Source organism: Lithobates pipiens, unplaced genomic scaffold (assembly GCF_037356315.1).
Source record: "Lithobates pipiens isolate NorthernLeopardFrog02 unplaced genomic scaffold, aLitPip1_a1.2 Scaffold_8, whole genome shotgun sequence".
NCBI lineage: Eukaryota > Metazoa > Chordata > Amphibia > Anura > Ranidae > Lithobates > Lithobates pipiens.
Window position 1 is genome coordinate 683458883 of NW_027507903.1, and position 72089 is coordinate 683530971.

A 72089-nucleotide genomic window follows, 5' to 3' on the forward strand; every position below is an offset into this window, starting at 1 on the left:
TAAGCGATCATTTTTCTGATCGCTGCATTAGTGTCGTTGTGTCGCTAGGTAGCTAGTTATTATTTTAGGTTCACCGCCAGGTTTTTATAGCTCTAGGTACCCCCATATACTACCCAATAATGGTTTTAACCCCCTGATTGCCCCTAGTTAACCCTTTCACCCCCTTTGCCAGTGTCACTAAGCGATTGTTTTTCTGATCACTGCATTAGTGTCACTAGTGTCGCTAGGTAGCTAGTTATTTTTTAGGTTCACCGCCAGGTTTTATAGCGCTAGGTACCCTGATATACTACCCAATAATGGTTTTAACCCCCTGATTGCCCTTAGTTAACCCTTTCACCAGCGATCACAGTATAAGTGTCACTGGTGACGCTGGTTAGCCAGTTAGTTATTTAGGTTCCCTGTCAGGTTTTTATGTAGCACCAGGGATTCCCATATACTACCTAATAAAAATTTGAACCCCCTGATTGCCCCTAGTTAACCCTTTCACCAGTGATCACCGTATAAGGCCGCGTACACACGGGCGGATTGTCTGCCCAACTAAGTTCGTCAGACAATCCGACAGACAGTCCGTCCAACATTTGAATGAACGGACTTGACCACACACGATGAACAGACAGTCCGCTGAAAGCTTGCGCGATGACGTGTACAGCACGTACGACGGGACTAGAAAAACAACGTCCAATACACTGCAATGCAACCTTCGGCCGTGTAAATCCTTCCTGAGCATGCGCCATACTTAGTCCGTCCAACTTGCCTCCACACGAGCGGACTGTCCACTGAAACCAAGTTTGGACGGACAAAACCAAGTTTGGATGGACAAAATTACGGAAATTCCGAAAGACTTAGTCCGTCAGACTGTGCGCTGAAAAAGTCCGCTGAAGCCCACACACGAGCGGATTGTCCGCTGAAACACGGTTCAGCGGACTAAGTTGGGCAGACAATCCGCCCGTGTGTACGCGGCCTTAGTGTTACGGGTGACTCTGGTTAGTTTGCTTTTTATAGCATCAGGGCACCCACCATTTATTACCCAATAAAGGTTTAACCCCCTGATCACCCGGCGGGTGATATCAATTAGGTTTTAGGGTCAGGGTCTGCGTCGCCCCAGGCAGCGCTAGGTTAGTGCCAGTACCGCTAACACCCACCTGCAAAGCATACACCTCCCGTAGTGGTATAGAATCTGAACAGATCAATATCTGATCTGATCAGATCTATACTAGCGTCCCCAGCAGTTTAGGCTTCCAAAAAAACGCATTGTTAGCGGGATCAGCCCAGATACCTGCTAGCACCTGCGTTTTGCCCTCCGCCCAGCCCACCCAAGTGCAGTATCGATTGATCACTGTCACTTACAAAACACTAAACACATAACTGCAGCGATCGCAGAGTCAGGCCTGATCCCTGCTATCGCTAACAGTTTTTTTTGGTAGCATGTTATATTTAAATCCGGAAGGCAGTGCTTGGTTTTCGGGGTCCAGTACGTGGCTAGGCTCCCAAAAAGTCCCCCACATGTGGTATCCCCGTACTCGGGAGAAGCAGCAAAATTTATTTTGGGGTGTAATTTGACTTATGCCCATAGCATGTGTGAGCAATATATCATTTAGTGACAACTTTGTGCAAAAAAAAAAAAAATGTAAAATTCGAGCAACTTGTGGCAAAATATAAAATATTTCATGGGCTCAACATGCCTCTCAGTAAATAGCTTGGGGTGTCTACTTTCCAAAATGGGGTCATTTGGGGGGGGTTTGTGCTATTTTGGCATTTTATGGCCTTCAAAACTGTGATAGGTAGTGAGGAGTGAAATCAAAAATTTGCACCCTTAGAAACCCTGAAGGTAGTGATTGGTTTTCGGGGTGCCGTACGCAGCTAGACTCCCAAAAAGTCCCACATATGTGGTATCCTCGTACTCAGGAGAAGCAGCAGAATATATTTTGGGGTGCAATTCCACATATAACTATGGCATGTGTGAGAAATATATCATTTAGTGACAACTTTTTGTAAACTTTTTTTTTTTTTTTGTGTGTCATTATTCAATCACTTGGGACAAAAAAAAATATCTAATGGGCTCAACATGCCTCTCCACAACTTTCTTGAGGTGTCTACTTTCCAAAATGGGGTCATGGGGGGGGGGGGTTTGTGTTATTTTGGCATTTTATGGCCTTCGAAACTGTGATAGGTAGTGAGGAGTGAAATCAAAAATTTGCACCCTTAGAAACCCTGAAGGTAGTGATTGGTTTTCGGGGTGCCGTACGCAGCTAGACTCCCAAAAAGTCCCACATATGTGGTATCCCCGTACTCAGGAGAAGCAGCAGAATATATTTTGGGGTGCAATTTCACATATAACTATGGCATGTGTGAGAAATATATCATTTAGTGACAACTTTTTGTAAACTTTTTTTTTTTGTGTGTCATTATTCAATCACTTGGGACAAAAAAAAATATTTAATGGGCTCAACATGCCTCTCCACAACTTTCTTGGGGTGTCTACTTTCCAAAATGGGGTCATTTGGGGGGGGGGTTGTGTTATTTTGGCATTTTATGGCCTTCGAAACTGTGATAGGTAGTGAGGAGTGAAATCAAAAATTTGCACCCTTAGAAACCCTGAAGGTAGTGATTGGTTTTCGGGGTGCCGTACGCAGCTAGACTCCCAAAAAGTCCCACATATGTGGTATCCTCGTACTCAGGAGAAGCAGCAGAATACATTTTGGAGTGCAATTCCACATATAACTATGGCATGTGTGAGCAATATATCATTTAGTGACAACTTTTTGTAAACTTTTTTTTTTTTTTGTGTCATTATTCAATCACTTTATGTTACTACCGTAAAATGGTTTGAAAACAAGTTGTTTCTAGAAATGGATGGGATCACAAGCCACTTCTCAGGGGGGCTGCTCTCCTCCCGGACACAGAATTGATCCCGTAAGGGGTGTCTGGGTGGAGAGGAGAACCCTGCCAAATTTAGGTGGCGCTTTCCAGCTCTACTTCTAAGAGGAGATCACACAAGGTGACGACATATGGTTACCTCCACAGATCTATGTATACTGCTTACTCCACTGCAAGTCTTCGGAGTTATTTTGTATGTCAATATTGCTATTAAACTATAAGACAATGTACGTCATGCGATTTTTTTACTATTTGAAAACCTAATAAAAATTTATCTTAAAAAAATTATTCAATCACTTGGGACAAAAAAATAAAATATTCAATGGGCTCAACATGCCTCTCCACAACTTCCTTGGGGTGTCTACTTTCCAAAATGGGGTCGTTTGGGGGGGGGGGGTTGTACTGCCCTGCAATTTTAGCACCTCAAGAAATGAGATAGGCAGTCGTAAATTAAAAGCTGTGTAAATTCCAGAAAATGTACTCTAGTTTGTAGACGCTATAACTTTTGCGCAAACCAATAAATATACACTTATTGACATTTTTTTTTACTAAAGACATGTGGCTGAATAAATTTTGCTCTAAATGTATGACTAAAATTGAGTTTATTCGATTTTTCTTATAACAAAAAATAGAAAATATCATTTTTTCTCAAAATTTTCAGTCTTTTTCCATTCATATCGTAAAAAATAAAAATCGTAGAGGCAATCAAATACCATCAAAAGAAAGCTCTATTTGTGGGAAGAAAAGGACGCAAATTTTGTTTGGGTACAACATTGCATGATCGCGCAATTACCAGTTAAAGCAGTGCAGTGCGAAATTGTAAAAAGACCTCTGGTCCTTAGGGTGTTATTTGGTCCGTGGCTGAAGTAGTTAATATACAAATGTAATTAAAAAGAAGGCTTTACAATAAAAACATACAAAGAGGTATATTGGCATAAAGCTAATACAGTGGCTCAATATGACGACACATTTGGAGCTACAGCTGATATACTATTTTATGTCATGTTGTATATTATGTTACAACGCGTTTCGCAGAATGTTTCTGCTTTCTTAGGGAACTATATCAATAAGGTTTTCAAAATTCAACAACATATCACTTATGGCCTAATGACTTTACATCATCCGACATATATTAAACAAAACAATATGCTCACCAACTCCATTAGTCATATGTATGTGTCTGGACCTCCTAGTAAAGGGAGAGATGGCTTTCAAGGTAGCTGTTCAGCCCCCCGACAAACACCAAGGACCAAATCGGATGGACACTAGACATGTGTGATTAGTTTTGTACCAATCGAAAATTTGTACGAATTTCCGTAAATTCGGACATTCAGGAGGATCCGAAATACAAATCGCTCTGCCTCTGAACTTTCTACGAAATACAAAATTTTGTTTACGAACTTCGGATCCAAATTCCGTTACAACGGAAACCTGACTGGTGTTTTGCTGACCAATCAGAGGTTTTCTTCTGCTGCTGGGTGAGGGTTGGGAAAATTAACTTTTTTTAATATGGGAGTGGGAGACTGAATCGGCCAAAATAAGAATGTTCGTTAATTACGACTATTCGTTATTGTTCATTAAGATTATTCCTTATGATGAAGTTAAAAACCCAGGAAGTCACCACAGCACAGGGATGGGGCACAACACAGGAATGGTGGGAGCCCCTCATAATGGGCACAGCACAGGAATGGTGGGAGCCCCTCATAATGATCACAGCACAGGGATGGTGGGGGCCCTCATAATGAGCACAGCACAGGAATGGTGGGGGCCCCTCATAATGATCACAGCACAGGGATGGTGGGGGCCCTCATAATGAGCACAGCACAGGGATGGTGGGGGCCCCTCATAATTATCACAGTACAAGGATGGTGGGAACCCCTCATAATGAGCACAGCACAGGGATGGGGGAGCCCCTCATAATGGGCACAGCACAGGGATGGTGGGGGCCCCAGATAATGGGCACAGCACAGGGATGATGGGGGCCCCTCATAATGGGCACAGCACAGGGATGGGGGAGCCCCCCATAATGAGCACAGCACAGGGATGGTGGAACCCCTCATAATGAGCACAGCACAGGGATGGTGGGGGCCCCTCATAATGGGCACAGCACAGGGATGGTGGGGGCCCTCATAATGAGCACAGCACAGGGATGGTGGAGCCCCTCATAATGAGCACAGCACAGGGATGGTGGGGGCCCTCATAATGAGCACAGCACAGGGATGGTGGAACCCCTCATAATGAGCACAGCACAGGGATGGTGGGGGCCCTCATAATGAGCACAGCACAGGGATGGTGGAACCCCTTATAATGAGCACAGCACAGGGATGGTGGGGGCCCCTCATAATGGGCACAGCACAGGGATGGTGGGGGCCCTCATAATGATCACAGCACAGGGATGGTGGAACCCCTCATAATGAGCACAGCACAGGGATGGTGGGGGCCCCTCATAATGGGCACAGCACAGGGATGGTGGGGGCCCTCATAATGAGCACAGCACAGGGATGGTGGAGCCCCTCATAATGAGCACAGCACAGGGATGGTGGGGGCCCTCATAATGAGCACAGCACAGGGATGGTGGAACCCCTCATAATGAGCACAGCACAGGGATGGTGGGGGCCCTCATAATGAGCACAGCACAGGGATGGTGGAACCCCTCATAATGAGCACAGCACAGGGATGGTGGGGGCCCCTCATAATGGGCACAGCACAGGGATGGTGGGGGCCCTCATAATGATCACAGCACAGGGATGGTGGAACCCCTCATAATGAGCACAGCACAGGGATGGTGGGGGCCCCTCATAATGGGCACAGCACAGGGATGGTGGGGGCCCTCATAATGAGCACAGCACAGGGATGGTGGAGCCCCTCATAATGAGCACAGCACAGGGATGGTGGGGGCCCTCATAATGAGCACAGCACAGGGATGGTGGAACCCCTCATAATGAGCACAGCACAGGGATGGTGGGGGCCCTCATAATGAGCACAGCACAGGGATGGTGGAACCCCTAATAATGAGCACAGCACAGGGATGGTGGGGGCCCCTCATAATGGGCACAGCACAGGGATGGTGGGGGCCCTCATAATGAGCACAGCACAGGGATGGTGGAATCCCTCATAATGAGCACAGCACAGGGATGGTGGGAACCCCTCATAATAATGATAAATTCATCATAACAAAGGTTCGTAATTGTTAACGAAAAGTTTACGAACGAAAATTTGTATTTCGTACGAATCAAAATAGAATTTTGGACACGAATTACTAGATACGAATTAACGGCTAATACAAAAAAAAATGTATTGATGGCGCACATGTCTAAATTGGACACTGGACCACACATAGGACAAGGTAGGCTGTACTGGAGCTAAAGAACCCAAATTACTAAGGACAGGATAAAATACATGACAATAAAATAAACGGAAAAATATGTATATAGATATATATCTAATAAAAAAAGGGGGGGGGGGGGTGGCATTGAGTTGGTAATGCTTTTGACTTATATAGCCATTTCCACTAATATAAGAGGATGTCCATATAGTCCAATCCTTTGTCTAGTAAAATAAATGTTGATATATTGTTAAACAGTCATGATTTGTTTTTTTTTTATAATTTTGTATTTTCTCAGGGCAGGGCAATGAAGCTGAGTGTGCTGGTGTTGCTGTTGGTGGTCCCAATGTCTCTTGCACAGGAAGGTAGGTAGTAGATCCTGAGCACACTTACTACTAGTAGAAATCAGTAATGTGTAATATTCCATCTTCTCTGATATTCCATCTCTCTGTTATTTAAAGAGGTTCCACAAGGAAGAGCTGAGCTCTTTCCATTTATCCATTGGAAGCTCTGCTCGTTGAATGATAGCCCTTAGAATATCCAGTTCCAGAGAGCCCTTAGATCATCCAGTCCCAGAGAGCCCTTAGATCATCCAGTCCCAGAGAGCCCTTAGAATCATCCAGTTCCAGAGAGCCCTTAGATCATCCAGTCCCAGAGAGCCCTTAGATCATCAAGTCCCAGAGAGTCCTTAGATCATCCAGTTCCAGAGAGTCCTTAGATCATCCAGTTCCAGAGAGTCCTTAGATCATCCAGTTCCAGAGAGCCCTTAGATCATCCAGTTCCAGAGAGCCCTTAGATCATCCAGTTCCAGAGAGCCCTTAGATCACCCAGTTCCAGAGAGCCCTTAGATCACCCAGTTCCAGAGAGCCCTTAGATCATCCAGTTCCAGAGAGCCCTTAGATCATCCAGTTCCAGAGAGCCCTTAGATCATCCAGTTCCAGAGAGCCCTTAGATCATCCAGTTCCAGAGAGCCCTTAGATCATCCAGTTCCAGAGAGCCCTTAGATCACACAGTCTCAGAGAGCCCTTAGATCACCCAGTTCCAGAGAGCCCTTAGATCACCCAGTTCCAGAGAGCCCTTAGATCACCCAGTCCCAGAGAGCCCTTAGATCACCCAGTCCCAGAGAGCCCTTAGATCATCCAGTTCCAGAGAGCCCTTAGATCATCCAGTTCCAGAGAGCCCTTAGATCATACAGTCCCAGAGAGCCCTTAGATCATCCAGTTCCAGAGAGCCCTTAGATCATCCAGTTCCAGAGAGCCCTTAGATCACACAGTCTCAGAGAGCCCTTAGATCACCCAGTTCCAGAGAGCCCTTAGATCACCCAGTTCCAGAGAGCCCTTAGATCACCCAGTCCCAGAGAGCCCTTAGATCACCCAGTCCCAGAGAGCCCTTAGATCATCCAGTTCCAGAGAGCCCTTAGATCATCCAGTTCCAGAGAGCCCTTAGATCATCCAGTCCCAGAGAGCCCTTAGATCATCCAGTCCCAGAGAGCCCTTAGAATCATCCAGTTCCAGAGAGCCCTTAGATCATCCAGTCCCAGAGAGCCCTTAGATCATCAAGTCCCAGAGAGTCCTTAGATCATCCAGTTCCAGAGAGTCCTTAGATCATCCAGTTCCAGAGAGCCCTTAGATCATCCAGTTCCAGAGAGCCCTTAGATCATCCAGTTCCAGAGAGCCCTTAGATCACCCAGTTCCAGAGAGCCCTTAGATCACCCAGTTCCAGAGAGCCCTTAGATCATCCAGTTCCAGAGAGCCCTTAGATCATCCAGTTCCAGAGAGCCCTTAGATCATCCAGTTCCAGAGAGCCCTTAGATCATCCAGTTCCAGAGAGCCCTTAGATCATCCAGTTCCAGAGAGCCCTTAGATCACACAGTCTCAGAGAGCCCTTCGATCACCCAGTTCCAGAGAGCCCTTAGATCACCCAGTTCCAGAGAGCCCTTAGATCACCCAGTCCCAGAGAGCCCTTAGATCACCCAGTCCCAGAGAGCCCTTAGATCATCCAGTTCCAGAGAGCCCTTAGATCATCCAGTTCCAGAGAGCCCTTAGATCATCCAGTTCCAGAGAGCCCTTAGATCATACAGTCCCAGAGAGCCCTTAGATCATCCAGTTCCAGAGAGCCCTTAGATCATCCAGTTCCAGAGAGCCCTTAGATCATCCAGTTCCAGAGAGCCCTTAGATCATCCAGTTCCAGAGAGCCCTTAGATCACCCAGTCTCAGAGAGCCCTTAGATCACCCAGTTCCAGAGAGCCCTTAGATCACCCAGTTCCAGAGAGCCCTTAGATCACCCAGTCCCAGAGAGCCCTTAGATCATCCAGTTCCAGAGAGCCCTTAGATCATCCAGTTCCAGAGAGCCCTTAGATCATCCAGTCCCAGAGAGCCCTTAGATCATCCAGTTCCAGAGAGCCCTTAGATCATCCAGTCCCAGAGAGCCCTTAGATCATCCAGTCCCAGAGAGCCCTTAGAATCATCCAGTTCCAGAGAGCCCTTAGATCATCCAGTTCCAGAGAGCCCTTAGATCATCCAGTTCCAGAGAGCCCTTAGATCATCCAGTTCCAGAGAGCCCTTAGATCATCCAGTTCCAGAGAGCCCTTAGATCATCCAGTCCCAGAAAGCCCTTAGATCATCCAGTCCCAGAGAGCCCTTAGATCATCCAGTCACAGAGAGCCCTTAGATCATTCAGTCCCAGAGAGCCCTTAGATCATTCAGTCCCAGAGAGCCCTTAGATCATTCAGTCCCAGAGAGCCCTTAGAATCATCCAGTTCCAGAGAGCCCTTAGATCATCCAGAGAGCCGGGAGCTGGGTAAGGTCTGAGCCATGACTTGAGTTAAGACCTGCACTCGAGCCTGCTGGATCTGCCTTTAGAGACTGAGAATTGAGAGAGAGAATCACTGCATCTTCAGGGTCTGAGCTGAGAGACTGTGATCTGTTTGAGGATCTTGGACCTGATCACTGTGAGCTGCTGACCACCAAGCAATTGGGACCTGTATAGCCACCTGCTAGGAAGTAGTTAGCTGAACTACATGTCCTACATGCCCTCCACACTCTGTTAGCACAAACAGAGACTTCTCCACTTAGCAACCTATCTCCCATCATCCAACCACGCTCCAAAAGGGACATGCACCACCTAAAGATGGAAGGGCCCCAATGGAAGCCAACATTAAAATACTTGACTTCAGGTACGAACCACCTTCAGGGGTACCCCAACCCTAAAGCCGGGTATGCCCATGCCTTACTGGGGCTATATGTGCATAGTGTACACCAGAACCATTTATATTGCTTTGAACTGGTTGACATTGTTTAGACACTATAGTTACCCAAATAAGATTTGAGTTAGCATCGCTATATATTCTCTAGGTGATTTGTTGTCCATTTGTTGTGCTCTTTTGTCTATGCATTCATCTGTTTGTTCAATTGCACCTTATTACATTGAACTGCTTTAATACATTCAACTGATTTACTGTTAAGCTGGTTGTGGCCTTATTCCTGTGCATTCTTAACCCTTGTACACACGGTCGAACACTCTGACGGAAAATGTCCGATCGGACCGTGTTGTCGGATAATCCGACCGCGTGTGGGCTCCATCAGACTCTTTCCATCAGAATATCCGACCAACAAAGTTTTAAAGCAGGGCTATAAAATTTTTCGACAACATGATCCGATCGGACTGTCCGTGTGTATGCAACAGTTTCAGACAAAATAAGTCGGACAAAATCCAACGGATTTGGTTGTCAGAATGTCCGACTGTGTGTACAAGGGCTTAGAGTGATAGCCTAACTCTTAGCGCCCCGTACACACGGTCGAAAATTCCGATGGAAAAGGTCCGATCGGATTATATTGTTGGAAAATCCGAACGTGTGTGGGCTCTATCAGACTTTTTCCAGAGCCTCAAATTTTCCGACAGCAAAATCCAATCTGACTTTTTCCGATCGTTTGTAGTGAATCCTGATCGCACAAAGTGCCACGCATGCTCAGAACAAATTCCTAGACCAAAGCTATTGGCTACTAGCCTGAACGTAGTCCCGTCGTAACGAACGGACGCCATCGTGTTCCTGAACGATTGGATTTTCCGACAACTTTGTCTGACCGTGTGTATGCAACACCAGTTTCGGACAGAATCCGTAGGAAAAAATCTGACGGAGTTTGTTGTTTGGAAAGATCCGACCGTGTGTACGGGGGCTTAAATCTACAGGTGCCAATGGTCTTTAACCAGTTGCCGGCCGCCGCACGACGATGTACGTCGACAGCATGGCACGGGCAGGCATATGGGCGTACATGTACGTCCCTGCCTTCCCGCCGGTCGGGGGCCCGATCGGGCCCCCGCCCGGTGCCTGCGGCGGTCGGTTTTCGTCCGGGAGCGATCCGGGACGAGGGGGCGGCCATTCATTCATGGCCACCCCCTCGCGATCGCTCCCGATGAATAGAAATCCCCCGTGACATCACTTCCTCTCCTGTAATGTAAACACAGGAGAGGAAGTGATGTATTCTCTCCTCCGTGTCGGTATTTTTCGTTCCGACACGGAGGAGAGCGGATCGGTGAGTTGCACCAACACTCTACACACACAGTAGAACATGCCAGGCACACTCACACCCCCCCGATCACCCCCCCAATTACCCCTGCCCCCCAGTCACAGTGACACCAATGTCATTTTTTTTTTTTTTTGCATTGGTGTCATTTGTGACTGTAATAACTGTTAGGGCAGTTAGGGTTAGCCCCCTTTAGTTCTAATGTGCCCCCCTAACCCCCCCAATAAAGGTTTAACCCCGTGATCACCCCCCGTCGCCAGTGTCACTAAGGCTGGGTTCACATTGCAGCGGTTTATGAGAACGAATGTGATTCGCACCGCACTGCAGTGCAAATCACATCCGATCTCTGTGCGATTCGAGTTCAGCCATTCGCCGCACCCGCCACACCCGCCGCACCCGCCGCAAATTCGCACGGGACCCTTTTTTTGGCCCGCAGCAGAATCGGATTGCATGGGTGTTCACACCATGCGATACGAGTTTGCAGATCGCACTGCGATATGCGAACTGATCTGGGGGTGTCAGTAACATTTCACTGACACTCCCAGCAGTTCGCATAGGGCAGTGTGAACTGCCGCCGGGAGGCATGCGATGCGGGAACCCGCCGCGCATTCGTGGCGTTTCCGCATCGCTCCAGTGTGAACCCAGCCTAATAAGCGATCATTTTTCTGATCGCCGTATTAGTGTCACAGGTGACGCTAGTTAGGCAGGTAGGTATTTAGGTTCGCCACAGCTTTTTATAGCGCCAGGGACCCCCATATACTACCGCATAAAGCCCCCTGATTGCCCCCTAGTTAACCCTTTCACCAGTGATCACCATATAACTGTTACAGGTGACGCTGGTTGGTTAGTTATTTTTTTATAGTTTCAGGGCACCCGCCATTTATTACCTAATAAAGGTTTAACCCCCTGATCACCCGGCGGGTGTCATTTGTGACTAATAACTGTTAGGGCAGTTAGGGTTAGCCCCCTTTAGTTCTAAGGTACCCCCTAACCCCCCCAATAAAGGTTTAACCCCGTGATCACCCCCCGTCGCCAGTGTCACTAAGGCTGGGTTCACATTGCAGCGGTTTATGAGAACGAATGTGATTCGCACCGCACTGCAGTGCAAATCACATCCGATCTCTGTGCGATTCGAGTTCAGCTATACAGATAGTATGGCTGAATTCGCATTGCACCCGCCGCACCCGCCGCAAACTCGCACGGGACCCTTTTTTGGTCCGCAGCAGAATTGAATCGCATGGGTGTTCACACCATGCGATCCAAGTTTGCAGATCGCACTGCGATATGCGAACTGATCTGGGGGTGTCATTAACATTTCACTGACACTCCCAGCAGTTCGCATAGGGCAGTGTGAGCTGCCGCCGGGAGGCATGCGATGCGGGAACCCGCCGCGCATTCGTGGCGTTCCCGCATCGCTCCAGTGTGAACCCAGCCTAATAAGCGATCGTTTTTCTGATCGCTGTATTAGTGTCACAGGTGACGCTAGTTAGGCAGGTAGGTATTTAGGTTCGCCGCAGCTTTTTATAGCGCCAGGGACCCCCATATACTACCGCATAAAGCCCCCTGATTGCCCCCTAGTTAACCCTTTCACCAGTGATCACCATATAACTGTTACAGGTGACGCTGGTTGGTTAGTTATTTTTTATAGTTTCAGGGCACCCGCCATTTATTACCTAGTCTCACTAGTGTACCCCTAAATTTAGGGGTGTCTACTTTCCAAAATGGGGTCATTTGGGGGGGGTTTGTGCCATCTTGGCATTTTATGGCCTTCAAAACTGTAACGCCCTTAGAAAGCCTGAAGGCGGTGCTTGGTTTTCGGGGCCCCGTACGCGGCTAGGCTCCCAAAAAGTCCCACATATGTGGTATCCACGTACTCAGGAGAAGCAGCAGAATTTATTTTGGGGTGTTATTTCACATATGCCCATGGCATGCGTGAGCAATATATCATTTAGTGACAACTTTGTGAAAAAAAAAAAAAAAAAAAAAAAAGTTTGTAATTTTCCCGCAACTTGTGGCAAAATATAAAATATTCCATGGACTCAACATGCCTCTCAGCAAATAGCTTGGGGTGTCTACTTTCTAAAATGGGGTCATTTGTGGGGGTTTTGTGCCATCTTGGCATTTTATGGCCTTCAAAACTGTAATAGGTAGTGAGAAGTGAACTCAAAAATTTACGCCCTTAGAAAGCCTGAAGGCGGTGCTTGGTTTTCGGGGCCCCGTACGCGGCTAGGCTCCCAAAAAGTCCCACATATGTGGTATCCCCGTACTCAGGAGAAGCAGCAGAATTTATTTTGGGGTGTCATTTCACATATGCCCATAGCATGTGTGAGCAATATATCATTTAGTGACAACTTTGTGTAAAAAAAATATTTTTTTTTTGTCATTATTCAATCGCTTGAGGCAAAAAAATAAAATATTCAATGGGCTCAACATGCCTCTTATCAATTTCCTTAGGGGGTCTACTTTCCAAAATGGGGTCATTTGGGGGGGGTTTGTACTGCCCTGCCAATTTAGCACCTCAAGAAATGAGATAGGCAGTCGTAAACTAAAAGCTGCGTAAATTCCAGAAAACGTACCTTAGTTTGTAGATGTGACAACTTTTGCGCAAACCAATAAATATACAATTATTGACTTTTTTTTTACCAAAGACATGTGGCTGAATACATTTTGGCCTAAATGTATGACTAAAATTGAGTTTATTGGATTTTTCTAATAACAAAAAGTAGAAAATATCATTTTTTTTCAAAATTTGCGGTCTTTTTACGTTTATATCGCAAAAAATAAAAATCGCAGAGGCAATCAAATACCATCAAAAGAAAGCTCTATTTGTGGGAAGAAAAGGACGCAAATTTGTTTGGGTACAACATTGCATGACCGCGCAATTACCAGTTAAAGCAGCGCAGTGCCAAATTGTAAAAAGACCTCTGGTCATTTACCAGCAAAATGGTCCGGTCTGAAAGTGGTTAATAAGTGTGTCAGTGGGGACTGAGCAGTTTAGAGAGTCGTAGCATCAGTTCCATTCATAGAAAATCTTTTTATCCAATGAGAACAAGGCCTTCTGTTATTAAGCCCCGAGCCTCTTTCTGAGATTTGTTGTTTACAAGTTAAAAACAGTTTTTTCTTTCTAGATAATGACTTAGAACAGCCCAAATATTATAAAAAATTTTTTTAACACCCTAGAAAATAAAATGGCGGTTGTTGCAATACTTTCTGTCACACCGTATTTGCGCAGCGGTCTTACAAGCGCCCTTTTTTTGGAAAAAATACACTTTTGTGAATTAAAAAACAAGACAACAGTAAAGTTAGTCCCTTTTTTTTTTATATATTGTGAAAGATAATGTTACGCCGACTACATTGATACTCAACATGTCACGCTTCAAAGTTGCGCCCGCTCGTGGAATGGCAACAAACTTTTACCCTTAAAAATCTCCATAGGCAACGGTTAAAAAAAATTCTACAGGTTGCATGTTTTGAGTTACAGAGGAGGTCTAGGGCTAGAATTATTGCTCTCGCTCTACCGATCGCGGTGATACCTCACATGTGTGGCTTGTACACCGTTTTCATATGCAGGCGCTGCTCACATATGCGTTCGCTTCTGCACGCGAGCTTGTCGGGACGGGGTGCGTTTACAATTTTTTTTATTTTTATTTTTTACACTATTTTCAAAATGGTGTCACTTTTATTCCTATTACAAGAAATGTAAACATCCCTTGTAATAGAAAAAAAAAAGCATGACAGGTCCTCTTAAATATGAGATCTGGGGGGTCAAAAATACCTCACGTCTCATATTTACACTAAAATGCAATAACAACAACAAAAAAAATTGTAATTTAAAAAAAAGAAAAAAAAAAGGCCTTTAAGAGCTATGGGCGGCTCCCGCCGTGCGACGCTTCATAGCCTTTGACAGTTCTTATATAACTGAGGGCGGGGCCACTCGGTGACGTACCTGGTTGACCCTGCCCCCCTCTGACACGCGGGGACTTCCCCATGGCTTCTCCGTGGCATCAGAGGGGGGCGGGGCCCCCTGGTTAGTAAGAGCATGGGATCCTGGGGGGGGTCCCATGCTCTTTTTTTTTTTTCAATGAGTTTTATCTGTATTGCCGAGACCCGACAATTCATTATAGCCGCGATCAGTTTTAAATGACAATTTTTCCTTTCCTTTCCAAAATGTTATTTTGCTGTGGTATTGTGCTAAACACGGAAAAAATGCGCCACTTTACAGGCCTACTATAGACACCCCCCCCCAGCACAATATTTAAAGGAATATTAAATTTTTATTGTTCCACTTTAAGCATTAAAAAAACTCACTGTTAACGTTAAAAAATAAAAATAAAATTACATTGATACTGGGGCAGGACCCGGGTCTCCAAACACTTTTTATGACAATAACTTGCATATAAGCCTTTAAAATTAGCACTTTCGATTATTCATGTTCGTGTCCCATAGACTTTAACAGTGTTTGTGTGTTCAAACAAATTTTTTGCCTGTTCGGTATGTTCTGGTGCAAACCAAACCGGAGGGGGGGGGGTGTTCCGCCCAACCCTAATAGCGACAAACTATGTCACTTAAAAATCTCCGTAGGTGATGATTTAAACGCCTTTACAGGTTACCAGTTTAGAGTTACAGAGGAGATCTAGCACTAGAATTATTGCTCTCGCTATAACGTTAACGGCGATACCTCACATGTGTGGTACAAACACCGTTTACATATGCATTCACTTCTGCATGCTTTAATTTAATTTTTTTTTTTTACACTGTCCCTTTTAATATTTTTTGTTATGTAAACATCCCTTGTAATAGAGATAAGGATGACAGTTTCTATTTATAGAGAGATCTGGAGTCAAAAAGACCCCAAATCTCTTCTTTCCCTTTAAAGGCAAAAGATCATGCTTTAAAAAAGAGAAAAAAAAACAGAAAAATGTTTCATACTTATCGTAATTTTCCTTTCCTGGTGCCTATCCATGGCAGCATACCAGTGATAACTCCGCCCTGGAGTCCTCCCCTCAGGATAGTTACTAGCTTATAAAAAGGAAACCCAAACCTAGCATTCTTCAATTATATTGAATACCAGGGAGGGTATGTATGCTGCCATGGATAGGCACCAGGAAAGGAAAATTACGGTAAATATGAAACAATTTTCCGTTTTCCTGGTGCCTCCATGGCAGCATACCAGTGATACAATGAATAGCTAAAACCAGGGTGGGTAATGCCTCAAAAGGAAAACGTTATTTAAGGCAATGCCAGGGCTGACTCAATAGTCCTTCTACCAAATTCCACCGAAGTTAGTGCCCCTGGGTCAATTCTGTAGTGAAGCATGAACGTATTTGGCGACGTCCATGTGGCTGCCTTGCAGATAGTCTCTAAAGATAGGCATGCCCTTGCCGCCCATGAGGACGAAACAGCTCTAGTGGAATGAGCTCTGACCGCCGGCGGATCCAACCCTTTTGCCCTATAAACCTTTTGAATTCATTTGCAGATCCAAGAGGCGATAGTCCTAGATGTGGCTTCTTTCCCTTTATTCCTACTAGGGATGAGCTTCGTGTTCGAGTCAAACGTACGTTCGACTCGAACATTGGCTGTTCGTCCGTTTGGCGAAATCCGAACTCTTGGTCCGTTCGCGTCAAAATTCGTGTGGCGCGCACGGCCCACAATGCACTGCGATGGCGCAGTGCATTGCTGGCTCGTGATTGGCCAAGCATGCACTGTGACCCCGCATGCTTGGCCAATCGCAGCGCCAGCAGCGAGGAGAGCCATGGTTGGCCACAGGCATCCTGCCTGTGGCCAATCATAGTTTAGGCTGTGTAGTGCACGCCCCACACTATATAAGGCCGCCTTTGAGGCGGCCTCGTGTAGTGTGTTGGCATCTGAAGCAGTGGGTGTTCTGTGTACCTTCAACACAGTTACACACCAATCGTTTTTGGCTGATTTCCTATCTTGCTCTTGTGTAGTGGTTACTGTCTGTGCCCTGACCGCAGTATAGACCACTATATTCACCTCACCTATATAGCTAGTGATCTAGCTTTAATAATAGAGCTTGCAGTCAGTAGTGTTAGGAGATAGTGCGTGCTGTCTGCGTGCTCTGTACCCAGTACATACCGCTATAATCCACCTACATAGCTGTTCTCTATTTGAGCCCAATTGCCATCTGCAGGAGTTATTGGAAGTTGTGTGTGCCTCCAGCACAGCACAGTATACATCTGTATATACCCCTTTAACTCTGCTGTTTTCTGGTTATTGTCTGCGTGCCCTGACCGCAGTATACACCGTGATATTCACCTCACCTATATAGCTAGTGGTCCATCTTTAATAATAGAGCTTGCAGTCAGTAGTGTCAGGAGGAGATAGTGCGTGCTGTCTGCGTGCTCTGTACCCAGTACATACCGCTATAATCCACCTACATAGCTGTTCTCTATTTGGGCCCAATTGTCATCTGCAGGAGTTATTGGAAGTTGTGTGTGCTTCCAGCACAGCACAGTATACATCTGTATATACCCCTTTAACTCTGCTGTTCTATAAAAAAGGCATCTGCAGGAGTTAGTGGGTGTTGTGTGCCTCCAGCACAATATAAATTACCCAACTACTGTTTTACCCAACTCCCTTCAGGCCATTACCATGTTTGGAAGGCCAGCAAGGAGAGGCAGACAGGCGCGAGCCGATAAAAGAGGGCAAGCTGGCTCTGTGTCTAGAGACAACAGTGCTGGTCGTGGACGCGGTGCATTGTCATCAGCACGTGGCCATGGGACACGCTTGTCCTTCTTTTCTGCAGCTGGACATGTTGAACCGCAACATGCCAACGACTTGGTAGAGTGGATGACCAAGCCCTCTTCATCCTCCTCATCCTCTCTCACCCAGTCTCAGGGTAGTAGCAAAGCAGCTGCCAACGCATCGTCTTCCCTCCTCTCAATGTCATCATCAGTGACTCCTTCCCTAGACCCACCACGTCCTCCTGAGGAGTCTCCTGAACTCTTTGAGCACAGGGTTGGGTACATGCTCCAGGAGGATGCCCAGTGTTTGGTGGGCTCTGATGATGACACTCAGCTAGAGGAAGGCAGTAGCGTGAGCGCAGAGAGAGGGGATGCTCAAGAAGGACAGCAATCTGGCAGTCATGTTCCACAAGCTGCAGCATACTGCCAGGTTTGCTACAGCGATGAAGAGGGAGGGGATGATGAGGGCACTGACTCCACGTGGGTGCCTGGAAGGAGGGAGGAGGAGGAGGAGGCGGCACATGTCCAACGAGGCAGGATGCCCTCCGGGGGCAAGCTTAGGGGCAGCACACCGACTGAATCACACCGCAGAGCTCCGCCTGCGCAGAGCGATTCCTCTGTGCATTATTCTAAAAATTCTTTGGTGTGGGCCTATTTTGAGACGAGTGCATCAGATCGCACCGCTGCTATTTGCAACACATGTCTCAAGCGTATCTCACGTGGCCAAAACATCAGCCGCTTGGGCGCCACATGCTTGACCAGACATATGTTGACCTGCCATGCAGCTCATTGGCAAGCGTACCTCAAAGACCCACACCAAAGAACAAAGCGGACCTCTCCTTGCTCCTCTTCAGCTGGCATCTCCAACCCCACTAGACCTTCAGTCCTCTCTGAAACCTGCTCTGAGAGGAATGAAGGTGTAGAATTAGGTGTGTCACAGCCAAGTGCTTCTGGGAACTCTGCTAGTGGTACATCCACATCCGATTATAGCAGGCAAATGTCCCTGCCCCAGCTGCTGGACCGGCGGAAGAAGTTCACTCCCAGCCATCCACATGCCCAGCGGTTGAATGCTAGCTTGGCTAAATTGCTAGCACTTCAACTGCTGCCTTTTCAGTTGGTAGACTCGGCCCCCTTCCGTGAGTTTGTACAATGTGCGGTTCCTCAGTAGCAGGTCCCCAAACGCCACTTTTTCTCACGGAAGGCGATTCCGGCTCTCTACCGGCATGTGGAAGGCAATGTCCTTGCCTCGCTGGATAGGGCGGTCAGCGGTAAGGTGCATATTACCGCTGACTCATGGTCCAGCAGGCATGGACAGGGACGTTACCTGTCTTTCACGGCCCATTGGGTCACTCTTCTGGCTGCTGGGAAGGATGCAGGACAAGGTGCAGTAGTGTTGGAGGTTGTTCCGCCACCACGCCTCCAAAATGCTACTATTGGTTGTGACACACCTCTCTCCTCCACCCCCTCCTCTTCTTCTTCCTCCATGGCCTCTTCCAGTGCTCTGTCCTCAGAACCAGCGGTGCTCCGTAGGCATTCCAGGGGCTACACAAGTACGCAGGCAAAACGATGCCATGCCGTGCTTGTGCTGGTTTGTTTGGGGGACAGGAGCCACACTGGGGCGGATGTTTTGTCAGCTCTGCAGGGGCAGGCCGAGAGGTGGTTGACGCCACGCCAGCTTAAGCCAGGAATGGTGGTTTGCGACAATGGCACCAACCATGTGCCCTGTGTAGCTCACGTCCTTAACCTGGTGGTGCAGCGGTTCTTGGGCAGGTACCCCTGCTTACATGTGACATGCCCACCAGATGGAACTCAACATTGGCCATTCTGCAGCGGCTGCACACGCAGCAGAGGGCCATCAATGAGTACCTGTGCGACTACGGCACCAGGACAGGGTCAGGGGAGCTTGGTTTTTTCTCACCACGCCAGTGGGGCATGATCAGGGATGCATGCACTGTCCTGTCACCGTTTGAGGAGGCCACAAGGATGGTGAGCAGTGACAGTGCATGCATCAGTGACACTGTACCTCTTGTCCACCTCTTGGAGCATACGCTGCGTGGAATAATGGACAGGGCACTTGAGGCAGAACAGAGGCAGGAAGAGGAGGACTTCCTTGCCTCTCAAGGCCCCCTTTATCCAGACAGTGTTCCTGCTGTGCCACCCATCACACAGGAAGAGGGTGAGGAGGAGGAAGAGGAGGAGGAGGATGATTGTGTCAGCATGGAGGTGGAGGCTGACACTCAGCATCAGCATCAGCAGCAGTCTTATAGGGATGATTTACAGTCCCAAGAAACACGTGGACTTGTACGTGGCTGGGAGGAGGTAGCTGCGGATCATGTTGTCCTTAGTGACCCAGAGGACTCCGGACCGAATGCCTCAGCTAACCTACGCTGCATGGCCTCCCTGATCCTGCTAAGCCTGCGGAAGGATCCTCGTATTCTTCGGATCAAGGAGAGGGACCATTACTGGCTGGCCACTCTCCTTGATCCACGGTACAAGGGTAAGGTTGCCGACCTTATCTTGCCATCGCAGAGGGAGCAGAGGATGAGACATCTCTGGGAGGCCTTGCAGAAAGCTCTGTGCAACACGTTCCCAGAGACTGGGAGGTCACAAACTCCTGGTCCTGGACAACGTGTTGCTGAGGCATCAGTCAGAAGGAGCGGTGGAGAAGGTGGCCGTCTGACTGATGCTTTCAGACAATTTTTTAGTCCGCAGCCCCAAGGTATGATTGGTTCCAGTACCCATCGCCAGCGTCTAATTTACATGGTGCAGGAATACCTAGGGGCAAGGTCAGACTTGGACACCTTTCCCACTGAAAATCCTCTGGCTTACTGGGTCTTGAGGATGGATCACTGGCCAGAGCTTGCACAGTATGCAATTGAGCTACTGGCCTGTCCTGCATCCAGCGTTCTTTCGGAACGCACCTTCAGTGCTGCTGGTGGCTTTGTGTCCGATCACAGGGTGTGCCTGTCCACCGAATCAGTTGATCGACTGACCTTCATCAAGATGAATCAGTCTTGGATCACCCACAGCTACCAAGCACCTGAAGCTGATGTAACCGAATAATTTTTTTTGAAATACCACATCCCCTCAAGACTGCCTATGCTGATGCTGAGTGACTGTCCTGTTATGTTGATTGTCTATCCTCTTCCTCCTCCGCTGATATGTTGGAAGAACATTTTTGGTTCTGGGTGATGCCAGCATCCCAATTTTTCTGCCCCTGTTCAACAGGGGTGTTCAATTACAATTTTTGATGCAATGCTTTGCAGCAGGGCTAATTCCTGCAATAAAACTAGAGTATATGGCAGAGGTTGCAGTGTGGTGGCACCAGCACCAGTGCGTAAGGCCCAATTTTTCTGCCCCTGTTTAACAGGGGCGTTTAAGTACAATTTTTGATGCAATGCTTTGCAGCAGGGTTAATTCCTGCAATAAAACTAGAGTATATGGCAGAGGTTGCAGTGTGATGGCACCAGCACCAGTGCCTAAGGCCCAATTTTTCTGCCCCTGTTTAACAGGGGCGTTTAAGTACAATTTTTGATACAATGCTTTGCAGCAGGGCTAATTCCTTCAATAAAACTAGAGTATATGGCAGAGGTTGCAGTGTGATGGCACCAGTGCCTAAGGCCCAATTTTTCTGCCCCTGTTTAACAGGGACATGTAATTACAATTCTTGATATAATATTTCACAGGAGGGCCCGTTCCTGTGCCCACCCAGAGTAACGGTGAGGACTTATAGTGTTGTGGCACCAGCACCACAACCACCAAAGGTCAATTTTTCTACCACTGTTCAACAATGGCATGTAATTACAATTCTTGATATAATCGTTCACAGCAGGGCGCTCCAGTGCCCACCAAGAGTCACTTTGAGGGCTTACAATGTTGTGGCAAAACCAACACCTTGTTCCGCCATTTCTGCAGAGCATATAGGGCAGGCCCCTACTTTCAAACATCCAATTTACAAACATCTCCTACTTGCAAACGGAAAGAGACAACAGCAAGTGAGATGAAAAAAGATGGACGACAAAACAAATTATACAGGGGTGATAACCCTTCCCTATGTTTTCCAAAAAGCTTAAAAATAGTTTTTTTTGACTGGAGCTACACTTTAAAAATGTACCAGTTGAAAATTACAAACAGATTCAACTTAACACAACAAACCTACACAGTCCCTGTCTTGTTTGCACCGCCTGTATACTGCTGTTCTGAGTATATAGGGCCTGGGGGCCACACGCATTTCCTTTTTTTAATATGGGTACGGGGTTCCCCTTAATATGCGTACAAGACCCAAATAGGCTGGTAATGGGCAGGGAGGGCTACCCATGCCATTTTTCTGAATGATTTTCAACCATATTGCAGGAACCAGATATAACATTAAAACCGCAAGCAGTTTTAAATGGTGTTATTTCCGTTTAATGTCATTTTGTGCAGGGACTGTTCTAAACACGGGAAACACGTGGCACTTCACAGGCATACTACAGACACCCCCCAGGCACCATATTTAAAGGAATATTTCACTTTTTTTTCACTTTAATCGTCATTAAAATCAGTGCTCCCGCCAAAACGGCCATTTTTAAAAACATTTTAGGCATTGACCCAAGTCCCCTGGGGCAGGAGCCAGGTCCCCAAACCCTTTTTAGGACAGTATCTTGCATATTAGCCGTTAAAATTAGCACTTTCCATTTCGAACGTTCGAGTCCCATAGACTTCAATGGGGTTCTAACGTTCGTAACGAACGTGGGGTCCGTTCGAAAGTTTTGGTGCGAACTGAACCGGGGGGTGTTCGGCTCATCCCTAATTCCTACCCCATGGTATTATGAATAGCCTATTCGAGGCCCTAAAGGGACTCGTGACCTGTAAGTAGCATGATAAAACTTTTGAAATGTCCAGTTCTTGTACCGCCCCAGAGTGTGGGTCTGTAAAGGTTGGTAGTGCCCAGGCTTCAGAGAGTGTGGCACAGGAAGAAACTTTCGGGACAAAACCATGCACTGTCCGTAGTTCTACCCTGTCTGGAAAAAAGGTTATGTGCTATTTTTCTGCCCCCAACACTTGCAACTCTGAGGCTCTTCTTCCTGAAGTAATAGCCACCAAGAAAACCGTTTTCAGGGTTAGGTTGCAAAGTGTAGCAGAATCCAATGGGATGAACGGTTGAGCCATTAGACTTTCTAGAACCAGAGGTAGATCCCAGGCTGGAAAAGAACGTTTTAGCGGTGGGCGAATCTTCTTGACTGCCTTAAAGAACTGTACGATGAGTGTATCTTCTGCCCATCTTCTCTGGGTACTCGCTGAAATAGCTGCCACTTGGACCTTTAGGGAGCTTAGGCTGAGTCCCAAGTCCAAGCCTGATTGTAAGAATTCTAAGATTACTGAGGTGGACGGCACAGCTGGGTTCAACTGTCTGTCTTCCGCAAACTGTTTGAACTTATCCCATATCTTTGAGTAAATGTAATTAGTAGAGGGCTTCCTTGCCATTAATAGGGTTGAAATTACGCCAGCCGAACATCCTAGGGATTGGAATATTTTCCGTTCAAGATCCAGGCATGTAAGTTCAGCTTGTATGGGGCCGGATGAAAAAACTTTCCCTGTGAGAGCAGTTGCGGGAATACTGGGATCTTGACCAGGGGGCATACACTGAGGCTCATTGTCCATGAGAAACATGGCCTCTTTGGCAAATAGGGAAGAACTGTCACAACCCTGACCGGCTCCCTTGATAATCTGAGCAGAACTTTTGCAATCAATGGTCTGGGAGGAAATTCAGTGCTACGGGCTCGATAAGGTATCTACCGCCTCTGCTCCAGGGTGAGGTAGGCGGGACAGGAACCTTGGCAACTTTGCGTTCATTGGGGAGGCGAATAGGTCTATTTCCAGAGGTTTCTGTAACCCCGCAATCCACCTGAACACCGCCGGATGGAGCGACCATTCGTTGCTGTCTGGGAAACAGCGAGATAGGAGATCCGTCTGTTGATCCAAACGGCCCAGGAGATAGATTGCCTTCAAATCCACCAGATTTCTCTCTTCCCACAACATAATAGGCTCTACCTCTCTCAACAGCATGAAGCTGTGAGTTCCCCCTTGACGTTGTATATATGCTACCGCTACTTTGTTGTCCAGACGGACCAGCACCTGTTTCTGACATACATGTTCCTCCAAATTTATCAGTGCCAAATATATCGCTCGCAGCTCCAGGATATTGAATACTATTCCCTCTGTGGGGATATCCCATCTCCCTTGTACCTCCAGGTGACCACAGTGTGCCCCCCACCCCTTAGCATCGGTGGTAAGGATGGTCAAAGCGGGGCCCCGTAGGAGGCGAGACCTCGAGATGTTGTCTTCTTTTGTCCACCATAGCAGACCCCTCTTCATGGATGTCGATATCGCTATCCTTTGATACAGTGACTTCCTCTTCCATTGTGTCAAAAAGCCCCATTGAAAAGTCCTCAGATGCCAATGGGACCAGGGCACCATCGGTATACAAGCTGACATGGTCCCTATCAGACTTAGGTAATTTGACACCGACAGGTGAGATAGCGTTCTTATGTGGCACATTTTCTGAGCGATCGCTGTCACTTTCTGGGGGAGGGAGGCACACTGTGCCTGCCTTGGTGTCGAAGAGGACACCTAGATAAACCATTGCTTGCGTCGGGATCAGGGCCCTCTTCCCTGTGTTTATTAGTCCCTTCTCTCTGAGGGGTGCTAGAACTGCAATCAACACCTTCGAGAATATTCTTGGTGATGTGCACAGACCAAAAGGAAGGCACTGAAATTGAACGTGAGTTGATCTTACTGCCACCCTCAAAAACCTTTGGAAGGCTGGCAGCACAGGCACATGGAAATACGCATCTTGCAAATCCACCGAGATCATCCAGTCTCCTGGTTGAACTGCCTGTATGATTGTCTGTAATGATTCCAACTTGAAGGATTCCAACTGAATAAATCGATTTAACCCTTTGAGATCCACTACTGGCCTCCACCCCTTTTGGGGGTAAAAAAGAGAGGAGAGTAGAACCCTGTGAATCTTTCGGAGGGAGGGACAGGTATCACCGCTTGTTGCACTAGCAGGAGTTGAAGGTAACTTTGCAGAGCTTCTGCCTTTTAAAGGTGAAGTTGGGATCTTTGTTTGAATGAATGAGTCTTGTGGGGGCTGTTCTTGGAACATCCAAAAATGTCTGAACCTGACTGTAGATACTACCTACAGGTCCCTGCATCTGTGCAGCCAGGCTTCTGCAAACTCCTTCAATCTGGCCCCTACTGGTGGGGATGGCCTCTTGTCAAAAGGACTTCGCACCCTCCTGGGTGCTGGGGAGACTTCTTTGCTTATTTGTTTTCAAGAAAGTAGCCCGAGTGCTTCTTCAAGTCCCTTTGGAGTCCCTACTTTGCCGGAAGTTGCTGGAATTTCTATTTCTATACACTGATATTTAGATGACACCACTCGAGAATGCCTAACCCTTCTATCCTGGGGGAGCAACCTTGATTTTCCTCCAGTCACCCTCGAGATTGCCTTTTCCAGCTTCTCTCCGAAGAGGGCCTTCCCATCAAATGGGATTTTTTTTTTTTAACTTTAGAATTTTATTATGTTTCCAAGATAACAATAAGCAAAAACAGGGTTACAGAAAAAGACAAAAAGATAGTAAACTGTACAGTGTCTCGTTAACCATTTATACAACCTTGCATATAAGCAACCATAAACTGCAGTTGCGTTAATTAAGAAAAGCATATTGCAGACACTAAGTTGCCAAGGAGAAACCCGTAGCATGCAGAGTCTTGCTTACGTTCAAGCTTGTTCAAAGTGGCCTCATGCCCCCTGGTCACCATTAACTGTTGCATCACTGACGGCCATGGTGCGTAAGTTGGCTAATAGTTCCTAAGAGATAGCGGGAGGGAGGGAGAAGGAGGAAAGGGAAAAAAAAAGGGGGGGGGAGGGGGGGGGACAGTGGAGGGTGGGTGTAAAGGAGGAATCAGCTAGGACTGAAAGAGGAAAAACATTGAGATAGGAGGGAGTGGAAAAAGCCCAGATAAGCCTTTGAACGGATCGGGGGTGGGTTAACCACCAGCTACCCTCTCCGTCCCGGTGAAGCCAACTACAGGGGAAGGCCCCATTATACTCCAGAGCTATAACTACGTCCAAATAGACAGTGCTATACGCATTACCCACATGGAAAGTATCAAATGGGATTTTGCACCAATTTTGTTTGGATGCCGCATTCGCTGCCCACGGCTTTAGCCACAATGCTCTTTTGGCCATAACAGCATGTAACATTGCCCTGGCTGAATATCTCATGGTGTCTATTGCAGCCTCTCTAATAAAATCTGCCGATATTTTAAGCTCATCCAAAGTTTTAATAATATCATCTTTGGGGACATCTTCTCAAATAGCCTACTTGATATTCTCCGTCCACACTTTGACCACATTGGAGACTGAAGCCAGGGCCACCGCTGGTCTGCAGGCTCCGCCGGCCAACTGGTAGGCCTTCTTCAGGTCCGCATCTATTCGTCTATCCAATGGGTCCTTAAAGGAAGCCGAATCTTCCATAGGGAGGCTAATATTCTTTGCTAGCCGCACTACCACCGCATCAACTACCGGAGGAGTGTCCAGGAAAGCCGCATCCGAATCTGCCAGAGGATACAATTTCTGTAGCCTATTCAAGGAAAAACGTTTGTCCGTTTTTTTTCCATTCACCCTCCACTAGATCTTTCAATTCTTCCAGGAAGGGGAAAAAAATTGTGTTTTTTCTTTAGGAAAGGAAAGAAAGTCTTTGCTTTTTTTTTTTTGGAGGCTCTACTGCTTCTTCCCAACTGATGGCTTGTTTAACCGCCAATACAAATAGTTGCGCTAGCGAAAAAATGGAATCCACAATCCACATGGATCCGATTCATTTATGGAGTCCTCCGAGTCACTTTTGTCTCCAACTCGGGTAGGGGGGCTTGATGTAGCGACTGCAGGGGCTGCAAAAGACGGGCCAGGAATGGATAACGCAGGAGACTGAACCTGGCCGCCAGAGGAACCCTGCGGAGAGGGGTTCGCCTGCATTAGTTCAGTGAAGGAGTCTTTGACTACTCTTTTAATAAGGTCTGTGACCTGCTCAACTTCGGTCCCCTGAATCGCATAACCCTGCAAGCAATTTTGGCAGATATGTTTATCTGGTAAAGGCGTCGCTCCACATGCCCTACACTCTTTGATCTCTCGCCTGGATGGGCTTCTTGACCACTGCCGTTTGGAGGATGACCTTTTAGACTGATGATGAGAGCTAGCGGAACGGCTGTGTCTTGAACTTGGATGGGAGCGTCCACTTTGGTGGCCAGAAGTCTGGTTAGACGTGTTCTGGTGTATAGTGCTGAAACGAGAGTAACAGCCCAAGGCACTCTTTTAGTCTAATTCCTTTCTTTCTTTTTTTTTTTTTGTATGTATGTGCCCTTACCTAAGAAAGCGAGGGTCTTGGTCAAACGCCGGCTGGCTCATAATTGTGAAGGCAAGTAAGGGCGGAAAAGACGACTGAAATAGAAGCTAAAAGAATGGACAGGAAAGAAATAAAAAAGTCTCCTAAAAAAAAAAATTGTCATTATCTAATTCTACGATTTTTTTTTTTTTATATATATTATTTTTCTTTATTTCAGATGATATATATATATATTTTTTTTTTATTTATTTATTTATTAATTTTTTTATTTTTTTTACTAACTGCAAGCAAAAAAAGGAAATATTCCCCAAAGACCCCATATTCCATAGAATTTTATAGATAGGGGCTCCCCTCTTTTCAGTGCTGTTAGCAACCCAAGACTGGGAGAGGCCGGAACCCAGACGGAAGCTGCGCCAGGCAGAGGTAAGAAGACTATCCATCAGGTATGAGGGAAAAAAGGAGAATGCTGGGGGGGATATGGGTTTCCTTTTTATAAGCTAGTAACTATCCTGAGGGGAGGACTCCGGGCCGGAGTTATCATTGGTATGCTGCCATGGAGGCACCAGGAAATATATTTAATTCCACCTTGACTGGAAGTGACGTCACTTCGGTCCTCCAAACCATAGAGATGTTCAAAGAGTATCTTAGTATCTTAGTATCCCATATCCCTAGTATCCCATAGATGATCAAAGAGTCTTTGATCACCTATGGGAGCACAGTCGGATCGTTTATCGTTTCTCGGATGAACTGGCGGAAACAGCAAGCCTGAGAAACACTAGCAATTGGCCAGGGGAGGGGGCATGGGCATCTGAGGGGCAGAAAGTGTTCCAGCAGCTAATAAGAAAGCGAGCCACTGGTTGCACAAGAGTACGAGGGTTATGACTGACACCTTAATTCATAATGCAGGCAAACCAGTTGCAATCTGCAACGTATATATATATATATATATATATATATATATATATATATATATATATATATATTGCAGTCGGCAAGTAGTTTTCATTATGATTCCAGTACCTATAAATTAACGTTGAGTTTATCGTTCATCATCTAAAGCTTTGATATGTATCAGTAATGAGTTTTATCTGTTTTCTTCCTTAGACATGGAGGGCAAAGTCTTCGTCTTCCCTAAAGAAACCAACACGGCTCATGTCATTCTAAGACCTACAATTACAAAACCATTACAGGAAGTCAGCGTCTGTCTACGTTCTTATACCGACCTTTCCCGTCCTTATAGTACCTTCTCTCTTGCTACTCCCGGGAAGGACAACGCCTTTCTCTTCTTCTTACAGCCTCCAAACACTTTTTCTATGCATATCAACCAGGAAGTCACTCATTTTAAAATGGACTCTGAGTCTTTGGACTGGAGGCACATCTGTGTGACTTGGGATTCCGACACTGGAGTGATCCAGCTTTGGGTCAATGGAAAGCTCTACCCAAGAAAAGCCTCCATGAAAGGGTCTTCTATCGCACCTGAAGACAGCATTGTTCTGGGACAGGAGCAAGACTCTATTGGTGGAGGGTTTGATCCTAAGCAGTCATTTGTTGGTGAAATAAGTGATGTTCACATGTGGGATAATATCCTGACTTCCGAAGATGTACAGAAAGCCCTTTATGGTGACTTCAATGGAAATGTCATTAATTGGAAGTCTCTAGTCTATGAAATCAAAGGGGAAGTTCTTATCCAGCCCAAACTGTCATGTCAGCCTATCAGCTTATAATACACACCTTGAGGTTGATATACTAAAGGCAAATAAGCTGTTTACGTTGCAAGGGAATTTTCCCTAGTGTATGAGGTGCATCTCTGCTGACATCTATCACTTGGTTTGGAACACATCTGTGTGTCCTGGAACTCCGACACTGGAGTGGTCCAACTCTGGGTCAATGGAAAACTCATAGGTGAAGCTCTGCTCACTTCCATCATCCAATCATCTGCAAGAAAAACACAGGTGTTATCCAGGCATGTGATTGAGTATTCTTAGAAAAGTGGATTGTCACCACATTGACTAAATTAAGTGAAAATTCTCTTGCAAACAATACCACCTGTTTGCCTTTAGTAAATCAATTTCTCTGTTTTTAAGATGCCCCAACTGCTGGTTTTGAATTTCATTAAAAACAATCATTTAATTTTCATCCAAATCAACAATAAGATTTCTTATTTACTCAACCGTATATTGGGATATATTTTCTTAAGTGTGTTGCACCTTCCTTCTAGTAAATACGGAACCACAAAATAAATAACAGGTAGGAATTGTAACCCTTTTGCTGCAAGTAGAACCTTTGTGGGGTTTTCTTTGCCACTTTCTGCCAAACGACATACTGGTACTCCGTGGCAGTTTGAGAGGTTATACCGGGGCCATGGCTGTAGTTATGACTTCAGTACCTTTTTTTTTTTAGAGCTGGCAATGCTCTACAATGTAAAAGCAATCACAGTGGCTGATTAGCTGCTGGATCACTTTTACAGGCAGCGGAAGGTGTCATCCATCCCCTTCCCCACACCCTCCAGTGCCTCTTTTGGCTCTCCTGTCCCACCACAGAACCCAGGACCCAAGCCGGCGGTTCTGCTGGCTTATCATAGAGCTGAACATCCCGATCATCTCTATGACTTAAGACAGGAGTCTCCAAACTTTCTATACAAAGTTTACTGTCCTTCAGACTTTAGGGGGGGGCAGAATGAGGCCACCGGGAGTAGAAAATGGCCCAGCATTAGTTGGAGTAAACAATGTCCCATTTTTGGTGTCAGTGAGAGTTTTGCCCCATCATTAGTGTCATTGAGAGGAATTATGCCCCATCAGTGGAAGGAATTTTTCCCCGTAATTGGTGTGATTGGGAGGAATTGTGCCCCATCAGTGGGAGGAATTTTTGCCCTTAATTGGTGTGATTGGGAGGAATTTTTCCCCATCATTTGTTTGATTGGGAGGAATTGTGCCCCATCATTGATGTCATTGGGAGGAATTGTTCCCCATTGTTGGTGTCATTGGGATGAACTGTACCCCATCTTGGTGTCACTAAGAGGAACGGTCCCCTATCATTGGGGTTATTGGTAGAAATTGTGACCACAGTGGCTAGGGAAAGTGACAGACCCAGGGGGGGGGGGCAGTTAATGAACCTTTGTTGGTCTCCTCCAACCCCCCATACCTGGAGGCACCCACCACCATGCTTGTCCTAGGTCCACCGATGGGAGCGTGGATCCCGGGAAACATGGAGGGGATGCATGTGATATGGAGGAGAGAAAAGTGTATCTCCCACTGCTGCTCAGATATGAAACCCATTATTGGAAGCGAATGGGTTAAAGGTGCCAAATGCCTAACTTTATGTTAAATAATTATCCCAAAATATTTCTAAAAATTTTTATTTATTTTAAGATGTTAAACTAATCAATAAATAATAACTTTTAGAAATATTTTGGGATAATTATTGATTGTGATGATTATTATTGATTGGGATAATTATTTGGGATAATTATTGATTGCAATGATTATTATTGATAATTATCGATTGTGATAATTATTTGGGATAATTATTGATTGCAATGATTATTATTGATTATTATTGATAATTATCGATTGTGATAATTATTTGGGATAATTATTGATTGTGATGATTATTATTGATAACTACTGATTGTGATAATTATTTGGGATAATTATTGATTGTGATGATTATTATTGATAACTATTGATTGTGATAATTATTTGGGATAATTATTGATTGTGATGATAGGCACTTGGCACCTTTACAATCTTTATATCTTAATGAGTTCTGTGGTTCAACAACGAGAGCTGCCAATGATTGGTGAAGGGAATTGAGAGTCTCGTAGCTCAACTAAATGAAAATTGTAAAAGATTTCAAAATGGATTTTCTTTCTTTTAATATTAACAATATGTCTCTCTTGTAATTGTATAAATCTTGTTCAAAAGAATATATAGCATAAATAAATATAAATCATCTGAAATAAAATACACAGAGAAGTTATATGAAAGCTCCATTCTCATTGTGTTTTCATTATAAAACCTGAAGTTTAATTGGTTCATTCATTTTTCGTTATTCGGAGATTCATATTTCTGAAATCAAAGACTGCGTGTTTTATTAGAGTACCATTTGGAAATTATTGGTGTTTTTGTTAAGCCAAAAGGTGATTTAACCGCTTCAGCCCCAAGCATCGTTTTGAGATTTGTTGTTTACAAGTTAAATTTTTTTATTTTTTTTTTGCTAGAAAATTACTTAAAACCCCCAAACATTTTATATTTTATTTTATTTTATTTTTTTCACACACCCTAGAGCAGTGATTCTCAACCAGGTTTCCATGGAACCCTAAGGTTCCTCCAAAGGTTGCTAGGGGTTCCTTCAGCATTGGGCAATTTCTGCATCTCAGATAAATTCCCACCGACACCATTGATCTTTTTAGCAATCTGTAAGGAGGTAATTCTTCCCAATTATCCCAAGTGTAAGGATCATTCTTCCCACTGACCATCACACTAATGTATTATGAGTTGTCAATTTCTGATTTTTAGCAGGGGGTTCCTCAAGACCGGAGAACTATTTCAAGGGTTCCTCTGTGTTGAAAAGGTTGAGAAAGGCTGCCCTAGAGAATAAAATGGCAGTCATTGTATGTCACACCGTATTTGCACAGCGGTCTTACAAGCACAATTTTTTGGGAAAAAAATACACTTTTTTGAGTTAAAAAATAAGACAACAGTTAAGTTAGCCCAATTTTTTTTCTATATTGTGAAAGATGATGTTACGCCGAGTAAATTGATACCCAACACGTCACGCTTCAAAATTGCGCCCGCTCGTGGAATGGCAACATATGGAATGGCGACATACTTTGGCACTTAAATTTTACCATATCTCACATTTTACCAGTTTTGAGTTACAGAGGATGTCCAGTGCTAGAATTATTGCTCTCGCTCCAACGATCACGGGGATACCTCACCTGTATGGTTTGAACACCGCTTTCATATGCGGGCGCTACTCACGCGTGCGTTCGCTTCTGCGTGCGAGCTCAGTGGGACGAGGCGCTTTAAAATTAAATTTTTCCTTTTTTTCTTTTTCATTTTACCTTTTATTTTTTTATTTTTACACTGTCCTTTAAAAAAAAAAAAAAAAATGGTGTCACTTTTATTCCTGTTCCAAGGAATGTAAACATCCCTTGTAATAGAAAAAAATCATGACAGGACCTCTTTAATATGAGATCTGGGGGGGTTAAAAAGACCCCAGATCTCATATTTACACTAAAATGCAATAAAAAATAAATAAAAAATGAATGTCATAAAAAATAAAAAAAAATTAAAAAAATTACCCTTTAAGAGCTATGGGCAGAAGTGACATTTGGCGTCGCTTTTGCCCTCCAATGCTATGGAGCCCAGTGGGGGGCCATCTTCCCCTCACTCGTCATCCAGGCAGTGAGGGGAGTGGACAAGACCGTCTCCGCCACTACCAACGGCCCTGGAGTGCGGTGGAGTGCCTCTCTCTCGCCACCGATAAGTGATATTGCAGCGAATCTACCACAGAGACCACTTTTATCTCAAAGAGAAATGCACGCTGTTCCTGAAAATAACGGGGTTGTGGAAGCTACGCTGCTGTCATAACAACGGTATTTAGCGCCAAAGTACGGACGTACAGGTACGACGATTTACGTGAAGTGGTTAGAGTCGTTGTAATCATTCAATGAAGATTTTTTTTTTTTTTTTGTTTGTTCACTTAGCCACATCCGAATCAAAAAATAAAATAAAAAATAAAATAAAAATTTTTCTTTTTTCGATTAAACCGATTCAAAATGTATCGATTCAAACTTTTCAAATTGCAAAAAAAAAAAGAACGGTAAATTTGAAGAAAATTTGAAAAATACATAAAACAAATTCCGAATAGGAATTCCAAATAAGGATTCCGAATATGAATTTAACGGATCAACCAAATAAAAAAAAAAAAAAAAAAAACTAGATTAAGGAATCGAAACAAAACAAAATAGGAGATGCCTTGACCACTTCCGGAACGCCGCACTACTATATACATCCTCACTTTGAGGACGGATATCGTTGTTATGGCAGCAGCTAGCCACCATAACCCCAGTATTGCCGCGTTCGACCGGTGGTCCGGTTTAAGATAAAAGTGGTCTCTGCGGCGGATTCACCGTGAGATCACTTTTATTGTCCCCCCCTCCTGCCACGATCCGGTGCCCTCCGAAGCTTACCGGAGCCGTCAGCAGAGGCAATCAGATCCTCCCCATGGCTGTGCATGGAGACGAGTGAGGGGAATATGGCCGCCCACCCGTCTCCATGACACTGCAGGGCGGAAGCCACGTCAAAACATCACTTAGCTCTTAAAGGGACATATTATTTTTTTTATATTTTTTTTAAATGCCAATTTTTTATTATTGCATTTTAGTGTAAAAAAGAGATGTGAGGTCTTTTTGACCCCCCCCGATCTCATATTTAAGAGGCCCTGTCATGCTTTTTTTTTCTGTTACAAGGGATTTTTACATTCCTTGTAATAGGAATAAAAGTGACACAATTTAAAAAAATAAATAAAAAAGGTAAAATAAAAAAAATAAAAAAATCTAAATACGGGCGTCCTGTTGAGCACACGCGCAGAAGCGAACGCATACGTGAGTAGCGCCCGCATATGAAAATGCTGTTCAAACCACACATGTGAGGTATCGCCGCGATCGGTAGAGCGAGAGCAATAATTCTCACCCTAGATCTCCTCTGTAACGCCAAAAATGCAACCTGTAGAATTTTTTAAATGTCACCTATGGAGATTTTTAGATTTTTAAGCATAAAAGTTTGTCGCCATTCCACGAGCGGAGCACAATTTTAAAACGTGACATGTTGGGTATCAATTTACTCGACATAACATTATCTTTCACAATATAAAAAAAAATATTGGGTGCTTTACTGTTGTCTTATTTTTTAATTTAAAAAGTGTATTTAAAAAAAAGAAAAAAAAAAAGTGCGCTTGTAACACCACTGCGCAAATACGGTGTGACAGAAAGTATTGCTACGACCGCCATTTTATTCTCTAAGGTGTTAGAAAATGTATAATGTATACATTATATAGCTGATAGTATTAGGGCTCCTATACTTCTACAACTGAGGCCACAACTTTAATTAAATGTTTGAAGAACATTTGGAGATGGTATAAAGGTAATAACTTTTATCGGGCAATTAAGAAGATGAAAAATGTAAAAAAAAAATATACATGATCCTCCCAAGGTACAGTGCCTTGAAAAAGTATTCATACCCCTTGAAATGTTCCACATTTTGTCATGTTTCACTCAGAAACATAAATCTATTTTATTGGGATTTTATGTGATAGACCAACACAAAGTGGCGCATAATTGTGAAGTGGAATAAAAACGATAAATAGTTTTCCACATGTTTTATAAATATGTGAAAAGTGTGGGGGGCATTTGTATTCAGCCCCCTTGACTCTGATACCACTAACTATAATCTAGTGGAATTAATTGCCTTTAGAAGTCACCTAATTAGTAAATAGAGTCCACTTGTGTGTCATTTAATCTCAGTATAAATACAGCTGTTCTGTGAAGCCCTCAGAAGTTTTTTAGAAAACCTTAGTGAAAAAACAGCATCATGAAGGCCACAGGAACACACCAGACAGGTCAGGGATAAAGTTGTGGAGAAGTATAAAGCAGGGTTGGGTTATAAAACTAATCTCCCAAGCTTTGAACATCTCACAGAGCTCTGTTCAATCCATCATCCGAAAATTGAAAGAGAATGGCACAACTGCAAACCTACCAAGACATGGCTGTCCACCTAAACTGACCGAGCCGGGCAAGGAGAGCATTCATCAGAGAAGAGCCAAGAGGTCCATGGTGACTCTGGAGGAGCTGCAGAGATCCACAGCTCAGGTAGGAGAACCTCTGAAAAAGTGCTAATTTTAAAGGCTAATATACAAGTTATTGTCATAAAAAGTGCTTGGAGACCCGGATCCTGCCCCAGGGGACATGTATCAATGCAAAAAAAATGATTTAAAAACAGACTTTTTTTGGATGCAGTGATTTTAACAATGCCTAAACTTAAACAAAAAAATATCATGCCTGGGGGGTGTTTATAGTATGTTAAAGCGGCACATGTTTCTCGTGTTTAGAACAGTTCGAGAGAAAAATGACATTTCTAAAAGAAAAAAAGTAATTTAAAAGTACTCGCGGCTTTAATGAATTGTCGGTCCTGGCAATACACATAAAAGTCATTGAAAAAAAACAGCCTGGGATTCCCCCACAGTCCATTACCAGACCACTTCAGGTCTGGTATGGATATTAATCACTTATGGACCGCCTCACGCCAATGTACGTTGGCAGAATGGCACAGCTGGGCACAAGCACGTATCTGTACGTTGCTTTTTAAGTGCCCAGCCATGGTTCAGGAGCGTGCCTGGTCATGAGCACCGTGACCGTGGCTGCTGAACCAGCGGACCTGATCGCTGCTGGTTTCCCGCGATCGGGTCACAGAGCTGAAGAACGAGGGGAGGTCTGTGTAAACAAACCTCTCCCTGTGCTTCCTAGTGTGGCTGTCAACGATTGTCTCTTCCCTTTTATAGGGAAGGACGATTAGTGACGTCACATGCCAGGCCACGCCCCTTCAATTAAAAAAACACATAACGTCATACACAACACCTACACTACCCCAGTGGTTAACTCCTTCACTGCCAGTTTAATTTACACAGGAATCAGTGCATTTAAATAGCACTGATTGCTGTATAAATGACAATGGTCCCAAAAATGTGTCAAAAATGTCCGATGTGTCCGCCATAATGTCGTAGTCACAATAAAAATCGCTGATCGCCACCATTACTAGAAAAAAAAAAAAATTATAAAAATGCTATAAAACAATCCCCTATTTTATAAATGCTATAACTTTTGCGCAAACCAATCAATAATCGCTTATTGCAATTTTTTTTAAACAAAAATATGTAGAAGAATACGTATTGGCCTAAACTGAGGGAAAAAAAAATGTTTTTTATATATTTTTGGGGGATATTTATTATAGCAAAAGGTAAAAAATAATGCGTTTTTTTCAAAATTGTCGCTCTATTTTTGTTTATAGACCGCAGGGGTGATCAAATACCACAAAAAAAACTCTATTTGTGGGGGAAAAAAGGACATTGATTTTGTTTTTATAAATTAATTAAAAATGCGGCGCTACCTAAAAGTGCTTAGACATATACAATGAATAGTAATCCCAAAATTAAAACGAGAAAATATAATGTAAATCAGATACTATCCATTAAATGCAACATAAATAGTATAGAAAATATGTCTGTATAAATAATCCAAATGTGAATGAGCGTGCAACCAATATGTATATATATAAAAAAATGAATGAATGAAAGTCCGTGAAAAAAATCAATCAAGTGGTTAAATAAAAATAATCTGCATTAATGATCCAAATAGAAACAAACGTACAAAAAAATTATAAAGTGAAAGTTCGTGAAAAAAATCAATCAAGTGATTATTTATATAATCAATATAAACAAGTGATTGTCCATAAACAAAGCGTGCACTGATGACTGGTAAACTTGCAAAAATAAAGTTCATGCAAAAAGTGAAAAAATCATTTCCAAAAGTGACAATCCACTGCAAACTTCAGTGCTTAATGGGTGCACCACCTATTTCCCCCAGCCTCTCACCTCCAGTAACTGGTAAATAGGCACTGTGTATAAAGATAGCTGCTGGCTTCTTATTCATTCAGTCACACTGCTCCACCGCTGTCAGTATTTCACTGTATGGCTATGTATTATATGCCCTCTCAATAGCTCCAGGATATCCAAGCAGTATAGAATAGAAGAACACAGAGCTCTGTGTTCTTCTATTCTATACTGCTTGGATATCCTGGAGCTATTGAGAGGGCATATAATACATAGCCATACAGTGAAATACTGACAGCGGTGGAGCAGTGTGACTGAATGAATAAGAAGCCAGCAGCTATCTTTATACACAGTGCCTATTTACCAGTTACTGGAGGTGAGAGGCTGGGGGAAATAGGTGGTGCACTCATTAAGCACTGAAGTTTGCAGTGGATTGTCACTTTTGGAAATGATTTTTTCACTTTTTGCATGAACTTTATTTTTGCAAGTTTACCAGTCATCAGTGCACGCTTTGTTTATGGACAATCACTTGTTTATATTGATTACCGTATATACTCGAGTATAAGCCGAGATTTTCAGCCTCTTTTTTGAGGCTGAAAGTGCCCCCCTCGGCTTATACTCGAGTCACCGCTGTCTGACTGCCCGAACAGCGTGTCGAGCAGACAGACAGCGGCCATTCTACCTTTCAAAAGCCGCGCCTCCGGCTCCGCCTCCGCCTGTGATAGGCGGAACACTGAATTTCCCAGCAGCCTGTGTTCCGCCTATCACGGACATCGTCTCATCCTCGTACTACGGACGAGGATGATACGATGTCCGTGATAGGCGGAACACAGGCTGCTGGGAAATTCAGTGTTCCGCCTATCACAGGCGGAGGCGGGAGGCGCGGCTTTTGAACAGGGGAATGGCCGCCAGGGCGCCGACGAAGAGCGGCGATCCTGGCATGGGACGACACGGAGGCTCGGGACGGGACGACACGGAGGCTCGGGACGGGACGACACGGAGGCTCGGGACGGGACCGGACGGAGGCTTGGGACACAGGTAGGCTGGACACACAAGGCTGCACGGACACACACACACACACACACACACACACACACACACACACACACACACACACACACACACAGGGATGGATGGATGGATGGACACACACACACACACAGGGATGGATGGATGGATGGACACACACACACACACACACACACACACACACAGGGATGGATGGATGGATGGACGCACACACACACACACACACAGGGATGGATGGATGGACACACACACAGGGATGGACGGACACACAGGGATGGACGGACACACAGGGATGGACGGACACACACAGGGATGGACAGGCATATCTCACCCTCGGCTTATACACGAGTCAATAGGTTTCCCAGTTTTTTGGGGGTAAATTGGGGGCCTCGGCTTATACTCGGGTCGGCCTATACTCGAGTATATACGGTATATAAATAATCACTTGATTGATTTTTTTCACGAACTTTCACTTTATAATTTTTTTGTACGTTTGTTTCTATTTGGATCATTAATGCAGATTATTTTTATTTAACCACTTGATTGATTTTTTCACGGACTTTCATTCATTCATTTTTTTATATATATACATATTGGTTGCACGCTCATTCACATTTGGATTATTTATACAGACATATTTTCTATACTATTTATGTTGCATTTAATGGATAGTATCTGATTTACATTATATTTTCTCGTTTTAATTTTGGGATTACTATTCATTGTATATGTCTAAGCACTTTTAGGTAGCGCCGCATTTTTAATTAATTTATATACTCATTTTCTGTGCTGAGATCACTGTTTTCATGCTGGCTGCTTCCTGTGTACATTATTTTTATATTTAGTCTTCCTATGACATACTAGGTGGAGCGCACTAGTTTTTCCCTATATACATTGATTTTGTTTTGGAGCCACATCGCACGACGCACGCGCAATTGTCAGTTAAAGCAACGCAGTGCCGAATCGCAAAAAGTGGTCTGGTCTTAAGCCAGCAAAATGGTCCAGTCTGAAAGTGGTAACTAAGGACACTAAGAATTTTCTACAATTGCTGCAGGAGGTAGATCTAACAGGGAGATCTGAAGTGTATTTAGTGACGACAGACTGTCACCACTGTACACAATTACTCAGCAAGATGGCATCTTATTGGCCCTAAATTGGGCTCTTAGCCAAAGGGAAGATATTCCATATGAGATATTTCTGTGGAAGGCATTGGAATTTTGACTCTCCCATATCTATTTTTGGTATAATAAGGAGTTTTTCTCCCAGAAGAAAGGAGCTACGATGGGTGCAAAATTCGTTCCAAGCCTCAAAAACATTTTTATGGAAAAATGAGAGGACAAATTTGTGTTTGGAAAAGTTGAAATGAACTGGGCTTTTATAGAATGTTCAAGAAAAAAAGAGGGAAAAAAACTGCGCTACGGAATAGAAACAACACTGGTCGGAAGCTGCAATTCTGAAGTATACCAAAAATACACAAATAAACAGAAGGAAAAAAAGAAGAACTGCGCTAACCTCAGAATCCCAAAATGAATGAGATATATATGTATACTGAACAAAAGAATAAAAAAAACTTCAAAAATTATACCTCTAGAGTCACCTCAGAAATAGTGCATTCAAATAAATATGCATAAATGTGCAAAATTAGTTTAAAGTGAAACACAATTAAGTGTCATTAATGTGGTAAATAAAAAAACATATGAAAAAAGAAAAATAGCCCAAAACAAAATATACACCTAAAATTAAACACACCCCAAAAATTTAGAAATGCATGAGATGAAAAACAAAATAAAAATAATAATGGAAATTATCAACTCTATATAACGTCCATATAATTGCATGACAAATTATTAATGCAAAGTGTCCATATGATTAATCAAACACCAGTGAAAAAATCTTCATGTGAATAACTTGATTTGAAGCACACAGATTAAATTTCCTCTCCAGAAGTGTGATGTGCTCTTTCCTGTCACCAGACAAATAAATTGGCTCCTTACCAGCTCCAAGCGACCCCCCGTTACAGAGGGTCACCACAAGCAGAATATAATTAAATGGATAGCCAGGTAGCTGTTCCCCTTATGCGATCCCAGATCTTCCACACAGTGGGACTATAGCTGTTACTCCATATATCACTCCCAGCTCCCAGCTCCCAGATTTTTTTCAATCGCTTTATACCCATTCTTGGTTTTTGTTTTTCCTGCAATCTCTCCATTACTTTTGGTAGATGATGTCCACTCTCCAATGGAGGCAGCTATTAGAGCCAGTGGGTCAAAAATAGACTCTAGTCCCCAATTGTTGGTTTTGTCTATATACATTAACATCAAGAAAGGTTATCTGATCCTTACTCCACTAATTAACCAATTTAGTATTATTATTGTTCTTATCAGTGGTGGCTGGTGGTATATTTTTTTGGTGGTGGGCGGCAATCCGTCCATCACCACTAAACCCCACTCGCTGGTCAATCGGGTCTCCTGCACCTCCCCTGGTCAGTTGGATCCCCCCAAGTAGGTCAATCAGCAGCTGAGAACTAACCCCATCTATGGTGTGGGATTCCTCTGGGTGGCGGCTTCGCACTTCTTCCTCCTTCTTTGGCTTCACCGCGGATTGGCTTTCCTTAAGTGACATCTCTTTCCTCCTCCTCTTCCTAGGCCAATAGGATCACTTCTCCTTTCCGCAGCTTCCTAAAGGGCCAATGTGACAATGTTGAATATTCATTTGCTATTGCCTCACAAGTGGATGAGCTTGGGGCACAGCGCTCTGCGCCCCGAGCCCACCCTTTTTTATGCCTAATAGTGCCTCTGGCTCTAATCACATGCTTAAAAAATAAGATTGGAATCCATGCATCCGGCGCCCTGCATTGGGGGCCAGATGCATGGATAGGGGGCAGCACCCCTGCACCCCTAATGGAGCGGCTGCCACTGGTTCTTATTAAGTTCCACTACAAATTCACATAAGGACACCTCTGTTCCTGCCCATATAAAGAACAGGTCATCAATGAACCTTCTATAAAAGAGGGTTGGGCGGCGCGACGTGTCGACGTCACCCCAGTCGTGTTTGTTCGTTATATACCAGGAAGGACAGGTTGGTTTTCTGTGGCGTGTGTCCGGCCGGCGCACGCTTCTGTTCGAGCCTGTTTTTAAACTCTTTCATGTAAGTGTATACGTTTATTGATTGTGTATTAAAGTTGTTGGTTTTACACTATCTGGAGCCTATGTTTTTCCCTATATGACACTATGTTGAGCTGGGAGTGATATATGGAGTAACAGCTATAGTCCCACTGTGTGGAAGATCTGGGATCGCTTAAGGGGAACAGCTACCTGGATATCCATTTAATTATATTCTGCTTGTGGTGACCCTCTGTAACGGGGGGTCGCTTGGAGCTGGTAAGGAGCCAATTTATTTGTCTGGTGACGGGAAAGAGCACATCACACTTCTGGAGAGGAAATTTAATCTGTGTGCTTCAAATCAAGTTATTCACATGAAGATTTTTTCACTGGTGTTTGATTAATCATATGGACACTTTGCATTAATAATTTGTCATGCAATTATATGGACGTTATATAGAGTTGATAATTTCCATTATTATTTTTATTTTGTTTTTCATCTCATGCATTTCTCAATTTTTGGGGTGTATTTAATTTTAGGTGTATATTTTGTTTTGGGCTATTTTTCTTTTTTCATATGTTTTTTTATTTACCACATTAATGACACTTAATTGTGTTTCACTTTAAACTAATTGTGCACATTTATGCATATTTATTTGAATGCACTATTTCTGAGGTGACTCTAGAGGTATAATTTTTGAAGTTTTTTATTCTTTTGTTCAGTATACATATATATCTCATTCATTTTGGGATTCTGAGGTTAGCGCAGTTCTTCTTTTTTTCCTTCTGTTTATTTGTGTATTTTTGGTATACTTCAGAATTGCAGCTTCCGACCAGTGTTGTTTCTATTCCGTAGCGCAGTTTTTTTCCCTCTTTTTTCTTGAACATTCTATAAAAGCCCAGTTCATTTCAACTTTTCCAAACACAAATTTGTCCTCTCATTTTTCCATAAAAATGTTTTTGAGGCTTGGAACGAATTTCGCACCCATCGTAGCTCCTTTCTTCTGGGAGAAAAACTCCTTATTATACCAAAAATAGATATGGGAGAGTCAAAATTCCAATGCCTTCCACAGAAATATCTCATATGGAATATCTTCCCTTTGGCTAAGAGCCCAATTTAGGGCCAATAAGATGCCATCTTGCTGAGTAATTGTGTACAGTGGTGACAGTCTGTCGTCACTAAATACACTTCAGATCTCCCTGTTAGATCTACCTCCTGCAGCAATTGTAGAAAATTCTTAGTGCCCTTAGTGACCACTTTCAGACCGGACCATTTTGCTGGCTTAAGACCAGACCACTTTTTGCAATTCGGCACTGTGTTGCTTTAACTGACAATTGTGCAGTCGTGCGATGTGGCTCCAAAACAAAATCAATGTCCTTTTTTCCCCCACAAATAGAGTTTTTTTTGTGGTATTTGATCACCCCTGCGGTCTATTAACAAAAATAGAGTGACAGTTTTGAAAAAAATGCATTATTTTTTACTTTTTGCTATAATAAATATCCCCCAAAAATATATAAAAAACATTTTTTTCCCTCAGTTTAAACCGATACGTATTCTTCTACATATTTTTGGTAAAAAAAAAATCACAATAAGCAATTATTGATTGGTTTGCGCAAAATTTATAGTGTTTACAAAATAGGGGATAGTTTTATGGCATTTTTATTAATATTTTTTTTTACTAGTAATGGCAGCGATCAGCGATTTTTATTGTGACTGCGACATTATGGCGGACATATCGGACATTTTTGACACTTTTTTGGGACCATTGTCATTTACACAGCAATCAGTGCTATACAAAAGCACTGATTCCTGTGTAAATGACACTGGCAGTGAAGGGGTTACCTAGGGGGTGGCAGTGTAGGGGTTAAGTGTGTCCTAGGGGCGTGTTACTAACTGTGGGGGGCTGGGCTGTGTGTTAGTGAACACTGATCTCTGCTCCAATCACATGGAGTAGAGATCAGTGTCACTTGTTGCTAGGCAGAACGGGGAGATGCTGTTTACATCGGCATCTCCCCGTTCAGCCTCCCCGTGAGGCGATCTCGGGTATCCCTGCGGTGATCAAGTCCGCGGGACCCGTGACCGGACTCCTGGGGGGTCCCAACCGGCGTGCACACAATATACAAATGGACGTACCTGTACGCCAATTTGCCTGCCCGTGCCATTCTGCCGATGTACATCGTTGAGCGCCGGTCGGGAAGTGGTTAAGGTATGCTTTCGTCTCCACAATACTTGTCTGTAAAAATGGATGGTGCCGTTACTGACTCTATAATGTTAATGATTGTGGATTTTCAGAAGAGTATACTGTATATTATTTGTATACGACAGTTACTGGGCACTAAGTATTTCCTCTTCTTTTTAGTCAGTATTCTAGTATGATACCCAAACTCCACTACATTGTTTAATTCCCTCCTATCCTGACAGGTGAGGTCGCTGTCTAATTTCACACACGTGTTATCATCAGACAGCATCTCTACCAGCTGTCCATGATAAAAATTATTTAGACAGAATTACCACTCCCAATCCTTTATCAGCTGGCCTTACAATTACGTTTTTCCTCTTTTCCAGCTGCTCTATACCTTCCTGAATATAGCTAGGATCAGGACCGGTGCTAGACTATTTTGCACCCTACGCAAGACCAGATACTTGCACTCCCTCCCCCACAGTCAGCAATGTTATATCTGTGAAGAAATATAAGAGATCAACAAAAACCTCAGAGTAACAGAGATAGTGTGTAGTGAAATGCGGCCCCCGAATGAACACAAGGCAGTGACAGGCTTACCAGGCCAACTGCCCCCTCCAGGGAAAGAAACAAAGGGCGGTACCACCAGTGCCTCCACAAGAAGCCAAATGACCTGCCAAGTTGCCCTATATAGTTCTAATGGGAGAGAACGCACCACCCACACCTATCCCCCATCCGGTGTGCGACGCTCGCCTGGTCCAAGACCCACTCACAGCAGCATTCACAGCAGAACCAATGACCGTCGCCGCCATCTTCAAAGAGGGCAGGTCGGAAGCCTCCAGGCATCGGAGCCAGCAGAAAAAGCAGTACAACCTGTCCACATGACACTGAAGAGGCCAGGCATCCAAAAAAAAAAGACAGGGACTACTGTAAGTAGCAGTGCACCCTAGTCGCCTGCCTAGCTTGCCTAGTGGTAGCACTGGCCCTGCCTAGGATTATTCCTTTTAGGGACAATCTGTTCTAGAAAAAAAAAAAAAAATATGAGGAAACTCAATATGAAAAAAAATATTTTTTAAACAAAAATCCAACCCCTGAAATAGGAAGCACTAATACAACATTAGGGATTGACAGTGGTTTGCGGAACAAGTCTCTGTTTAACCCACAAAATTCTGCCAATCAACATTTAGAGGTCTTGAAGGCTTTGGTGCTTAGAGATCTAGAACAGATTGTCCCTAAAAGGAATACTAATAAATAAATGTCTGCACTTAACTACTGGCAATAGAATTTCACAGAGCAGCCCAATCATCCTCTTTGCGGGTCCCCCGTCGGTGCTCCTCCTCTCTTGCTGGTGCCCCCAATAGGAAACCGATTACCATGCGGGCTTACTCCAGAGTCCCGCTGCTGCGTCCATTGACACAGAGAGCAGGACTTGGTACTGCGCCCCCCCCCACTTTATCATCACTGGAGTTGATTGACAGGAGCAAGAGCCAATGAAACCTCTTCTTGGGTCCCCCGTCGACACTCCTGGCTCCTCCTCTTTTGCTAGTGCCCCAAGAAGGAGATTAATTCCCATGCAGGCATACTTGCTTCTGAGCCCCTCTGCTCTCTCCCGATTCCCATGGGGGCACCCATGCAGGCTCATTCCCAAGCCATGCTGCTGTATCCATTGACACAGACAGCGAGACTCGGCCCCACCCCCCGCTCCATCATCACTGCAGTTGATTGACAGTGGGAGCCAATGGCTGCTATCAATCTTCTCAATGAGGAAGATGGACATGCTGGATCGAATTGGGATCAGGTAAGAATAAGAGGGGGCTAGGGGGAGCAGAGAAGGTGCTTGAGGCTTTAGAAACACTTTAAGGCAAGGGTCTAAAAGTGGTGACCCTTCAGCTGTTGCAAAACTACAAGTCCCATCAGGCATTGCATGGCTGACAGTTACAAGCATGACTCCCACAGGCAGAGGCATGACAGTTTCTCAAAAACTGGAGGGCCTCCAGTTTATGACTCCTGCTTTAAGGCATTTTGATATTTGCATAACTCCACTCAAGAGCCAACTCACTGCTTCTATAAGGGCTGAGGGTTCTTGAGAGGAGTACTGAGGCAGCTCTGTATAGCACCCTGCCGGCCCCTCCCGCCAGCATTGCACATAGAAGCCCATAGATCCCGTACACTCCCAAATAGGCAACACAAGAATGATTTTGGTTTGCAAAAAAAAGTAATTGCTCAAAAAAAACAAACAGAATCTTCCATATCTGTTCTGGTCAGGAAGGCTTGGATTGCACATGGACAAGAACGGGTCAATGCTTTTCCTATATGACATTGCCTGTGTTGGTCTTGGAGGCTCCTGATGTTTAGTCTCTTGTATTGTGCAATGGTGATCCCTGGGGGGAAGAGTGTAATTGGGCGGGGGTTAGGGGGAGGAGGAGGTGTTATTAACAAGGAACAGATGTTATAACACCCCCCCCCCCCGTCTTCTCATTCCGCCATTACTAGGAGGATCTGGGCACTGAGAGCGCCTGAGGCTGGAAAAACAGAGAAAGAGCCAAACGGACCGGCAACACAGAGATCGAAGGTAATGCACAAATAATGGGGGGGGGGGGTTACATGGGATGTGTATGGGTGATTGACCAGGAATGAGAATGCCGATCAGAGAAGTCAGAAATCAGCATGATGGAACCCAAGATTTCTAGAAGAAGGGATCACCATATACAGAAATGTCTATCTGTCCAGGCCTCTTCCCATCTCCATCTTGCCATCATGCTGCAGTTGACCTTTCTTAACAGCCAGGGCTTGGTACCCCTAAAAAAATCATAAATTCACATATTTTTTGCATGCATTATGTTTGTAAGCATAACATTTTCAATATTTTTTTCAGTGCCCTGAAAAAGTATTCATACCCCTTGAAATGTCCCACATTGTCATGTTACAACCAAAAAGGTAAACTAAATGTTTTAGGGGGATTTTATGTAATAGACCAACACAAAGTAGCACATAATTGTGAAGTGGAAGGAAGATGATAAATGATTCAAATAAATATGTGAAAAGTGTGGGGAGGCATTTGTATACCACCCCCCCCCCCCCCGAGTCAATACTTTGTAGAACCCCCTTTCGCTGCAATTAAGTCTTTTTGGGGATGTCTCTACCAGCTTTGCACATCTAGAGAGGACATTTTTGCCCATTCTTCTTTGAAAAATATCTCAAGCTCTGTCAGATTGGATGGAGAGCGTCTGTGAACAGCAATTGTCTTGCCACAGATTTACGTTAGGTCTGGACTGTGACTGGGCCATTCTAACACATGAAAATGCTTTGATCTAAACCAGGAGTCTTCAAACTACGGCCCTACAGTTGTTCAGGAACTACAATTCCCTTCATGCCCAGTCATGTCTGTGAATGTAAAAATGTTTTACAATGCCTCATGGGATGTGTAGTTCCGCAACAGCCGGAGCGCCGTAGTTTGAGGATACTTGATCTAAACCATTCCATTGTAGCTCTGGCTGTATGCTTAGGGTCATTGTCCTGCTGGAAGGTGAACCTACACCCCAGTCTCATCACTTTTGTAAACTCTAAGCCCTTGTACATACGGTTGGACATTCCGACAACCAAATCCGTCTGATTTTTTCCGACGGATTTTGTCCGACTGATTTTGACCGAAACTGTTGCATACACACGGTCGGACAAAGTTGTCGGAAAATCCGATTGTTCAGAACGTGATGACGTTATTTCGTTACTATGGGACTACGTTCCGGCTAGTAGCCAATAGCTTTGGTCTAGGAATTTGATCTGAGCATGCGTGGCACTTTGTCCGATCGGAATTCTCTACAAAAGATTCGGACAAAGTTCGATCGGATCATGTTGTCGGAAAATTTTATAGCCCAGCTCTAAAACTTTGTTGGTCGGCTATTCCAATGGAAACAGTCCGATGGAGGGCTAACAGGTTTTCTAAGATTTTAGAAAAATTGGTTGAAGATCATTACTTATTATTATTTACCACAACACTGGGTGTTCATTATACCCGCGTGGTGTCCCAAGATTTACAGGCTCACCCATAATAGGTGTGGTCTCTGTGCCTAAATACTATAGAGAGAGAAGATTTACAGGGGAAGGGTTCCCACTGAGAAGAGACACAGGCGGACCATGCTGCTTAATAAGGCATACATTTTATTAGAAAAATATATTTAATACAAAAAGGGCCAAGACCAGGTACCCACCACCAACACCAAGACAACGTTGTCTGTTTAAGAGCAGCTGAATCGCGCTTCAACCATGCATGCACACACCTATAACAAGGCTATTGTTAATTGGAGTGGGTCATGTTTATGGATCAGACTGTTGATCTTAAGCCCCATACACACTATCAGATTGTCTGCTGATTTTTTCCTTCAGGTTTACCAAAACCATGTAGTGGAAGGGCCTGCCTGATTACATACACATTGAAACCCCTAAGGTTTGACCTCATATTATATGGTTTTGGTAAATCTGATGGAAAAAATCAGCAGAAAATCTGATAGTGTGTATGGGGCTTTAGTGACATGCACCATGCGTAACAAAGTCCGTCCTGTCACTAGGTTTAATTAGAAACCCTTTTAACAAAAAGGACCCCTGTTAAAGGGTGGTTGATTGAGTCAAGCTGCTAGTCCCACAGAGACAGCATTCATTGGGATTGTAGCAGAACATAGCTGTCAGTGTGGAGAGATGATTATAATCCACAGTTAGTATCCAGTCCAAAGGCACAGATATACAGTTTCCTGGAGTGGAATTGCATGTATTCACAGGGTCCAACTGTTGGAAAAAACAATAGCTCAATGACGCTGTTATGAAGCTGGATAATACTGGCTGAGAGCTAACAAACAGGAGGAGGCAAAGTAAAAGGAGGCAATTGAAGGACCTATGGTCCGCTCACCCGACCATTCATGGAGAGATATAATCACAGTCTTGTACTATCTTTCTCCGGTCCGGGGGGGCTGTATGTGCCATCCTGTATGCTCCGTTTGTTGAGTGGGGTCCGTGGGGCTCCAGTGGGCAGTTTGCTGTCAGCACTGTGTAAGTGTCAGGTCCTCTGGGCCACAGTCCACTTGTCTCAGCCGAGATAGTCGGCTCTGGCTTCAGGCAATCAACTGCGCATGCACAAGCATGATGAGATACGTCATCCACGACACATAGAGCGTCTCTGTCGTGATGCCAAATCCGACATGTTTCACCAGGGACTCTGTTTTTTTTTTCAAGGGGCATGAATTGTGTTTCTATTTATACTGCAGTTAGTACCTCCCACTTTCAATTCAGGGTTGCTGTATAAAGAATCACCACTAGATGTCGTCTCCCATATAGAACATCACACACTATCTTTCTCTTCCACTATTCAATTATGTGCATACATTTGCAGACACTGATCGTTTTCAGCAAAAAAAAAAAAATAGAACAGGTTGAGTTAATAAATGTCTCAGATAATAAATGCCTTTCATGGTCGATGGACAAACGTTTTTTGTGTCCTTCCTCTGGGTCTATGTCACGCCTGCTGAGGTGATTTTTACATTAGCCACATTTTTTATATACTTCAGGCAGCTATTAGTCGATTACTCAAGATCTATATACAGTGGTGTGAAAAAGTGTTTGCCCCCTTCCTCATTTCCTGCTCCTTTGCATGTTTGTCACACTTAAGTGTTTCGGAACATCAAACCAATTTAAACAATAGTCAAGGACAACACAAGTAAACACAAAATGCAATTTGTAAATGAAGGTGTTTATTATTAAAGGTGAAAAAAAATCCAAACCATCATGGCCCTGTGTGAAAAAGTGATTGCCCCCCTTGTTAAAACATACTATAACTGTGGTTGTCCACACCTGAGTTCAATTTCTTTAGCCACACCCAGGCCTGATTATTGCCACACCTGTTCACAATCAAGGCATCACTTAAATAGGAGCTGCTTGACACAGTAAGGTCCACCAGAAGATCCTTAAAAGCTACACATCATGCCGAGACCCAAAGAAATTTAGGAACAATTGAGAAAGAAAGTAATTGAGATCTATCAGTCTGGAAAGGGTTATAAAGCCATTTCCAAAGCTTTGGGAATCCAGCGAACCAAAGTGAGAGCCATTATCCACAAATGGCGAAGACATGGAACAGTGGTGAACCTTCCCAGGAGTGGCCGGCCGCCCAAAATTACCCCAAGAGCGCAGCGACGACTCATCCAAGAGGTCACAAAAGACCCCACAACAACGTCCAAGGAACTGCAGGCCTCACTTGCCTCAGTTAAGGTCAGCGTTCATGCCTCCACCATCAGGAAAAGACTGGGCAAAAATGGCCTGCATGGCAGAGTTCCAAGGAGAAAACCACTGCTGAGCAAAAGGAACATCAAAGCTCGTCTCAATTTCTCCACAACACATCTTGATGATCCCCAAGACTTTTGGGACAACATTCTGTGGACCGATGAGACAAAAGTGGAACTCTTTGGAAGGTGTGTGTCCAAGTATATCTGGCGTAGAAGGAACACTGCATTTCATAAAAAGAACATTATACCAACAGTAAAATATGGTGGTGGTAGTGTGATGGTCTGGGGCTGTTTTGCTGCTTCATGACCTGGAAGACTTGCCGTGATAAAAGGAACTATGAATTCTGCTGTCTACCAAGAGATCCTGAAGGAGAATGTCCGACCATCTGTTCGTGTACTCAAGTTGAAATGAACTTGGGTTCTGCAGCAGGACAATGATCCTAAACACACCAGCAAGTCCACCACCGAATGGCTGAAGAAAAACAAAATGAAGACTTTGGAGTGGCCTAGCCAAAGTCCTGACCTGAATCCTATTGAGATGTTGTGGTATGACTTTAAAAAGGCTGTTCATGCTCGAAAACCCTCTAATGTAACTGAATTAGGACAATTCTGCAAAGATGAGTGGGCCAAAATTCCTCCAGGACGCTGTAAAAGCCTCATTGCACGTTATCGCAAACGCTTGGTTGCAGTTGTTGCTGCTAAGGGTGGCCCAACCAGTTATTAGGTTTAGGGGGCAATCACTTTTTCACACAGGGCCATGATGGTTTGGATTTTTTTTCACCTTTAATAATAAACACCTTCATTTACAAATTGCATTTTGTGTTTACTTGTGTTGTCCTTGACTATTGTTTAAATTGGTTTGATGTTCCGAAACACTTAAGTGTGACAAACATGCAAAGGAACAGGAAATGAGGAAGGGGGCAAACACTTTTTCACACCACTGTATGCATCCCTTTTGGGCTTAAACAAAATTATAATGATAAATGCGTTTTATTTTTATTTTTTTCCGGTTTAGCTAAATTTATGCTATCTTAAAATTAATAATCACATAACTTTCATACTTGTTGACTACTTTAACCACTTTCACACCGGACCATTTTGCTGGTCAAAGACCAGACCACTTTTTGCGATTCGGCACTGCGCCGTTTTAACTGACAATTGCGCGGTCGTGTGACGTGGCTTCCAAAAAAATTGACATTCTTTTTTTCCCACAAATAGAGCTATCTTTTGGTGGTATTTGATCACTCCTGCAGTTTTTATTTTTTGCACTATAAACAAAAAATAGAGCGACAATTTTGAAATAAACGCATTATTTTTTACTTTTTGTTATAATAAATATCCACCAAAAATATATATAAAAATGTTTTTCCCTCAGTTTAGGCCGATACGTATTCTTCTACATATTTTTGGTAAAAAAAAAAATTGCAATAAGCGATTATTGATTGGTTTGCGCAAAAGTTATAGCGTTTACAAAATAGGGGATAGTTTTATGGCATTTTTATTGATAATTTTTTTTTTTTTTTAACTAGTAATGGCGGCGATCAGCGATTTTTATTGTGACTGTGACATTATGGCGGACACATTGGCCATTTTTGACACATTTTTGGGACCATTGTCATTTATACAGCAATCAGTGCTATACAAATGCAGTGATTCCTGTGTAAATGACACTGGCATTGAAGGGGTTAACCAGGGGGTGGGAGTGTAGGGTTTAAGTGTGTCCTAGGGGCGTGTTACTAAATGTGGGGGGCTGGGCTTTGTGTTAGTGAACACTGATCTCTGCTCCAATCACATGGAGCAGAGATCAGCGTCACTTGTTGCTGGGCAGAACGGGGAGATGCTGTTTACATCGGTATCTCCTCGTTCAGCCGCCCCGTGAAACGATCGTGGGTATCCCCACGGCGACTGAGTCCACGAGACCCACGACTGGACTCACGGGGTCTCGACCGGCACTCAAGCACGCCGCCGCCGGCGCGCACGCGATGGCAGGGCGGCATTTTAAAATGGACGTACCTGTACGCTAATATGCCTGCCCATGCCATTAGGGAAGTGGTTAAAGTAAATCTACATAATGCAAGTTTAGGCCCTATCTGGAATGAATAGCCTATCTTCGTCGTTTTGAGCCACATTGGACGCATGTCAAATTATGTGAATATCTTTTGGTTTAATGAATACAGCTGCTGTGTATAAAGTAAAGTACAGTAATAAAAAACACTGAGAGACATATACAATCTTTCAGCCCTAATCAATTCATAGTGATATATGTGACTGCTGGAAATGCTGCATTGCAACTAATAGTCGCATAACCTTTATTTAGCTATTTTCTTCTGTTTTGTTTTGTTTTCTTTATATTTTATTTTCTATCGTTACATAGGTCTGATTCTATATCTTTATTATCTGAGACATTTATTAAGTCAACCTGTTCTATTTTTTTAATTTTAATTTTGCTGAAAACATATTGATCAGTGTCTGCAAATGTATTCCCATAATTGAGTGCCTCTGAATAGTGGAAGAGAAAGATAGTGTGTGATGTTCTATATGGGAGACAACATCTAGTGGTGATTCTTTATACAGCAACCCTGAATTGAAAGTGGGAGGTACTAACTGCAGTATAAATAGAAACACAATTCATGCCCCTCCTATCCTTGAAAAAGACACAGTCCCTGATGAAACATGTCGGATTTGGTATCACGACATAGACGCTCTATGCGTTGTGCATGCGCAGTTGATCCGCCTGAAGCCAGAGGTGACTATCCTCGGCTGAGACAAGCTGACGGTGGCCCAGAGGACCTGACACTTACACAGTGCTGACAGCAAACTGCCCACTGGAGCCCCACGGACCCCAACCAACAAACAGAGCATACAGGATGGCACATACAGCCCCCCCGGACCGGAGAAAGAGTACAGAACTGTGATTATATCTCTCCATGAATGGTTGGGTGAGCGGACCATAGGTCCTTCAATTGCCTCCTATTACTTTGTCTCCTGCTGTTTATTACCTCTCAGCCAGTATTATCCAGCTTCATAACAGCGTCATTGAGCTATTGTTTTTTCCAACAGTTGGACCCTGTGAATACATGCAATTCCACTCCAGGAAACTGTATATCTGTGCCTTTGGACTGGATACTAACTGTGGATTATAATCATCTCTCCACACTGACAGCTATGTTCTGCTACAATCCTAATTAAAGCTGTCACCGTGGGACTAGCAACTTGACTCAATCAACCACCCTTTAACAGGGGATCTTTTTGTTAAAAGGGTTTCTAATTAAACCTAGTGACAGGATGGACTTTGTCACGCATGGTGCATGTCACTAAGATCAACAGTCTGATCCATAAATGTTACCCACTCCAATTAACAATAGCCTTGTTATAGGTGTGTGCATGCATGGTTGAAGCGCGATGCAGCTGCTCTTAAACAGACAACGTTGTCTATTTTTAACATGATCTTGGTGTTGGTGGTGGGTACCTGGTCTTGGCCCTTTTTGTATTAAATATATTTTTCTAATAAAATGTATCCCTTATTAAGCAGCATGGTCCGCCTGTGTCTCTTCTCAGTGGGAACCCTTCCCCTGTAAATCTTCTCTTTCTTCTAAGATTGTCCTGTATTTGTCTCCATCCATCTTCTCATCAACTCTGACCAGCTTCCCTGTCCCTGCTGAAGAACCACCACATGATGCTGCCACCACCATGTTTCACGGTGGGGATGGTGTGTGCTGTGTTAGTTTTCCGCCACACATAGCATTTTGTTTTTAGGCCAAAAAGTTCAAAGTTGGTCTCATCTGACCAGAGCACCTTCTTCCACATGTTTGCTGTGTCCTCCACATGGCTTTTCACAAACTGAAAACAGGATTTCTTAAGGCTTTCTTTCAACAGTGACTTTCTTCTTGTCACTCTTCCATAAAGGGCAGATTTGTGGAGAACACGACTAATAGTTTTCCTGTGGACAGATTCTCCCCCCTGAGCTGTGGATCTCTGCAGCTCCTCCAGAGTTACCATGGACCTCTTGGCTGCTTCTCTGATGAATGCTCTCCTTGCCCGGCCCGGTCAGTTTAGGTGGACGGCCATGTCTTGGTAGGTTTGCAGTTGTGCCATACTCTTTCTTTTTTTTCTTTATTCTTTATTTTTCCTTTTTTTTTAATCATTACAAAACATTGATATACACCTCTCACCAAACAGTTTTATCCAAAAACATACAATCACATTACTTCCATAAATCCCCATCAATATTAATTATTAAATTGCCTTCTCATTCTTCCATTACAAATATATACCATTTTCTTTATCCCTCTCCCCTTCCCAACCACACCATATCCTGGTATAGCCTCTGTAGGCGCAAAAGTACCAGGAGAGAAAAAATAACATAAAAAAATAAAATAAAAAAATAAACAAAAAATAAATAAAAATAAAATAAATGAAAAAAAAAACATTCCTCTCTCTCCTCCCCTCTCCCTTCTCCTCACCCTCTATTCAGCTAAAATGACCCGTACCCTATATTGAAAATATGGGGCCCAAGTCCTCCGATATTTCTCCTCTTTTTCCTTCCGTGTCATAGTCAAATCCTCTATTTGTTGGATTTCTGAGACCCTTGCCAGCCATTGAGATCTTGAAGGAGGTATATTGCTTTTCCACAGAGCTGGAACAATGAGTTTTTATACTTGTCATTCGGTATCGGGGTATCATGTAATAAGTAAGCTGCTGGGTTTTCTCCAAGCACCACACCCGTGATCGCTTCTACCGTCACCTCAACCATCTTCCAAAAATCCCTCAGCCTTGGGCATTCCCAAAAGATATGTATCATGGTGCCTTCTGATTCCTCACATCTCCAACGAACATCAGATACTTGGGGAAACATCTGGTGTAGTGCTGCCGGGGGTTCTGTACCACCTAGTGAGGATTTTATACCCTCCTTCTTGATACCTACTTGCCAATGAGGCCTTATGGGCAAATAGTAAGATCCTCTCCTTTTGGGCCTGTGAGAAAGACACCCCCAGATCTGCCTCCCATCGCTGTATAAAAAGGCAGTATCTGTGGGGTCTCGACCTCAATTCCTCAATTAATAAGGCATATAGGTATGAAAAGAAGTGTCTCAGCAGTTCTCCCTTCAGACACAACTGATCAAATATCGATGGGTCACGTATTGCCCCAAACGCTCCCATCTTAGATCGGATATATGGAACTCAACTGCCCACCGATGCAGAAAGTCTAAGCCCTTGTACACACGGTCGGAGAATCTGTCGGAATGCGTCTTATCGGACCGTGTCGTCAGATAATCCGACTGTGTGTGGTCTGCATCGGACTGATTCCGTCCGAATCTCCGTCCGACCCAATTTTCCAACATGTTGGAAATATTTCCCGACCAACTGGGCCGGACGGACCTAATCCGATCATGTGTAGAGCATTTTCATCAGACCAAGTGCCACGCATGCTCAGATCAAATTCCTACATCAAAGCTATTGGCTACTAGCCTAAATGTAGTCCCATCGTAACGAAATTACATCATCACGTTTTGAAAGATCGGATTTTTCGCCAACTTGGCCCGACCGTGTGTATGCAACAGTTTCGGACACAATCCGTCGGACTAAATCTGACGGGCAAAATCCGACGGATTTGGTTGGCAAAATCTCCGACCGTGTGTACGTGGGCTAAGTCTGCTGAGAAGTTTCTTTCAATCTCTCTGATAGACATAACTCGCCCCTTCTGTTGAAAAACGCACGAGCCTACTGATGCCTCTACTTGCCAGAGCCCTAAAACAGGGATCTGTCATTCCTGGTTGAAAGGTTAAGGCTTACGTCTTCATTCCAGTCCGTCCCCAGCCACCAGAAGCGGCGGATGTTTGATCAGGGCTCACGATGGAACGGGAGCCCCGGTAAGAGTGGCGGGAAGGGGGGGGGACGTCCCCTCCCGCTCCTCCAGCATAACAGTCGAGTGGCTTTTAGCTGCATCCGTTGTTATGGCTGGAAAGCCAATCGCCCGCTCTAAAAAACAGTACCGGGAGGATGCCTGCAACTGCGGGCATCATCCCGGTATAATAACCTCTGTTATCCACCCACTGGAGGAGAGGCATTTTATAATGGGGAAAATTATCCGGAAAGATGGAGATTTTACATGCAACACAAACATCAGTGCAGTCCCATTCTCTTAATATCTTTATTTTAAACCTATCATCATCTACCCCCCCGGTATGTAATCTTTATTTTGCAGTGCCTCACCTTAAGAGCCCCAGCCTCCTTAATAGACAAACCATATCCCCTTGTTCGCTCACCCAACCCCCCCCCCCCCCAACTTTCTCAATAAAAAAAAAATGTATGCACATACTCACAAAAACACATATATGCATATAATCCTACATGCGCATACGCACCTACATGTACATACACACATGTGTACCTAATAACCCAGAATATCATTTGTAGGAGGAGGGACAGGGAGTAAGGGATAGGGGGAGGGATGGGTAGTAAGGGATAGGGAATAGCTCCCCCTCCCCCTACATGTGCACACCACCACACCCCTCCCCCTCCATATATATATATATATATATATATATATAACCCACCCTCCCCCCTATTTAAGAGGTCCTCTCAGCACTCCTTGGACCACATTATTCAAATTTGACAAGTGTATCCCCTCCCTCTCCACACCCTCTGTCATTACCAATCACATAAACGCACAGTCATAAAACACCCCACCCCCGCTCTCTCTCAAGCCCCTACATTTGAGAGGCTATATAAATAAAGTAATAATAATAAATAAATAAAAATCCTCCCCTTATCACATCCCTCCCATCCCCCCACCCCCCAACCTTCGTCCCAAAAACTCATACCCCCCACTTTTCCCATAATAGGAAATCTCCAATATACACATTATATCAGTGCCCCCTTTCCGTCTTCTTATCAGTGTATTTATCCAGCCCTCTGGAAATATTGCTGTTTTACAAAAAAACGCTATAATCCAAAATACATTCGTGACCATCAACCCAAAAGAAAAAGAAGAAAAAAAAAAAGAAGACCCCTTCTGTAAACTCCACCAGTGTAACATTAATTATACAGACATCAACCAAGTAAAACGTGATTTTCCTGAGTCAATAAAAAAAAAAAAAAAAAAAAAACCCTCCTCCCGTTATCATACCCCATCGATACGTGGCACCCTTAGTGTTGAGTGTATGGTCCAGGTCCTCCTGACCAGCCCCCAGGAAGGCTACGGCCTGGGGTGCGGTTCCACCCGACTTTGATGCTTCAGGGCTGGCTAGCCCAAGGCAGAGGAACTAAGGAAGGATTCCAGGGTGGATGGGTGCCGTCTCCGGTCCAGAAGAGACCCGGTGTACTTTGAGCATTCCAGGGGAGGACTCTTTAGAAGGACACCACGCCCGAGGTTGGTTTTTCTTAACAAGAGCCTGGAAGGGCTGAAGTAACCGAGAGAATCTGGTCTTGTGGATATCGCCAAGCAGGCTGAAAGATCCAGGTATCCTACAAGTGTTCTACAGCTTAGTTTCCCTACATGTTCTACAACAACGTCTGTGACAAAGACTTTGTTCCTGAGTAAACACCTTGTTGGCTGCTCGGCCTTGTGAGAGAGGGACTGTCCAACCTGAGTGATCATCCAGCTGTGAATGGCTATTCTCTGAATACAGTCAAAGTAAGCAAGTTCCTTAACGTTTATAGACTTTGACATTGAGAGAACCTGAACTTTCCTTTCCAACCCTCTGATCCCAAGTTAAAAGACTGTTCAATGGTTGACGTTTGCAAATAAAAGTCCATTCAAGTGGATCTATCGTCAGTCTCAAGTTACTGGGTCATCTACCACGGGACATCCCCTAGACGTGTCACAAGGAGAACGGAAGGTAACAGTAAGCCCAAAAATAACCAGCAGCTCCTTCGGGGGTTAGTGCTACACGTGTCCCTTTGTGTTGGTCTATCACATAAAATCCCAATAAAATACATTTACGTTTTTGGTTGTAACATGACAAAATGTGGAACATTGCAAGGGGTATGAATACTTTTTCAAGGCACTGTATACATACTTATACTATGCACAGGGATTTTTGTTCAGTGGGAACACAGGAGAACGCAGTTCTGGCACCTCAAGCACTGAATGTATGCAATGGCAAGGGTTGCTGGGGGATGTGTTGGAGGGTCTACTGATAATGCTGGCTGGGGGATCTATTGTTGCTGGAGGAGATCTATTTTTGTTTGTGCATGTGGGGGGGGTCTATTGCTGCAGGGGATCTATTGTTGCTGGAAGGGATCTACTCTTATGGGAAGGGTCTATTGTTTCTAACTGCTGGAAGGTCCATTGATGCTGGCTGTAGGGAGATCTGCTGTTGCTGCTGAGAGCCTATTGTTGCTGGAGGGGTTATTTGTTGTGGGTGGTCCATTGTTGCTATAGCAATAGACCCCCTAGCAACAATGGACTACCTGCAACAAAATGTCACCCCCCCACAATAGACTCCGAGCGGCAACAACGGATCTCCCCACAGCCAGCATCAATAGACCCTTCAGCAGTCAGTAACCATAGAACCCTCCCACAACAGTAGATCCCTCCCAGCAACAATTGACCCATCAGCAACATAAGACCCACTCCCAGCAGTGTCCTCCTCCAGGATTAAGAACATGTCCTTTTTAAATATATGAGCACAGGGTGTGTATGTGGCATGAGATTGTCATCATCATACCCATAATCTATATAAAATAAAATCCTTTTCATGTTGGGATTTCACTGCAGGTGTGACTTACCACATTATCCGGTTGCCCATATCTGCACCCACTCCCTATGTTTATGGGGGGTGTGGTATTCATGTGACCTCTCGTGAGCCACGCCATTGGTTCTCTGACGCTACCTCCTTTCCCCTTGGTATCCTGGCGGTAGACATGGACCGGGTAACATTCCAGATATGTGAAGGAAATCGAGGCACCACCTTATGGGGGAACTCCATCAAAAATATCACAACTCATTTTATCTCTTTGGAAGTACATCTTTGGGTAAATGATATTAACAAATATGAGGTATTTCCAACACAAATAATACATAATACTTGATGTATTCATTCAGTGAAATTTTGTTTTATCAACAGACCACCATTTCTCTGAAGAAGACCCCCCAGGGGGTTGAAACGCGTTAGAATTATATATATTTTTACTGTTATTATAATATACAGTGTAATTTATAGTTGTGTCTGTTAATGTACGCCCATGGATATCGTTGTACTCTGTACAGTGGTGTGAAAAAGTGTTTGCCCCCTTCCTCATTTCCTGTTCCTTTGCATGTTTGTCACACTTAAGTGTTTCGGAACATCAAACCAATTTAAACAATAGTCAAGGACAACACAAGAAAACACAAAATGCAATTTGTAAATGAAGGTGTTTATTATTAAAGGTGAAAAAAAATCCAAACCATCATGGCCCTGTGTGAAAAAGTGATTGCCCCCCCTTGTTAAAACATACTATAACTGTGGTTGTCCACACCTGAGTTCAATTTCTCTTGCCACACCCAGGCCTGATTATTGCCACACCTGTTCACAATCAAGGCATCACTTAAATAGGAGCTGCTTGACACAGTAAGGTCCACCAGAAGATCCTTAAAAGCTACACATCATGTCGAGACCCAAAGAAATTCAGGAACAATTGAGAAAGAAAGTAATTGAGATCTATCAGTCTGGAAAGGGTTATAAAGCCATTTCCAAAGCTTTGGGAATCCAGCGAACCACAGTGAGAGCCATTATCCACAAATGGCGAAGACATGGAACAGTGGTGAACCTTCCCAGGAGTGGCCGGCCGCCCAAAATTACCCCAAGAGCGCAGCGACGACTCATCCAAGAGGTCACAAAAGACCCCACAACAACGTCCAAGGAACTGCAGGCCTCACTTGCCTCAGTTAAGGTCAGCGTTCATGCCTCCACCATCAGGAAAAGACTGGGCAAAAATGGCCTGCATGGCAGAGTTCCAAGGAGAAAACCACTGCTGAGCAAAAAGAACATCAAAGCTCGTCTCAATTTCTCCACAACACATCTTGATGATCCCCAAGACTTTTGGGACAACATTCTGTGGACCGATGAGACAAAAGTGGAACTCTTTGGAAGGTGTGTGTCCAAGTATATCTGGCGTAGAAGGAACACTGCATTTCATAAAAAGAACATTATACCAACAGTAAAATATGGTGGTAGTAGTGTGATGGTCTGGGGCTGTTTTGCTGCTTCAGGACCTGGAAGACTTGCCGTGATAAAAGGAACTATGAATTCTGCTGTCTACCAAGAGATCCTGAAGGAGAATGTCCGACCATCTGTTCGTGTACTCAAGCTGAAACAAACTTGGATTCTGCAGCAGGACAATGATCCTAAACACACCAGCAAGTCCACCACCGAATGGCTGAAGAAAAACAAAATGAAGACTTTGGAGTGGCATAGCCAAAGTCCTGACCTGAATCCTATTGAGATGTTGTGGTATGACCTTAAAAAGGCCGTTCATGCTCGAAAACCCTCTAATGTAACTGAATTAGGACAATTCTGCAAAGATGAGTGGGCCAAAATTCCTCCAGGACGCTGTAAAAGCCTCATTGCACGTTATCGCAAACGCTTGGTTGCAGTTGTTGCTGCTAAGGGTGGCCCAACCAGTTATTAGGTTTAGGGGGCAATCACTTTTTCACACAGGGCCATGATGGTTTGGGTTTTTTTCACCTTTAATAATAAACACCTTCATTTACAAATTGCATTTTGTGTTTACTTGTGTTGTCCTTGACTATTGTTTAAATTGGTTTGATGTTCCGAAACACTTAAGTGTGACAAACATGCAAAGGAACAGGAAATGAGGAAGGGGGCAAACACTTTTTCACACCACTGTATATAAGAGTCCGCTTTTAAACTGCTCAGGTAGAGCTCATGTTTTTTACCAAATATTAAAATACGTTTTATATTATTTATCATGCGTTAGTACTGTTTTTTTTGCTGCCTAAAAACCCCGTTTTGTGGGGGAACTTGTTCTATTCTGATTCATCTGGGGTGAGCAGCACTCTCCTAGCTCTATGTAGCAATGTGTTCTTTTCGACTACTACTAATAGGGGGTACAAAAGTACCCCTACCATTTCACAAAGAAAGTGTAAAAATAGTTAAATAAGACAAACACACTTTTGAAAAATTCCTTTATTAAAAATAAAAAAAATAAAAAAAAGATTCCAGCGGTGCTAATCCACTCTTGCTATCCAGCGACAGATCTCCGGGGTCCAGTGATGGCTGATCTGATCCAGCGATGGGGGATCTCTCAGTCCAGCGCTGTCCATGCATCCGTCTTCTGTCTCCACTGCGGAGACACTGCGGGGCTCACCTGACCCCGCCCCCTCTGATGCTGGTGAGGAAAGCTATGGGGTTCCCCAGTGACGTATGGGTGACCCCGTCCCCTCTGTCATTAGGGAATCCCTGGCTCCCCTCACCAGCGTCAGAAGGGGTGGGGTCAGGCGACGGGTGGCCCCGCCCTCCTAATATAAGAAACGTCAGCGCTGGGATCCCCGCAGTGTCTCCGCAGTGGACACAGAAGATGGATGCATGGACAGCTCTGGACTGAGAGATCCCCCATCGCTGGATCAGATCAGCCATCGCTGGACCCCGGAGATCCGTCGCTGGATAGCAAGAGTGGATTAGCACCACTGGAATCTTTTTTTTTTGTTTTTTTATTTTTAATAAAGGAATTTTTCAAAAGTGTGTTTGTCTTATTTAACCATTTTTACACTTTCTTTGTGAAATCCCCTTACCATTTCAAACAGGGGAGGGCCGGGATCTGGGGGTCCCCTTGTTAAAGGGGGCTTTCAGATTCTGATAAGCCCCCCACCCGCAGACCCCCACAACGACCGCTCAGGGTTGTGGGGATGAGGCCCTTGTCCACATCAACATGGGGACAAGGTGCTTTGAGGGGTCACAGACCCCCAAAGCATCCTCCCAATGTTTAGGGCATGTGGCCTGGTATGGTTCAGGAGGGGGGGGCGCTCTCTCGTCCCCCCCTCTTTTCCTGCGGCCTGCCAGGTTGTGTGCTCGGATAAAGGGTCTGGTATGGATTTTTAGGGGGACCCCCATGTCAATTTTTTTTTAAATATTATCCATACCAGACCTGAAGGGCCTGGTAATTGAATTTAGGGGAACCCCCACGCTTTTTTTTTTCTTTAATCAATGAATGAATGAATTGTCGGCTAATACAGAGAACACTCATTGAGTGTTCTCTGTATTACGGGAGCCGACAATATAGCCGCAAGTGATTTTAAAAGACTTTTTTTCCTGCAGAAATGACACTTTGTGCAGGTACAGTTCTAAGCATGGGAAACATGCGCCCCTTCACAGGCATACTATAGACACCCCCCAGGTACGACATTTAAAGGAATATTACACTTTTATTGTTTCACTTTAATCATTATTAAAATCACTGCTCCTGAAAAAACGGCTGTTTTTAAAACTTTTTTTTGCATTGGAGACCCGGGCAGGACCCGGGTCCCCAAAAACTTTTTTCAGGACAGTAACCTGCATATTAGCCTTTAAAATTAGCACTTTAGATTTCTCCCATAGACTTGTACAGGGTGTTCCGGCTTTTCGAATTTGCTGCGAACAGCCCAAATTGTTCACTGTTCGCTGAACAAGCGAACAGGCAATGTTTGAGTCGAACATGAGTTCGACTAGAACTCGAAGCTCATCCCTAGCCCTGAATATATACATATACAGCTTGAAGATTTTATATAGTGACAGCAATGTTCAATAATAAGGTTAGGAAGCCGTTGAGTAGATTTTTCTTTGGCTCTACACAAGGATCCAACAGATAGCTCTTTTTAACCGTTTCATAATGAATGGAAAACAAATCCTAATACCTGAACACAATTGCCTTATCCTGTGACTTGTTACCCCATCTCTGCTCCCCTCGTTCCCAGTCCTAGTCTTGCTCATGCCCTGTTTAGTTCAGCTTCCACCATTTGTATATAGTGTGTTATAGTTGGATTGCTGGTTTGGTTTTGCATCACTGTCACACTACTGTCAGGACCTGAATTACACGGTGATTCCTAGAGCTGAAGAGTGCAGTTCCAGTGGCCACCAGCAGGTGCCTTTCAGCAGCCAGCAGATCCTAGTAAATAGATTCCACCTGATGCTGGCTGCTGGGAAGGTATATAATCCCTTGCTTGACTTTTCATCAACACTTCAGTGTTTTGCCTAATAGCCATATACCTGCTTGTGGATTATATTGATACTGATTGCTGCCTTATCATATATCTTGTTAGCCCATCTCTGCTTCCTTTGTTCCCAATCTAAGTCCTGCTCATGCCCTGTTTATGACAGCTTCCCTCTATTTGTATGTGGTGTATTGTAATTAGGCTGTTGGTTTGGTTTGGTTTTGCTTCACTGCCTGTCAGGACCTGGACGACCTTCTGGTGGCACTGTGGTTCCCAGAGCTGAAGGGCACAATTCTAGTGGTCTCCCAGCAGCCAGCAGGTCCCAGTAATTAGACTCCACCTGATGCTGGCTGCTGGGAAGGTATATAATCCCTTGCTTAACTTTTCATCAACACTTCAGTGTTTTGCCTAATAGCCATATACGTGCTTCTGGATTATATTGATACTGATTGCTGCCTTATCATATGTCTTGTTAGCCCATCTCTGCTTTCCTTGTTCCCAATCTAAGTCCTGCTCATGCCCTGTTTATGACAGCTTCCCTCTATTTGTATGTGTTGTATTGTAATTAGGCTGTTGGTTTGGTTTGGTTTTACTTCACTGCCATGCTACTGTCAGGACCTGGATGACCTGCTGGTGGCACTGTGGTTCCCAGAGCTGAAAGGTGCAATTCCAGTGGTCTCCCAGCAGCCAGCATGTCCCAGTAATTAGACTCCACCTGATGCTGGCTGCTGGGAAGGTATATACCTCCTTACTTTACTTGACTTTTCATCAATGCTCCAGTATTTTGCCTATTAACCCTATACCTGGTGTCTCCCAGCAGATCCCAATAAACAAGCTCCACCCGATGCTGGCTGCTGGGAGATACTGGAACTGTGCACTTAAGCTCTGGGGACCACAGTGCCACCAGCAGGTGATCCATGTCCTGACAGGGGCCTCCAGATACATACGTAAATACATAGTACTCCTACTCATTCACAAAAAAAATGTAAAGTGTAAATAAAAACAAGACATTGCTTTGGACAAGTCATTTAATTAAAATACAGATCCACATCAATCATGGTGCCTGATGCCCACTGACCTTGCCGAAAGAAAGACAAAAAAATGTCCTCCACGCTCAACTTGTTCAACACTTATCTTGTGCTGAATGACAGGTCCAGGGGATGACAGGCTGGGTCTCCTCGAAATCGACCATATTTGGACATGACCATACATGGTCAATGATGTTACTTGTACCCCGTGATGTCATTAAACAACTATGGTCATGTCCAGATATGGTCACTGGCATCCTCTGGTAGGCCAAACACCCCTTTGTAAATATCAGTTGTCATCAGCCAGACCTGTCATTCGGCATGAGGGAAGCGATGGAACGAGATGTGTTCAGACTTCCGTTTAGACTGAACATTCAGCTCATACCTACTGGTGATTTCTTTGGCCACTTATTGAAGCCCAGATACCTTTGGTCATAACATTTTTGTCTGTTTCCACTAACAAATGCTGACTATTGCTTAGCAGAGGGTGATACGTTTTTTATTTATTTTTAGGCTATTCCGAGAGATGGAGCTGAGTGTGCTGGTGTTGCTGTTGGTGGTCTCTGTGTCTCTTGCACAGGAAGGTAAGTAACAGAGCCTGAGTACACTTACTGCAAGAAAAAATAAGCTATGTGTAATATTTCCACTCGTCTCCGCTTTTCTATTTCTCTTTATTTAAAGAGGTTCCACAAGGAAGAGCTTGGCTCTTCCCCCTTCCCTGTTGGAAGCTCTGCTTACTGAATTACAGCCCTTAGATCAGAGTTTCCATTGGAAAGCTGGGGGGGTTATATGAGGTCTAAGCCATGACCTGAGTTCATCCACATGGAGACAGACAACTTCTCTAAGAATTGTCATAGACACCAGTCGTGGCTGGTGCTTCATCCGTGCTTCATGGGGGGGGGGGGGGCGGCATACAAACCTGAGACATTCACCCCCGGTTGCTCCAGACATCTACCCCATCCAGGTCGTGGCTGCGCCTTCCACCCTCTGTCTCCTCCATGTCGCTGCTTCTACTCCCGGCTAATCGGGTCTTAGGACTCCTGGCCAATCAAGTCTCAGAACCCACTTCCTGATTGGCCAGGAGGGGAAACAGGAAGACATTGGCGAATATTAATTTGCTAATGACACAGAACTGAATGGGCTCAGGGTGGAATGCTCTGCCCACCATTTTTTTGAAGCCAAGTAAAGCCCCAGGCTCTAATCATGTGCAATAAAAAAACAAAAAACAACATTGAAAATCAAGCATCTAGCACCCTGCAAGTAGATTAGGGGCTGGGCACATGGGTAAGGTCCACCCTGTATGGATGGGGTGCCACTGATAGACACCCATTTGTGGCATGTAGTCTGAGTGAAGTATTGGCCTGGTATTGGACAAGTGTTGGGGTCACAAGGATTTTAATTGAAGCAGCACACCACTGCTAAGAGGTCCAGATACAGCTTTATTATATTAAAAATCAGGGATACAATCCTAAAAATATCCAACATGTTTCGCCCCCCCCCCCTTCCTCAGGGCTTGACTGACAACAATGTGAACAAACCAAAAGTGAACTAAACTTACAATTGTATTTTTCCCAGTGTGAATTCAGAAGCTTGTCAGTTGGTAGACTTGGGGTCGGTCATCCAGCACAGCAGTTTTCTGCCTTTTGAAACCGGAAACAACAGAAAGTCATAAAGTTAACCACTTGCCACCCGCCAACAATAACTTTACTGCTGGTGGGCAGCAGCCCCAGGCACCGCAACGTACCCATACACTGCAGTGAACTTCCTGGTTTTCAGGCGCACATGCGCACCCCTTGCTGATCTGTGCTGTGATTGGCCACAGCACAAGTTTGTCAGCAGGTTTCAGCCAATGATTTTGGCTGCATGCCTGCTGATCAGTTGTCGCCAATCACAGCACAGATTTCTGCGTTTACAAACACAGAGAACTCTGTGTACACAGCGATCTGGCTGCTTTTCTCACTGAAATCTTGTAAGTAAAAGCAGCACACATTGCACTGGCTAGACACACACACAGTTACCCACTTGATTGCCCTTCTGGTTACCCCTGTCACCCAGCCAGTGTCCTTAGTACAGTGTATAATATTATCCCTGATCACAGTATTAGTGTCACTAGCAACGTCAGTGTCAGTTAGTCAGTTAGTGTTCCTACCAGCCAGTGCCAGTTAGGGCTGGATTATCGAGTGACCGGATGAGCAAATTATGTATCTAGAGATGTATCTAGTGATGTATCTAGAACTATCAGCTTAAAGTGGTTTTAAACCCTTACATATATCCAGTGAAGTGACTGGCCTCAGGTGATACAGAGATGAAACAAATCCTCCTATATAAGTTTGTAGCACTGGCCCCCGAAGGAGCTGCTGGTTTTATTGGGCTTACTGTTACCTTCTTGACCTCGTCTCTGTCTCGGGTTTCCCGTGGTAGATGGCCCAAAGAAATGCAGAAACTGACACTGGATCTTCTTTTGGGTTATTTATTTGAAATAGAAACAAGATCTCTCAGTTTAAGGTAGACCTCCTCTCACCAGGCCTAGCAGCCGGTAGGGTGTTAAGTGAAGTAAAGTCTCTGTCTAAGACTTGAGCATAGAGTACTTGAGAAAAAGTCTCTGCCACAGACTTGAGCGTAACTGAGGGACGTAGACAAATTTATCGAGCCATTATACGGTACCAGTATCTCTCAGCCGGTCCGGCAATATTGTATGGGTGTGGATCCATGAAGTGTCCTTCAACTGAGCCTCCAGGCTCCTTCACAGAAGCCAGCCTTGTGCATAGCCTTCTCCTGAAGAGTCCTCCCCTGCATGTTTCTCCAGTTGCTGGGCCTCTCCTTAGATAAAACGGCACCAGACCACCCTTGAATCACCAGGCCTCGACATCCATTCAGGCCTGTCCCTGCAGTTGCTGTGTCTCGGGCTATCCAGCCCCGAGATTTGGACATGCATGGAACCACACCCCAGGCCAGGAGGGCCACGAGGGCTGGTCAGGAGGACCAGGACCAAACAGACAGAAAATCTTCTGGCACGGAACCCGTAACATGTGATGTCAGCACCTTAAATACCACCTCCCAGAATGCACAGCAGGAGAACACTCCGACTGGGCTGGTTCAGAGAAAACGTGGCACTCAATACACCCAGCTAAACTCCGTTCTACCACTTGCCAGTGGTGACAGCGACACCTGCAGCCAAGGAGAACCCAGTGCAACCCAACTGGACTGGTACTGAAATCATTATTTAGTACAATTAGCCCCAAAACCCAACTGTGGTTTCAGGAATACCGTATATACTCGAGTATAGGCCGACCCGAATATAAGCCGAGGCCCCCAATTTACCCCCAAAAAACTGGAAAACATATTGACTTGTGTATAAGCCGAGGGTGAGACATGGCTGTCCATCCCTGTGTGTCCGTCCATCCCTGTGTGTGTGTCCGTCCATCCATCCCTGTGTGTGTGTCCATCCATCCATCCCTGTGTGTGTGTCCATCCATCCATCCCTGTGTGTGTGTCCATCCATCCATCCCTGTGTGTGTGTCCATCCATCCATCCCTGTGTGTGTGTCCGTGCAGCCTTGTGTGTGTGTCCGTGCAGCCTTGTGTGTCCAGCCTACCTGTGTCCCGAGCCTCCGTCCCGTGCCTCCGTCGTCCCGTGCCTCCGTCGTCCCGTGCCTCCGTCGTCCCGTGCCTCCTCCGTCCCGTGCCTCCTCCGTCCCGTGCCGAGCCGAGCCTCCGTCCTTCCAGGATCGCCGCTCTTCATCGGCGCCTCGGCGGCCATTCTACCTTTCAAAAGCCGCGCCTCCGCCTGTGATAGGCGGAACACTCAATTTCCCAGCAGTCTGTGTTCCGCCTATCACGGACATCCTCTCATCCTCGTCCGTAGTACGAGGATGAGCGGATGTCTGTGATAGGCGGAACACTGACTGCTGGGAAATTGAGTGTTCCGCCTATCACAGGCGGAGGCGTGGCTTTTGAAAGGTAGAATGGCCGCCGTCTGTCTGCTCGATACGCTGATCGGGCAGGCAGACGGCGATGACTCGAATATAAGCCGAGGGGGGCACTTTCAGCCTCAAAAAAGAGGCTGAAAATCTCGGCTTATACTCGAGTATATACGGTATTCATTTTCAAAAACATATAGTGCATGCTCGTCAGGAGCCAGTGCTACAAGTTGTACCTGTTTATCTGTGGTCTTCTCTTCTCTACAGCCATTCATGGCATACAAACCAATGTTTCATCAGCTCCAGAATCAGGGGGCGGGGATCTGATGTCACACACTGAACAGCATAGAGCAGATCCCCATAAGTAAGCTCTGGTGGGTGGAGTAAAACAAGTTAAGGGCATGGCCCTTGGGGCTGTCCAGTCCGAGACTGCCATACATTATCATACAGAAGGTCTTGTCTTGACATGTGGCTTTTGGGACACCCAATCACTTGCTACCATTGTCTGGAGCATAGATGAGATCCCTTCCTCGCCAGCACTCCCAGTGGTGGACACAGGCCTTCATTCCCATACAGCCTGAGCGGCTCACACAAATATCTTTGGTTTGTATAGAGCTGAGTGTAATCTGAGACGTGAGTGGTCAGCCCCCCCCCTCCCCTTTAATAGTCTCATACGGAAACCTGCACAACTGAAACTGTCAATCACCTGCTGTGTGCTGGAAGGGAGCGGGGCTGTCTTCTGGGACTGTCTGGTTCAGCAAAACCTGTCAGGTTTGAGAATACAAGGGAGGCAGTATTAAGGACATTGGTTTGACTAGGAGTTATTTTAGAAACAGACTGAATTTACTGCTGGGTGTTATAAAATTGTGTTTCAAGTATGCATACACTTGTTAATGCATGTATATATATATATATTTTTCCCCTTTTTATGTATGTTCTTGAGTCTGTACTATGTTTAAAATAAATAAAATAATTGGAAAAAAAGAAATCACACTAGGTGCCTTGGATTGAACCAAGTATTATAGAAGGATATGTACCACTTTAAAGCCCAACTCCCTAAAGCCCCCTCTTTCCATATAAAAATAAATAAATTATACAAAAATTATATAATTATTATTTAAATCTTCTGGCTGATCTGTGACATAACAGGTCCTTGCTATATCCTTTGGCGGCAGTGGAGAGGTCCTTACTCTTGAAAAGCTTGACACTCAACCAGTGGTGGCTGGTGTTTTTTTGTGGGGACAGCAAACAACCCCCCCCCCTTGTCAAGGCCATCTCAGCACCCACCCGCACTTACCCCAGCGGGCAAGTTGTAGGCTCCAGAAGGTAGCGGTTGGTTTCCGTGGGCAGTGGGTTGCGGATTTCACCAGGCAGAGTTGGGCTTTGGTGGGTTGCATTCTCCAGTGGCAACAGGCTTCTATGGATGGCGGGCAGGCTCCTGTGTCTTCTGTGAAGCTCCTCCCTTCTTCTCCTAAGTGTTCAATAGGATCATCTGTCCTTTCAGCCAATCAGGTGATGGGTATCAGATCCGCTTCTCGATTGGCCGGGAAAAGGATCAGTGTTGCAACAGCAAATATTCAGTCATTGCTGCAACACACCTGGTTGGGCTCCGGACGCTATGCTCTGCGTCCCGAGCTCCCCCTATTTTGAAGCCTATTAGAGCCTCTGGCTCTAACCAGTGCTTCAAAAAACACTCCCCTGCCCATCCCTGCCATGGAAATTCATGTGCCCAGCATCCTGAAAGGGACCGGGTGCATGGATAAGGAGGGCATCGGCATGCATATGGGGAGGCGGCTGTGCACCCACAATGGACGGGTCGCCCCTGCACTCAACTAGCATAGTGATCAGCGTGGGATCAGGTAGTCTGCAGGGGGCAGCACCGAGAGGAGGTCAGTACTGCATCCAAAGCTTTTTTGAATACGCTGGCCAATGAATTATTGTTTTACTTTGCCAAAAGTGAAGTAGGACTTTAGGGTGATCACATTATGTGTGCTTTCTATAATGTGATTTATCTATTATGGGATTACCATCCAAAGGAAGAGAAAGGTTGTGCTCTTCTCTTACTAAGTTGCAGATTCTTGTAAAATTGAGCTGTCCAATCTACTATGATCATTAACCACCTCGGGGCACTTTCACCCCCTTCCTTCCCAGACCAATTTTCAGCTTTTAGCCCTTGTACACACGGTTGGACATTCTGACGGAATATGTCCGATCGGACCGTGTTGTCGGATAACCGACCGTGTGTGGGCTCCATCGGACTGTTTCCGGCGAAATATCCGACCGACAAAGTTTTAGAGCTGGGCTATAAATTTTTCCGATAACATGATCCGATCGGACTTTTTCCAATCGTTTGTAGAGAATCCGGATCGGACAAAATGCCACGCATGCTCAGATCAAATTCCTAGACCAAAGCTATTGGCTACTAGCCTGAGCGTAGTCCCGTCGTAACTAAAAAACATCATCACGTTACGAACGATCGGATTTTCCGAAAACTTTGTCCGGCCGTGTGTATGCAACACCAGTTTCGGACAAAATCCGACGGATTTTGTTGTCGGAATGTCCGACCGTGTGTACAAGGGCTTAGTGCTCTCACACTTTCAATGATAATTACTCAGTCATGCTATACTGTATCTAAATTACATTTTTTAATTTTTTCCAGGGGGTGTCCTATGCCCACATACTTTTGGTAATTGGTGTTCCTCATTCCCCAAAAAGTTGGGTGATATTAATATATATATATAGCACTGACCCCCGAAGGAGCTGTTGGTTTTTTTAGGCTTACCGTTACCTTCTTGACCTCGCCTCCATCTAGGGGTTCCCGTGGTAGATGGCCAAAAGAAATGCAGAAACTGACACTGGATCCTCTTTTGTGTTTATTTTAGAAGATAACACAGTTTCTTAATAAAAGGTAGAGAGTTAGAAAGGAAGTTCAGGGACTTTTTTTTGGAACTGCAAAATCCAGAGAATAAACGTTTCACAGCTGGATTCTCACAACCACCGGATAGACCTCCTCTCACTAGGCCTAGCAGCCGGTAGGGTGTTAAGTAAAGCAAAGTCTCTGCCACAGACTTGGATGTAGAACACTTGAGAAATAAAAGTCTCTGCTACAGACTTGGACGTAACTGAAGGATGTAGACAAATTTAGAGAACTATCATATGGTACCAGTATCTCTCAGCCGGTTCGGCGATACCATATGAATATAGATCCACAAAGTGTCCTTCAACTCAGCTTCCAGGCTCCTTCTGAGAAACCAGCCTTGCGCATGGTCTTCTCCCAAAGAGTCCTCCCCTGGATGCTTCTCCAGTTGCTGGGCCTCTCCCTAGATGAGACGGCACCGGACCACCTTTGAATCGTTATGGCCTCATATCCATTCAGGCCTGTCCTTGCAGTTGCTTCGCCTCGGGCTATCCAGCCCCGAGGCTCGGAATTGCATGGATCCGCACCCCATGCCAGGAGGGCCATGGGGGCTAGTCAGGAGGACCAGGACCAAACAGACAGAAAATCTCTTCTGGACCGGAACCCAGAAGCACGTGATCGCAGTACCTTAAATACCACCTACCAGAATGCACAGCAGGACAACACTCCCACTGGGCTGGTTCCGAGACAACAATGGTACTCAATACACCCAACTAGACTGCGTTCTACCACTTGCTGGCAGTGACAGTGACACCTGCAGCCAAGGATAACCCAGTGCAATCCAGCTAGACTGGTACTGAAACCATAATTTGGCAAAATTAGCCCTAAAACCCAACTGTGGCTTTAGGAATATTAATTTTCAAAAACATATAGCCCGTGCTGATCAGGAGCCGGCGTTATATATATATATTGCCTTTAATGCCCCGAGGCATTAAAGTGGATCCGCACCCCAGGCCATAGCCTTCCTGGGGGCGGGTCAGGAGGACCAGGACCATGTCATCAGCACCTCATACTGGACCGAAACCCCGAACCACGTGACGTCCGCATCTTAAATACCCTCTCCCAGAGGGCACAGTGAGAAGGCCACTCCCACTGACCTGACTCTGAAAGAGAGTAACTTAAAGCGGGGTTCCACCCTAAAGTGGAACCTCCGCTGATCGGATCTCCCCATCTGAACTCCCCATCTCCACCCCCTCCCCCCCTCTGGTGTTATAATTGGCACCTTTCAGGGGGGAGGGGGTGGAGATACCTGTCAAAGACAGTATGCCTGTTAAGTGGCACGTGTTTCCTGTGTTTAGAACAGTCCCTGCACAAAATGACATTTAACGGAAAAAAGTAATTTAAAACTGCTTGCGGTTTTAATGTTATATATGGTTACTGCAATATGGTTGAAAATCATTCAGAAAAATGGCATGGGTAGCCCCCCTGCCCATTACCAGCCCCTTTGGGCCTTATACGAATATTAAGGGGAACCCCTCACCCATATTAAAAAAAGGAAAGCCGTGGGGCCCCCAGGCCCTATATACTCAGAACAGCAGTATACAGGCGGTGCAAACAAGACAGGAACTGTGTAGGTTTGTTGTGTTAAGTAGAATCTGTTTGTAATTTTGAACTGGTACATTTTTAAAGAGTAGCTCCAGTCAAAAAATCTATTTTTAAGCTTTTTGCAAAACGTAGGGAAGGGGTATAACCCCTGTATCATTTTTTGGGCAGTCCGTCTTTTTTCATCTCACTTCCTGTTGTCTCCTTCCATTTGCAAGTAGTTGACGTTTGTAAGTTGGATGTTTGAAAGTAGGGGCCTGCCCTATATGCTCTGCAGAAATGGGGGCCTAAGGTGTTGGTGTTGCCACAACACTGTAAGCCCTCAAAGTGACTCTTGGTGGGCACTGGAGCGCCCTGCTGTGAACAATTATATCAAGAATTGTAATTACATGCCATTGTTGAACAGTGGTAGAAAAATTGGGCCTTTGGTGGTTGTGGTGGTGCCACAACACTATAAGTCCTCGCAGTTACTCTCGGTGGGTGCAGGAACGGGTCCTGCTGTGAAATATTATATCAAGAATTGAAACTACATGCCCCTGTTAAACAGGG

General features: G+C 44.7%; 2 protein-coding genes across 2 annotated transcripts in view; both read left to right on the forward strand.

Moving 5' to 3' along the window:
- The first annotated feature begins 6485 nt into the window (after window positions 1-6485).
- Window positions 6486-30175, forward strand: LOC143962151 (C-reactive protein-like). Its single transcript, XM_077471482.1, has 2 exons — window positions 6486-6567; window positions 27923-30175. Exons 1-2 carry the CDS (start codon window positions 6510-6512, stop codon window positions 28540-28542), a joined length of 678 nt encoding a protein of 225 aa, XP_077327608.1. The 5' UTR covers window positions 6486-6509; the 3' UTR covers window positions 28543-30175.
- A 15028-nt stretch (window positions 30176-45203) lies between these two features.
- The window catches only part of LOC143962153 (C-reactive protein-like), a 38497-nt gene continuing 11611 nt past the window's right edge, over window positions 45204-72089 (forward strand). Inside the window, exons 1-2 of the mRNA XM_077471484.1 lie at window positions 45204-45309; window positions 63676-63746. Coding sequence (XP_077327610.1) covers window positions 63689-63746 — 58 coding nt within the window. The 5' untranslated portion in view covers window positions 45204-45309; window positions 63676-63688. The remainder of the gene's footprint in view (window positions 45310-63675; window positions 63747-72089) is intronic.

Bases quoted from the DNA above. Each gene is read 5' to 3' on its own strand.
- LOC143962151 (XM_077471482.1), top strand. From the start codon at position 6,510: ATGAAGCTGAGTGTGCTGGTGTTGCTGTTGGTGGTCCCAATGTCTCTT. The intron at 6,568-27,922 runs GTAGGTAGTAGA...TTTCTTCCTTAG, and splicing joins AATGTCTCTTGCACAGGAAG to ACATGGAGGGCAAAGTCTTC.